The 62,637-nt window shown below is 37.4% G+C and overlaps 1 protein-coding gene across 3 annotated transcripts; it reads right to left on the bottom strand.

The window, feature by feature from the left end:
• Window positions 1–21,202: 21,202 nt before the first annotated feature.
• On the bottom strand, window positions 21,203–56,353 carry DYNC2I1 (dynein 2 intermediate chain 1). Of its 3 annotated transcripts, XM_050891083.1 has the most exons (25): window positions 55,913–56,353; window positions 51,536–51,589; window positions 49,536–49,968; window positions 48,909–48,961; window positions 48,606–48,656; window positions 47,959–48,285; window positions 46,210–46,268; window positions 44,321–44,378; window positions 41,059–41,136; window positions 39,675–39,867; window positions 37,855–37,957; window positions 34,924–35,053; window positions 34,280–34,391; window positions 33,813–33,907; window positions 33,361–33,490; window positions 32,303–32,475; window positions 31,587–31,749; window positions 28,683–28,796; window positions 27,705–27,766; window positions 26,575–26,626; window positions 25,237–25,297; window positions 24,887–24,983; window positions 24,499–24,630; window positions 22,756–22,979; window positions 21,203–21,637 (listed from the first exon to the last, which is right to left on the bottom strand). In XM_050891083.1, exons 1-25 carry the CDS (start codon window positions 55,925–55,927, stop codon window positions 21,466–21,468), a joined length of 3,141 nt encoding a protein of 1,046 aa, XP_050747040.1. In that variant the 5' UTR covers window positions 55,928–56,353; the 3' UTR covers window positions 21,203–21,465. The 3 variants fall into 3 exon arrangements, with proteins under 3 accessions (XP_050747040.1, XP_050747042.1, XP_050747041.1); XM_050891085.1 differs by lacking the exon at window positions 48,606–48,656; XM_050891084.1 differs by lacking the exon at window positions 48,606–48,656 and having other exon boundaries at window positions 39,675–39,894.
• Between the last annotated feature and the right edge of the window lie 6,284 nt (window positions 56,354–62,637).

A 62,637-nucleotide genomic window follows, 5' to 3' on the forward strand; every position in this document is an offset into this window, starting at 1 on the left:
TTTGCACAGTGAGCATCATTGTGTATATGGATGTGTTTGTTGCGTGCAAACTGTACACGGAACTGACAGCCAAAGCAAATGGGGCTTAACTTCCTTCCCTGAGTCTGTGATGATTTCATCCTTAATAGCTCGTGTTGACCTTCTTCAGTTTTTCTTTCTCCTGTAGTATCACCATCCTCCAAAGGCAGCTGATGGGGTTATGAACTTTGCTTGTGTATTTGGGCTATTTCTGTTCTGCCACAGGAGCACACAGCATCGCGTGCCAGTTACCCACTCCTGGGAGTCTGTGGGCTGGAGGAAGAAGATGGACAGGAGTGCAGACACCAGCAAGAAGCAGGAGCACCATACTGTGCTCTTCACAGCAAGTGTCAAAAGACATTTAAAAGGATACTTCATTCCAGCTTGTACTGCTGGGTGGTGAAAAGCACTGAGCTGAAAAGGAGTGGGCTGACCTATGCGTTATTTTTTGCAGAGGGAAGAATTTCAGCACTCAGCAGCGTATCATGCAGCAGTTCTGCGTGATAGGTGGGTGCAGCACAACTGTGGCCAAGAGGGATGGTGATGACATGAGCAAAATCATTTCATTTATGACTTCAGTCTATCAGCAAGTACTGTTCCCAGAGAGACGAGCAAATGGCATGCTCGCTGGCAGCAAATTGTGTACATGCAAGCAGAAGTTACTCACACCACTTAAGCCCACTTCCCCAAAGGAAAAAACAGTTCTGAGTTTCAATGGACCTGAATTCAGAGCCACACGAGTAGCCTAGATGACCAGGATTTGGATGCGAGAAGTGAGATTAGCTGAGTTTAGCCACCACACTCTAGAAGTGGCCTCCTTTCCTGTGCTCAGCTCTAGAGCGGCTCCTCCATGACCAGTCACCAAGTCAGGTCCTGTCTCACCATCCTCTGTCCCTTGGGCAGAATTTTCAGAGAAATAAATCAAATCACAGTCTCACTGATGGAAATCTCACACAATGCTGATGGAAATCTCTGGAATTGACTTCATATGGTATCTATGGATTTCAGAGGTCTTTCCGACACTACTTACCATCACCTGGTTGGCTGCCTTTGTAGCAAAACTGAAAAAAAAAAAAAAAAAATCTTCCCTTTTTGGCCACCTCTCAGAAATCTTGTGCCCAAATTGGTCTGAATCTGGGGCGACTCCTACTTGCCGGGAGCTTCATGAAATAGAGGGTACATTAACCTCAGTGCAGCAACCGTACGTTAGTCCTAACCTTTAGTTTCTCTCCATGTTGATGTTCACTTAGTGAGACTATTATCAGCTCCATTTTCCAGCCTGTCCAAAGCTCTTAAGCAGCATTCTGGCAATTTAGGGCCACATCCTCATTCTTCTTTGTGTTATCTTGGCATTTTGTTTTCCATGAAGGTATTAAAAAATGAAATAAATGTAATTTGTTATTAAAAGTTTGCACATACTTATTAGAGCTTCACAAATGCAACCCGGCCTCTGGAGGGGGGACTCTGGTTTTACCCATCTGAGACAGAAGGCAAGCGAGCTTTTGGTAGTCAGCAGGGAGACGTGAGAGGACAGTTTGTCCTGTCTTAAAAGAGGTGTTGAAGATATCGGCTCCCTTCCTCACTCCACTTAATAGGATCAGTATTTGTCTGCTGTAAAGGTCTTTTTTGCAGTGCTTTGTTCCACCTGACAGTGGAGTTGCTCTAAGTGGCATGGTTCCACTCATGAGCAAGTGAGAAAAACCAAGGAAATTGTGTTATGTGACTCTAACATTACCAAAAACAGAGGCCATCTGCTGACAGATGAGGTTAGACGACAGCAGTTGTCTACTCTGCAGCTGTATTTTTTAAAGGGAGAGATCTATAGAACTAATAACACAACGCTTTAAATTTTATTGTGTATGTATGAATTTACTTCACTCTTTTGCAAAATTTAGGAAAGCTGTGAGCTGATTTTAGCCTTGCAAGTGGCCAAGGTGAAAGAATAGCAGAATAGACTTCTCCTGTGTGCGCAAAGATGAGCTGCAGCCTCAGCACACTGTCATCCCTTGGGGGCCAGGGGCCTTGGGCTGATCTCCTGATTGCTCACCCCACAATGAGCCCTTCACCTCCCAAATCCAACAGAGACACCAGACACTTTGCAAGGATCATAAGCTAAAAAGGACTATTTTAGACAATCCAAGTATGACTGCTACTGCCTTTCACCCTCCAGACCCATCTGGAAATCTGCACGGAGCTGTAAATAATGCCTTTGCTGCTGGAAAGAGCCAGTGCTGGAGGAGTCACCATCACTCAGGCACAATTTATGGTAGCCTGGCAGCAGTCCAGAAACCTCATCTGGGACTCACACCTCACATGGACTGAGAACAAGGCAGTCCTCCAGCTTACACCTGGCAGTGTTTGCATGAACACATTTATTTTTAGAAACAGCCATAAAAAGACTGGCTTATTATTAAAAATAAAATAAATAAATAAAAAATAGCTAATAAAAAATAAAAAAACATTTGAAATAGCACTTTCCAAACAGCTAAAATTCTCTTCCTAAGTCCTGACCCCTTCCTGTTCTATCCTAGATGGCAGACAAATGGTACTTAGTTTGCTCTACTTAGTTATCTGGAGGAGCAGTGCATTACAAAGTGCATGCATTAAAAGTGAACAGTAATTTTTTACTTATCAAAATATCAGTGACATTTATTTTAGAAAATTACCATTTATTTAAGACTATTACACTTATGCATGCATTTTTTCCCTCATTTATAGTAATATCTTCAGACACAGCCCATATAATAGGCATTAATCTCTGGGACTGGGTTCACCTTGGCATACAATCTCTCCCCTTTGGTTATGATGCTCAGAGGAAAGTCCTGTACACCTCAGTCTTCAACATATAAGTACAAAAGGCTGGTGCAGGGATGACATGGGTAACAGAGAGAAGATCTCAGGATTCAGCTCTCCTAAGTGATACCATGAATCAAATACTATTTTCTCATATTTTACCACTGTTTGGGTTTGCAGGATGGTGAGGGATGCGTGGTGTCCCCCACCAAGCTTTGGGCCAAAGTGACTGCAGCCACTGGTGTTGAGTTGATGCCAGTGGACACCATGATCACTGCAATTCCTTCTCTTAGCAAACCTATAGCTATAAACTCTTTGTTTCAAATGCCAGACAGCTTTCACCACGAGATAGGTGCAGCCAAGACATGACACAGCAGCATTTTAGGTGCAAAAGTAAGTTTAATTAAAAGCTTTGACAGTGACACTTGAAGAGAAACCAGAGGGAGTGAGTTGCACAGGTCCAGTAGAAAATACTGTTAGGTGACTCTCGGTACCTTGACAGGTCTGCACACCTCTAGTGACCAGTGGCACTTAAAATGGCACAAAACTCACTGGAATGCTTTTGAAACTCCTACCTGCTTTTACCTGCCCCCCTCTTGTGCTTACCCATGCTCAAAGAAAATGCTTTCTCTGCCCCTCTCCAATTTATCACAAATCTTTTCAGTCCCAAGGTCATTAAACGAAAGATAGTTGTCCTAAACATTGAATTATCAACCTGTTCTGCTGGCTCTGTTGTGAGCTGCTGCTCCACAGTGGCACTCAGCGCTCTCGCTAGAACAGAAATAGATGGCGATAATCCAACAGAAGTCACTGCAGGAGGCACCGCAGGAGCTGGCAGCCATTCGCCCCCAGAACACGGCTCCTCTGCCAGCAGGCATCATGGTGGCCCCAGTGCCCTCCACCCCTTCGAAACACCTCCGTTCTTGAGCATTTCAAAGACACATAATAAACATTAATGTGTAAGGACTGTCAACCAGCTTCCTTCCGCCTCAAGATCAGCTTGCCTGGTATTGAAAATATTTTGAAGTAATTTCACCATAACAACACATTTAATTAGTTCAGCCATTTTGGTGTGTCGGTTTCAGCACAATTAATTGCTCTCCGTTATTGCAGTTATTCATGACAGTGACACAATTTTTGAGATAAAAGGTTCTCAATCACAGCTTATTAGATAGGCAAGTGCAATCAAAAAGCAGCTGTCATCAGAAAAAATGAAGCACAAAGACTGCCCGGCTGGGAATGCAAATGAAGCAAGCCTCACGTATGAAATACAAGCACTGTCGCATCAGATCATGAAATAGCCCCTCTCCACCTGCACATGCGGCTTCTCCCACAGTGCTCAACCCGCAGAGGCTGGGAGGAGGAAGACACTCGTCCGACGGGAGCTTTCCTGCATGTGGCTCTTTCCCTGTGTGTTCTCTGATGATTGAACCATTGCTGGCCCCAGAGGCTAAGGACAGGTTTGCTGTGAGAGCAGATAAGGGATAATAGCATTCTTTAGCAATCTTGAAGTTAAAAGCAGGTACAAGAGGAAGCCAGACCTGGTGCATTGAATAGATGATGTCCGTTTCTTTGCCGGACTCTCCCTCCTGACACTGCCACGTGTGTGCAGGGAAGCACTGCCCTTCAGCTTCCTCTGAGCTGCCTCCCTTTGTCCCTTCTTGTCTCCTTTCTAGGCACTCGCCGGGCACCGACTCTGTCTCTTACACTTTTGTAATAGCTGAGCCTGAGAAACTGCCCTCCACTATTTTTATGAAACTATTTTTATGAAGGATTGTTGATTAGGCTTTCTCTTGATATCACAAGAAATGCTTGGACCCAAGCATACAGCCATGTGCCAGTTTTGATTTTAATTTCTTTAGTGCCTGTCAGAACTCAGGTTTTCCTGTGAAGTTTCATGTTCCCCTCCCTGGAACTTGTTCCTTATGTTTTTTACTGGAATATTTATCTTCCTCGACTTATGTCAGCTTTCTTTGACTGTGCCTATCATCCAGAAGTGTCCATCTCCTCGTAAAGACTATGCATTTGCTCTTTGATTATGGCATTTCCCCTCTCTCACAGATAGAAAGCTGAAGTGATTAGCTCAGTTTGGCCACTCTCTTTGCCCAAATAAACCTGGTCAATGAAAATGAAATGAAAATGCCTGTGACTGTCTTTTGTCCCTGAAAATCTTGCAGGCATACAGAAGAAAGGATGGCAAGGGAATTGGGGTCTAGTTAATACAAAAGGTATTTCCACCCCTTCCTCAGAAAGGGCACTGCCCTGGAAAGCCTCGCATCCTTTCCAGCAGCACAGACATGCATGCAGAGCTAGCACAGTCCATCATGCAAGGATGCCCAGCTGGGTAATGTAGTACCAGAGGGTATTTCTATGCAGATTGAGTGGAAAAAGGTCAGTAAGATCTGCAGTACTGATAAGCCATTTGATTGTGGCACTTCATTCCATTTTTACAGCTGTCCCAATGCTTTTGATCTTTTATTAGCATTTTAATAAATGGAAATGATGCAAACACAGGCAAATTCACAGGTGTTAGGCCGGACTTTTTCATCTGCAGTCTTTTATAGAACTAGCCCTTAATCCTGATGATATCTATGTGATATCCGTAATGTACGTATCTCCTGAGGCTGTAAGACAGCCAGTCTTTTGCATGAGGTACCTATTGCTTACTATTGCCATTTGAGCTCAAAGTATCACAGCCGGAGCTTTCCTGTGGTAAAGCAGCAGCCCATTCCAGCCTTCACTCAGTGCTGCTTGGCATTATTTAGCAGAAAATGAACAGGAGTATATTGTGAACTTCAAACAGAAGTCATGTTCAAGATTTGTTCAATGGCCCAGATGCAAAAGCTACACCGTTGCTAGCCTATAGCTAAAGTTTCAGGCATGAGGCACAGCTAAATCATAGCAGATCTGAGGTGGGACGTAGCTCTCACTCCAGAGCTGGGTGCTTGTGAGCTTGTGTAGATGCCTAAAAGTGAGATACCTGTAACCTCAGGGCAAAGCAAAAAGGTACTTAGGGCCCTAAAAGGTCAGCAGAGACTACGTGATACCAAACCCCGAGTGGGATAAAGGTGGGACTCAGATTCCAAATCTTTTTTCTCCTAACATTTAGTAGGACTGGCTCTGTCTCTGGTTCCTAATTTATTGCAAAGTAAATCAATGTCACAGCTAAAACTCAGAGAAATGAAACATTGTGTGTGCTTTGCACAGCAAAAAAGCTCCCGGTGTCTGCTCCAACCTGCCTGCTTTCCACACGAGCCCGTTACACAAGGATTGCACCCCGTCATTCATCCTTCTATCGTTAGTGCTTATTTCAAGATAAACAAGTGTCACTTGAGTGAATGGCACAAACTTTATCTTCATTACTTTTCTAACCACTGCCAACTGAATGTATCAGACAGTGCTATCATTTAGGGTACTATCATTCTTCTCTTAAGCTTTTTTTCAGCACTTTCAGCATAAATCTTTGTAGCCAATGCTTTTAGACAGAGCTCTAATAAAATGCTGGAGATCTCAAGGTTTTGCAAACACTGTCTCTGCCAGAGGTTTTTTTTTTTTTTAGGAACTGACTCTCTTTCAAAGTAAAAATGTATTTTATCACCTAATTTCAGGCAGAGGTGAGCATCCACCACCCTCTTCTTACTGGAATAAAGAGTGTTATATTATAGTGTATCTTGTAGCAATTGCTAGTGTCTCTGTGGCTGGCATGTATTATTAGTCACATTTTATCAGTGCTAAGAAGATTGTGAGATATTGTGTTTGGTGATGAGAAAGTGGCAGAAAACTGAAAATCTCAAAAAATTATTGGGCATCGGCACTCTAATATTTATAAAATTCTGGGTTTGCTAGTGATTCATACTGAAACATGGATGTGGTATCTTTACAGTTGGGTATTGAAAAATACTGATCACCTCTTATGGAATTCAGCAGAAGGCCAAAAGCATCAGCTTTTGATCAGGGTGAAAAAAAACCAGAAATTGTCCATGTGGCACTCGCAAATCAGAATGGCAAGTTCAGAGAGGGATTGCTTTACTTCTCCCTTTTCATATTGTCAAAAAGTATTTACTCCACAAATGTGGCATCATCCAAATTCTCAGGAACAGTTCTACCTCTTTTTGGACAACTTAATTTATTCATCTATTTATTTTTACTGAGGTCAAAGTAACGGGCATTGAAATAACCAAGATCCACAATAGTGAGAGGATACATTATTGTCACTGTAGCTGTACGGACGAAGAGGACAGACCATATCTTAGCGGGTTGCTGGCCCCATTTAGACAGACTGATTGTGAGGATGCTTGGAGGATGCTGCAGAAAGACGACTGCCAGGTTTGGGGCCAGCCTGACAGGCAGGATGGAGGTACACAATGTGCTGGCGCAAGGAGGTGGCCGAGGGAGTAAAAGGTGGGAGGAAGCCAAAAAAGGAGGCAAAACTATGAGTGTGAACAAAGAAGACTCTCAACTGCTGTCCAGTTGAGAGAATAATAGATACCAGCCCATAATTATATGCTGAGGAATTAGGCAGAAGAGCTGAATCCTGCCAAGCCCAGTGCCCAGCCCCTCTCAGAGTTTGTGTCCTTTCAAGGCCACCAACAATAATAGGTCCTGATCTGTCAGTGCCTCGCACCTTGTCTTGTCCCTGGCATTCAGGCAGAACTAGAGGAAGGGAGACTGGTAGAATTTTATACTTATTTTCTATTTATTTGTAAGTATTTTATACATATTTTCCACAGGTGCAGTACTTACACCTCTGGTGTACATCATTGCAGCAGCATAGCAGTATTGCTCTAACACCTGCACTTAATTATTTTCACAGGCTCACAACTCGATGGTCATTGTGGAAAACTGGATTCAATCAGCAGGGATGACTGCGCTGTTCTGTATAAAGTGTTTTTAAGGCAGCTGTTTCCATGGTGTTTAAGCATTAAATACAGTAAGCGAGATTCCAGCAACTCCTTGCGAGGCTGCTGGGTGGTCACTGTAGTTAGGGGTTGAAAACATGTAAGGACTTTCATTCAGATGAGGCTCAAAACTTTATAAGGCAAATGGAAAACAAATGCTAGTAAATCCATGATGTTTTTATGCATGGTCCAGCACTGCGGTCTGTTTAGTCTATGCATATGTCAAGACACATTTCACTAAACTCCAAAACTCTCTGTAGGCAACTTTTTACGTTTGGATATATCTGCCTATCCTTTAAGCAACCTGCATAAAATATTTCCCCTTTCTTTCCTTCCTTCTGTTGATGATTTTATTCTATGTTAGAAGCATTTTAAACAAAATTTAAGTGATGTTATTGCCACTATTGCAAATTGATATATATGCTATAATGTAAACTGCCTGTGGGAAAATCACTGTGCTTTTGACTACATTTTAAAGGCATCACAGTGATTGTTAAGCAGGCCATTACGGATGTTCAAGTTTTTAAAATGTATTGATTTAAATTATGTATGTTAATGCACCTATCAATGTTACAAATGTAGTTTGCAGCAAACTACTTATAATATATGAATGATAAGCCATAAATAATAACTATGGCTGTAAATTAAATTACTTGATTATGCTGCAAAGATACACTCTAATTTGGAACAGAAAATTACTTTGAAGTGATTTCAGCAGCCGATAATGCTTTTAGAGTAGCAGAGCTTTATGAGCCATCGTCTCCATCAAACTTTCTGATGGATTTTGCCCACTAACCTGGTTTGTTGAGTATTGCTATGCCCTGAATGCAATGGATGTGACAGACTGACGAAACAATGAGTGAAGACATTTGTTAACCAAAATATGGAAGCGCTTTAAATCAAAGACATGAATGCTTTTCTGATAGGAAGTGAACAACCATGGGTTGGGTATCAGTGACAGCTAAGCTCTTAGAAGGGCCTTAATTTTGAGAGACGACAGAGACCCATTGTCTCTAAAGGAGTTACAGATACCTTGGAATTTTTTAATATGCACAAAGAAGGAATGGTATTATAAAAAAAACCTATAGCAGAATTCAATATGAGGCTCTGAAATACAAGCTGAGCAGAAATGCAATGCTTAAGCACTACTCCCATCATGTCTTACCTCATTGCTGGTATAGTAGATTAGATTCTGAATGAATTTCAATAGATGATAGAATAACCAAAAATAACTTACCAAACATGGACTTCTGTACCCAAAAGCTGCTTTGATAGTTTGCATGTACCTAAATGGAAAGGGATGAGGTTGTCGGAAAGAACTGGAGAGCTTGTGTTCAAGGAGCAGTGAGCCTTTTCTGTATATCCCAAGTGGAGTACTGCACCTGCCTTAAAATCAGAGGGTAAAAACCTGGGGCTGTTAAGGCACACGGTAACTGCTCAAGGCTTACCTGGAGCTCAGGGCAGTGGTAGCACTGCTGTATATCCATAAGGAGATTCCTTCTCAAACTTTCTTGGCCCTAAGGACTCCCTAGATACTTGCTGGGGCATGTAGATCCCTTGGGGATTGTTACACTGTGTGATAGTCTTTTTTGTAATTTGTGAGCTTCTCCTTTCATCACCATTAACACACACTAGGCAGGGGCAAAACAGCAATCATTCGTCGGGGCTGGATGAGCAATCAGATTTCTCGTTACTAAGTGATGACAAAGAGACACTAATAAACAAGATACAAGAACAATCCCACTGTAAGTCTAAGAACTGTGAGTACTTCTAGTTGCTTGGCGCATTAATTTTTTTCTAATCCAGTATCTCTAAAGGTCCCAGCTATTCCAACTGGGGTTTGGGGTCCACCTCTTTCTTCTGAATTCTGCCACTAGATCTGAACTTGTACATTTGTTGCTCTGAAGCCAATTACTAGGCACTTTGGGTGTGGGATGGTTTTTTTCCCCCTTTAGTAAATGCAAATGCTGGAAGATGGTGTGATCATGCATCACAAGATGTTGAAGCATTCAACAGTGTTTCAAGTAAATGGGACTTGTTTGTTTGATCTCTCAGCCTGATATTATAAGTCATTCAACAGCAAGATTTGTTTTTTTAATTATATTTTGATTTCTCCTCTGCAGGATCTGGTTGGGCAACATTGGTTCTACAAAGGAACAAATCAGAAATTTGGAAATCTTCATCAGTTAACCATTTGTGGATTCTAGTTTGGGCAGCTAAGCGCATATGGGCAAGATACAGAAATGTCTGGTGTGAGAGGAGGGAATGTGCAGCATGAACATATCCTTTCCATATAGCACTGGCTTGCCTTCCTGCTCCTTCCTCCTCACCAGCACGTGGGTGATCTCCGCAGCTTCATGTCCTTCCTCCTCCAGTGGCAGGTCCCCGGGGTTCTTCTGTCCCAAGAGGACGGTAAGGAGGAGAAAGTCCCTATGATCCTGATCCCCTTCTACAGCAACACGGGCACCTTTCCTCTCGCTACCTCCTGCCATGCCATATGGAAGCTTTGGTCTTCACCTTCACCATGGGATGAAAGAGATTAAAGAGGCAGAAGAGATGCCTTAGGACACAACCTGTAGGCGTATCCCTGTTACACCGTTGGGGTCTTCATCTGCTTTCTCAGCAGCCATTGCAATTACATCACAGACATCAGTGGCCCCAGCAGCCAGCCTGGCGTCCTGAGATTCCCCTCAAAAAAGTAGCGGTATTTCAGGTAGCGCTTTCAGAGGAGAGCCGTGCCAGATGTCTGAACGGAGGTGCTCACTCTCAGCACCCCCAAGGGGCAGTTCACAGGTCACCAGCTGAACTGTTTTCCAGAGCGATTCTAATGCAAACACTCCAAACCTGTGCTCACTTTTACTCTGCTTCTGGGACACAGCAGCACCACTTCCCTCCCCTGTCATGCCCCGCAAAATCCATGTTTTTTAATGCAGTCTGTCAGACTAGTGATGGGGGTGAGGAAAATAAAGATTTCAAATCTGCATACACACAAAGGAAGACATTTATGAAATATATCTACCTACTAATTTTGCCCCACTGTTTCGTTTCTTTTGAATCATGTCACTTTTACTAGAAACTTTTCACGACCGTTCTTGGAGATCAGACATTCAGATCCCCCAGGAGATCATGCTCGAAGTCTCACTCAGCTGCTGAATGATGCAAGTTATAGAAATATTGCAAATGACTCTAATATCAACAGCCAGAGCTGCATAAGCCTGACATTAAAGATTTTCCTTATGTCAGCTGTCAGCCTTTTAGATGCCCTACGGCCCATTTGCTATATATACCTATAGTGTCTGCCCATGGGGGTGGTATTGGCTTCAGCACAAGCTGGCTGAAAGGCAGAGCAGTGAACAGTTGCACAGCCATTTCTGAGGCAGTGCCAATTGCTCTACACTGCAATATTACATATTTTATCTCTAAGAAATGTGTTGCAGAGAAACTACTAAAACAATGTTTCAGAAACTTCAGTTTCAGTAGCTTTCTGCGATGAAATTTTTATTGTGGAACTGGTGTCTTGCCTCTGTTGTTTGAGATCTGGAGGGAAATTATATTGTTATAATGAAACCCCTAGTCTGTCAGACTGATGATGGGTTGGGAAGAGTGGATTTCAGATCCGTGTTGACATAGATGAAGACATTTATGAGATTTACAGTGACTAATATTGCCTCAGTCTCTCTTCGTTTCAATTGAATCATGTCAATCGTACTGCGCCACAAAAAGCTCCAAGAAATGCCATGGAGGAACATTTTTCTCCCTCTTTGAAATACATCACCCTGAAGTCCATTATCTTGGGACATTCCAGGAACCTAAGAGCACGCTGAATCCTAAATCTGGCTTGTTTTGCTGTTATGCAGAAGTGACACCTCTTGCCTGGCAGGGACAGCAGCAGTGCCTGTCCCTGGCCCAGGATTGAGGTCCCTTGGGTAAGGGCAAGCTTGACTGCGAGAGGAGGTAATGGCCACACAGCAGGCGGTGCCTATGTTTACAAAGCAGCTTTTTAATCTAAAACTAAGCAGCCTTGTAATCTAAATTAGATCTCTGAATTACCTAAATCTAGATACCAGGTGTCTAAGTTTTAGATACAGAGAAATATATATATACATTTATATTATTTAATTAGCATTTATATTTAAAATTTCCATTGATTAATATGCCCATATTCCTTTCTCATGTCAATATTTTACTAGTGTATTTGAAAGTGTGTTTTAAAACCAAGATAACTATGCTTTGTCTTTGGTTCTTTCTTAGGAATTGAATGATGTCACTATTCGCCATGACCTTTGACTTCAAAGATCAATATTGATCAATACTGATCAACAAATTGTGGTTTTTCCTACAATTTCCTACAAACTGATTAAGAGCCAGTTTAATCCAATAGCTGTCAGCTGCTAATGTGTTACACCTTGACTCATTCTGATAGTCTAATTTCCACCCAAAAGGCTTCAAAATGGTAATATTATGGATCAAACAAATATTATTTACATTAAAAAGATGCCTACTGAGGCATGATTAAGAAAAGGAGAATTACTGTCTGCTATAAAGTCAAAGATAATCTGTTCCTTTCTAAATAATCACAGCTTTTCCACTGCATTCTGCAGAGGACTCATTCCCCCCAAGTACTCTACCAAGCCTCCTATAACTAGCTCAGTCTTGGATATCCGTTTGGTGTTATTTTTTCAGTTTGAAATGGAATGTCTCTCTGGAGACACTGAAAACCAAAACACTAAAAGAACACACACACTTATTGTTGTCCAAAGGATAAATCTGCCTAACAGTCAGTCAAGCAGTCAGCACCTAAGACAAAGGCAGTCCATCCTTTAATAGATGAGACTTATTGGATACCTGTACAGCTATGCCGAAGGAGCATTAGGAGTCACAAGAACCTGGAGTTTGTCTGTCCCTGAGGTGTGTGCAGGTTTGGATCCTGTAACTTCGAGTTCACAAGCCCAAAGTTTCCACTGGATCACAGGGCATTTGTTCTTTGCCAGGTTCTTTGTCTAAGGATGGTAACCCCTCCACTCACATCAGCGGTCACTTGTCCTGCCCCAGCTGCAACGCTCCTTCCTTTCTGCTCTCCTTTGGAAAACTTCAATCTCTAAATGAAAGCTACCTTTCTCATTTCTCTGGGGGGATCAAACTGGTTGACCTACCACATCACTAGCCTTATTCTATGCCAAAATATGGATTCCTTATTTTAAAAAGTGATCACTTTAAGAGTAATGACGTATTCCATTACCGGTCTTTACTGGAGTCAAATAGGCTACATCTACATTGTGCAAGGGCTGAAGCTCCCAGGCTCTGCTGGAGGCTAATGTCAACACACATCTACTTTCCTTATCTAAACAAGTGTCCTTGGAGCAGGGTCTGATGAAATTTACTGGTATTCCCAGGTGTGACTATTACAGAAAACACCTTTGTAGTTGAAAGTGAGATAACATTTGAGCCTAAACCGTGCTCTAAATGGAAATCACCTCAACATAGAGATGAATTATGAATATTTGGAAGAGTTTCCCTATGAGGAGTCATTAACAGACAGAGATAGTATGGGAAATAATAATGTCCCTATTTATTTCCCAGCTAAAGTTTCCCTTTTCAGATAATACAAGATCTAGGACATAGTTAATGAACAGATCAGCCAGTAGGCTTAAAACAGAAGTATTTATTTACACAGTGTAATTATTTGGTGGAACATATTGCCACAAAATTTTTGGAGGCCAAAATAAAAATAGCTTTTAAAAGCTATTGGATGAATTAATGGGAAAAAATGCCTCTCTCTCTTAAACACTGTGATCTGCTACCATCTGAGTCAGAAAATTCCTATGCCACAGATTTCCAGAAGCTTGGAAGACATACCATACTTGGAAGAAAAGTATCATTGCATGCTTCCTGCGTTATTCTGTATTTCTTTCTTCAGCATTTGCAGTTGGTCCATGTGGATGGGATAAGATCGACCTGTTGTCTGAATATGGCTATTTTCATGCATGGAGAGATTTTTTAGAAAGACCTTAAACTTCAGGGATCAATAAAGACACTAAAGAAGTGAAGTTTTTTGTTTTTAAAGACATGGATGCAAGGATATGAAATGTAGTACGCTGTGAAATCCTTACCTATGTAAAATATGAAAAGAATGCAAATTGGAGCTTAAACAAATGTAAACTACTCTTAATGTCTTTGAAGATTGTGGATAGGTAGTTTTCAGTTGTATCTGTATAGCATGGACCCCATGCAGCCACGACATAATTGACAATGTATTTGCTTAATGAATTGACCTTGCTGAACTGCCAAAATGCTAAGTATTGAGCAAGTAAACTAAAAGCCTAAGAAAACTTAGGGAATCTACACTAATGCACTGTCCTTCTGTAACCTAGGCCCTGCATTCCAACCCCAACAACCCCAGTGAAGGAATTTCATTATGCTCCATGTGAATTTCATCATTTTGGATGAATTATTCTTTAAATGAGGCCCTTTGACACTGTCTTATAATGTGAAAAATAGTTGGATATCTAAAGTAACCTCAGTAATCATTAATTTTCTAAATGAAGGTTAGAAGGGCAGTTTCAGATCCATTTTTTTCTTTATGCTACTTTTCTGGTATTAATCAGTCTGTCCTTTGGCTCAACTGCATGGGCATTAAAAGTATCATGTTACCATTGCAAATAAACGCAGCAATCAAAAAAAAAATCTTTTCCACCTACATCATATAAGCTCTGTGAGACAAAGACTGTTTTCTTGGTTACTTATTTCAACAGCGCAATAGAACTTGACTCCCAACTGGTTGTCAAAGATTATTCTAGATGAGGAAAGTTTATTAAATTTTTCTCTTAATTCTTTGCCCTTAAGATACGGCATTTGAAATCTGTAGCACCAAGTGCAGTCACAGTAATTCAAATCTTTATGTAACTCATTGTAAGGGTTCACTGTTTGACTCTGCTATTTAAATATGATAGCAAATATCTGATTATAGACTATCCATTCTCTAAGCCTCTGGAAGAGTTTCTCCATGTCTCTAAACAACACAGGTATTTTACCCAGCTCTCTGTTCGTCTGTCTCCAAGAAGAACCAAGTGGATTAAACATGTGGCTTTTAAAATATGTGTCTAACCAGCTGCTGTGTTATGTCTTTTCTTCTATAACAGAGAGAAAAAACGATGCAATTTGAGTTAGAGGCAAGTTATGAAATCCTGGATGTGCAACAACTGTGGTCTAGACGAGTTGAATGGTTTTGCCTCATCACAAGACAGACAACATAAAAGAGGAATAGCAGTGAAATTATCAGCTGGTGAAGCAGAACTTTTGGCTAAGAGGAAAGACCTCTTAAAGAACACTGTAGCCACCTCAAGGCTTGACTAAAAAGACTAATAATATATGCTAATTGCTTTTTATTTATTGTATTAAACCTATTCAGCAGCAACAGATTGTCTGACCTGTGCATGGGATTAGTTTCCAATGAAGCTGTTGTATTTTAGACTCCTAAAAGCAAAAACCACTTGACATCTGGGAGAAAAGGGCAACAAATATATTACAAAACTTAATGAATCCAATAGCTGTAAGGGTTCAACTAAAGGTGAAAAATAATCATGTTATAAATGTCAATGAGTAGTATAGGCTATTACAATATTACTTTACTCCTGCTTTTACTAGGGTATCATCACTGTTTTCAATTGGGTTGCACCAGTGTAAAACTGGAAAACAGAGTGCTTAGGCTGCTTTAATTTATAATAGGATATAAAGTATTTGGAGCTGAAATTCCATCAGTTTAATGGCACAGTGTCAAAAAGTTTAAGCTACATCCATGAAAAATATAGATTTTTCTAACTATGTACAAGTGTTAGTGCTTTTATTCGAGTCTGTATTTGACACTATGTCAATAACCAATATGAAGAAAAAAGCACAGATTTCCTCGCGCTCAAAATCAAGTCCATCAATGCTACCAAACAATTGGACTCTAGTCTACCTCTGTAAATCTGGTCTGATGCGCTCATGCCAGTCTAAGGTCAGTTTAATTCAGGACTACATTGCACTAAGCCACTGAGATTGATAAACCATATTTTGTCAAGAAAATGTGCTTCAGATTACAAATGGAAAACGTGTACACAACGTAGCTCCTGGAGTGTCTGAACTAGCATCGTCACAGAGGACAAGGCGGCACAATTAAACCTGCACTTCACGCGTTCCCTTCTTGTCCCAAAAGCAGATCTGATGGAGAGCAGGACCCTCTGAGCTGGCCTTGTCTTGCTGCAAACGCCCAGGTGCACCACGGTCACACCAAAGGGCAGCCAGGCAAGAGCAGCAGTGGATAACCTCTTCCCTGCCCGGTCAGGGGGAGCCAGTGCTCCCCATAACATGGGAAATTTTGAGAGGGATGGAAATTCAATCTAGATCTCATAGACCACTAGTCTTCCTCATGCCTCATACTCGTGTAGGTATCCTAACAGCACAGGTATGTGATAGTTTTCAGGATTTAGCATAAACCACTGTTGCATCCAGAAGAGAGAAGGATCTCCAGAGTGCAGAGCTGGCACCCCAGTAAGGAGGCAGGGTGGCCAGGTCTGACTGCTGTTAGCAGCTGGAAATTGATCTCGCACACACCTGAATTGTCCTCACTTTGTGCCATTCAATTCATTCTGAGCATTTTACTGGATTTACAAATTACTTTCTTCAACACTTATTCAGAGAATTTTTCCACCTAAAACACCTTAAATTATTGAAAATAGATTGAGTGCTCTTACCTCTCTCAAGTGGCAGTTGTTGGCATCAAACCAATATTAATGTTGACCATCCAAGAGAAAACAATATAGTTTCTGAAAGCAAACTGAGAGAAAAGAGTGTGTGTTGGGGGTGGGGGGGCGCAGCAGGAGGATGATCAGTGCCTATAAATACATGTATATAAATAGAGGAAAAATAAAGACATGCAGTGAGAAATTTACTTTCTATTACTTTTCACAGCTGGTATAGGAGAAATGTAAGATATACATGGAAATGTTTCCATTGATTTCGCTTGGCTTCAGTTCGGTCCCTGAGGTATAAAGAAATTAATTCGTTATGGACTGGTTCACTATTGCACATTGTCAGACACACAGAAAGTCTGCATTGCTACTGCCAGTGCAGTATCTGCTGTGGAGGACAGAAACCTCCAGCTTCCAGTGCCAGCTATCAAAACACTTTAAACTGTTCAAGATCTCAGGTGATCTGATTAAGGGACATCTTTTCATCCCCAGTACAGTGGGCTTGGTACCAGTGGCTGCAGAACATAAAAAGGAAAGGCTGAATGATCACAGTGTTTGTAGACAAGGCTGTGGAAAATACTGCAAGGAGGGAAGGAAGCATCTCCTTCCTCCCAGCCATAGTCAACAGCTATTTGTATAATTGCATTTGCTGACTTCTTTAAAAATAGCTAATGCTGGGCATGGCTGATCTAAATAAAAAATTATTATTTTTACCACCAAGAGTCCATGTAAACACTTCGCCCTTCATGCTAAGCTTTTGCAAAACATAACCAGAAGTGTAATTTCAATAATTGATATGATTGTCTTTTGCTTGGCTTGGTTTGTTGGCACTCTATTTCCACCTGTAAAATCCTGTGGGATGTAACCATTACTGTGTCAAGTGACCTTTGCTTTGGTTTTAACAGCTTAAAGAATGGCAAATGCTGTGAACTACACTGCAATTGCTGAGGCATCAGACACTGACAATGTATTTTTCTTTCCCTTCGTAAGGAGGACATGGTTGGTAACTGGAAGGCCTGGGTGACACTGTAAGGATGTCTTCAGTTTCTCTCCGCAGCAACAAGCAGATGTCTTACTTATTCCATTTCAGTACAGTCTGAATAATGTCGAGCTTCCAGCACTGGGCAGCCCACATCTCCACCATTCATGCCAATGATTCGCACGAGAGGTGAGCGGGAAAACTCTGTCATCATGCTAAGAGGCTCTGAGTAAAAAACCAGTCTGAAATATAATCCATATTAAATAGCTCCAGTGGGATATTTCATGTAGCATTAAAAAAAAGAAAAGGACAAATAATTCCACATGCTACTTAGTTTTCACAGAGTGGCACCTAAATCACAACTTCCTATGTCGTAACATCAAGACGTAGGCCCTCCTATAGCAGTTTGAATCATGCAAGAAGAGGCCTACATCAGGAAATAGGGTAAGAGATTTTCTATTGATATACTTTCTGAAACCTTCAGGAACTGCTAGTAAAAGAGAAGTTAGCTGATTTTTTTAAGGGGAGCTGTAAATGGAATTGCCGTCTTCCTTCTTACAGCTGAGGAGGCTCAGAAACACATGGACAAACAAGCATTTGTCTATAAATAGAATCGTGGTAAGCCTGATTGGAAATTAAGCTAGCATTGAAAATATGACTCTTTAGCCATTTTTCTGTCCCAGTATCTTCATAACTTTTCCTGGTTTGCATGCCACCAAGCATGCCACTGATGGCCAAATTCTGGTCACTTCCTAAGTGGATTTTACATAGCCCTATTCCAACATTCTGTGTAATTCAATGATACTTTAGTACTTGCTTACTACTAGAACAGACCCAGATGAACTTTCCAACTCCTCAGGAAAAAAAATCTGCCTTTAAAAAGAATAACTGTTCTTATGATTTAAATGTGTTCTGCTAAAAATATTCCAGCTAGTAGAATATCCCCTCATTGCTATGGAAGCTACAATGCTCCTGTACCCTTCAACACGTCTTAACTAAATGACAGGTATAATTAATTAAGGCAAAATTGCATTGGGTAGGATGGTCACCTTCAGTACAATTAAGAAGAAATGATCTGGTACAAAAGAAGAGTCATGCTCTTTCTGTTCTCCCAAGCTCTACTGCAAATATAGGCTGTCAGGTTAATAAAAGCATTTCTCAACAGTTGTAAGAAATCAGCCAGCTGATTCAAGAATTCTGTTCCTCAGTTAACTTATTCAGCTACTGAAAACTTCATTTTCCCATCTGTGAGATGACAAAATCCAATGAAAACAATATTAATATTTATGTTCCAAATAGAAAAGGCTTTCAAAGCACATTCATAAAGTGGAAAATAAAAGCAGAAGTTTATCCAAAACTTTCTGGTATTTTGCATATTTAAAATTTTTCAGCCTTGCTGCCAGGATTTGTTGGCTTAAGAGCAAGAGGTTATATTTTGTAAGTTATTAATATGGATAGATAGTGATTTAACTTTTATATCATTTGAATGGTAAGTCTGTATTATATGGGTCAGTTAATTTTAACTACAGTTCATGCTGTTAAGAATACGTATTCCAAAATTGCCCACAGGTGGGAAAAAATATATTTATTGGGGCTATTTTAAATGTTTCATGATGGTAGTATTTACATCCTATATAAAGATCATTCAATAGAATGTGTGTGCATATGCACACATATCAGAGCTACCGGTAAAAAAGATATGGATATGAAAATACTTTGGAATTAACAGTGAACTTTTTTCCTTTCATATACAGGGTTTCATTTTTAATTAATCATGTTGTTGCTTTCTTATGAAACATGCGTAAAATCCAATATCTTATGTTAACAATATAGACTTGACAACCATTAAAAGTAGCTGATGGAAAATTAAATATTTTGTTTGAAACAGTTTTGTAAGTCCTTATGCATGGAATGCTTTCCTTGTATTGCAGCCTACCAATACCTCCCACTTTTCTGATCAGATATACGCTCAAAAATGGTTACATCAATACATGCAACTGCTAAGCTTACATGGAGCGTCACTCTAATGGTCTGCATTTACCCAGTGAGAGAACATGCAAAAGAGCAGCAACTTCTACACATTTTTTCCTCACGTTCTCCTAACAGCAACTGTCAGCATAGGATACATCTATATTATTACATTTGTTTGCAGTTCAAGAGAGAAAATTAATCTTTTAGGCAAGAAACATAGGCCCAGGGCAGGAACTGACTCACACTCAGCTCTCCGGGCAGTAGAAGCATAACTGGCCTAAAATATTTGCATCTTTGAATTCAGGCATACCTATCAACAGCAGCTCAAAAGTAGCAACAGGTACTTCTGTGTGAAGGTTGAGACTATTTTTTCCTTTTTGCACATTGGAAAAAAGCCCACCACCACTGCACACAGCACAAGGCAGAAAAAACCCAACCCTTTATTTACAGTTTCCGTGTACAGAAGTGGGTGCAGTAAGAAAATTCAGGATGGTAAGTCCTGAAAGTGATGAAACGATAGTAAGAAAGAAGTTTCTTTCAGAAGACTACTATAATTTCAAAGCTTAATTTTGATCTTAAATTGGGGGGAGGGAGTGGTGGAGTGTGTGTCTGTCTTTGAGAGGGAAAGAGTGAGAGATTTGGGTTTGGTTTTTTACTGTGGGTCTCAGTAGTGATGCTCTGCTACCTTACTGCGAAAAGTACCTGCCATTTCTTCTTTATCTGGATTACTAAAGCTATTCTAATTTAACTTTCAGTGTATATTATTACCATATAAACCCAACAATGAAGATGAGGAGAGTCATTTGTGTTTATGCACATAAAAAAAAGACAATCTATGGCTGACCAGGGAACTAGGATAGTGAAAATGATCTCTGAAATATGCATCTCTCCGACAGTTCGTCGGGCTCTCTGGATTATAGCCGGTGCTTTTGAGGAAAGGGGAATGTGCAATGGACTACAACAGATTCACTCCTGAAGTGGTGTATGTTGTTTATATAAGGCACTCATTTTTTACTGCTGTGACTTGGCACCATCATGTGGCCACTTTGAGTTTGCTCAATTTAAGTAACAATTTACATAGAAAAATGTTTGCAATGAATTAATTAGAATTCACAAATTATTTCAGTCTATTTTAGAAGGAGATGGTACATATCTTAAATATATGTTCACTAAACTCTGAACACATTGTCTTCCAGTTGTCCTTTTTCCCCTGAATCTGTGTTCATTTAATCATGGTTTTCCTCATGATCTTTAAATCAAAGTTGTCAGGCTACAAAAGCTAAAGACATTTTCAGTGCTTGGTCTTGGTCCGAACTTTACCAATAGTGTACAAAAATTGGTATCATATTACAGACAACTATCCTCTTCCTCGCAACAAGAGCTTTGGAAATTATTTGCAGGATTAAACAGGTCAGTATTTTCTGTTTTATATCAGAAATCCAAAGGATTTAGAATTTCAGTAAATCTCACTGGCATATTATTTACATAGTTTGATCCAAACAGGTAGTGTACATATCAGAACAACTTGAGTTAGTCAGGTATTCCTTTTGCAAAGTTTCACAGTCAAAATCAGAAGTAAGATATCATGCAATGTAAACTTGTATTCTGATACGTTTGCATAATGTTTTTAGGTAGATATAAGAAAGTTTTACCAAGTGTTAGTATGTAAAAGGCCCCGAGGTAGAAAGCTCCATATGTTCAGGTTGCTTATACAGAGGCACAACTTTATGCTCACCAGACAAAGGATTGCTATCATTTACTTCAGAGCAGAATAATGAGAAACAGCAGTGTAATTTATAGGAATATATTTTCAGTATTTGTAAAAAAATATATACATCTAGAGTACTTCCAATAATGAAATACAGTTCATCATCTTTTTGAGTACATTAATGCTAAATTTGGTTCTGTCATTTTTATGATAAAATATATCGTTTCAGCTGAAATATTGTACTGATATTCTTTAAAATATATACAAGTTATATACAAATACAAAGTTACATTATAAATCTTTTAATTGCAGTCAAAAATAATCTAAATATTTTGCAATAACTTGTACACCCAGATAGGTGTAGTGTTTCTAAAAAGACTGCAATAAAATCAACTGTAGTTTTTCAGATTCCTCAGGCTGAGGTAATGCCCACTTCTTCTTTACATACTGAATGTCTATCTGTCCAGATTCTTTGGCCAGCGCAATGCCTAACAATCCGTTTCTTTTTTCTGGTTCTCCCAGTAGAGCCATAGTTACAACACTGAAATTAAAAGAACGGCAGAGTGTTTTTTAATAGAGGCAAAATTAATAGAAATTGGTGTTTTCAAATGTGTTTTTAGCACGTTATAGTTGACTAAATGATTCCTTTTTTCTGCTCATCACAGTGTAATATTCCTCACTATTTCAAATCCCAGCATGTTCTTCAGCTTTTCACCAGTTGCAATAATTTAATGTAAATATAACAGGCAATTCTTCCCCTGTTCACAGGGGTTCTCCTGTTCCATCATGAATTTCTAATCATGACTTAAAAATTATTTCAAGCTTGTAAAAATGAACTATGTTTTATGGTATTTTCCAGTACAGTGTACAACTTTAAAAATTGTATTATTTTCTCCCAAAACTAGCAGCACTTTGCTATAGTTTACAAAGCTACAAGGAAAACTTTCAGTTAGAGGGATATTCACCAAGACTACCTTAAGCCTAGGGAAGACAGAGTCTCCCAGTAGGGCTCCCATCAGGGAGAATCCTCAAGACTATAATTCAGAAAGGCTAAATTAAACTGTTTTTCTGCATCAGTCTACAGGATACCCAGATCTCTACACTGACTACAGGAACAGTATTGTGAGACTACCCTGATGTTAGTCTTGGTGAATATGTGCTAGCCAAAAATATTCTTGTTTACTTTGTGACAACGAACACAATATATTTCTTTATATTGGTAACCATACTATATACAGGCATTTTAAAATGTTGTCCAACATCTTGCCTATTTTAGGTGTTGATCCTGATCCAGCAAAGCTATCTTTGAACTTAAACAGTCCAGTGATTTTAGTGGGAACAAAATTTTTCTCTTCATATAAACAGCAACTGCTCCATGTACAGACATCTGTCCGATCTGGTAACACTATACCTCATTTTGATTTATACTAACATTATTTCTCCTTTATCAGACTGTATAAAATAATAAGTAAATACGGAAAAACTGAAATTTAGCTTGCTATAGTCTCTATCCACGCCTCCAACAGTTTAAAAAAATACAGTTAGAAAAGCAAATTCTAATGAACATTTAATGTCAAGCAAAAAAACCCATCCAAACTCTAATCAAAATGTAGATGATAATAATATTTTGTTAAAAAGAGAGTAATGTAATGTACTTACTTCTCTGATGGAATAGTCTGCTTTGCCACAGGCAACAAATCATTTTCCAGAAGATCCCAAATGTAAATATTAGATGATGCATCCAGGACAAAAAACACAGCAGGTCTTGTTAAAGCCCACTGCAGGGCAATAATTGGCTGGCCATTTGTACTGTCATTCCACTGCATGAGGGGATACTCTGATGTCATTTGGTGTAATCTAATACTTCCATCTGAACAGCCAACCTATATTGTAGTCAAAAAGAAAATACTTCCTGGGAACAAAACAAACTAAGCAAAATAAAAACTGCAATTCAATTCTTGAGAATATCAACCATACAAATAAAATTAGTTATCTGACTCAAGTGGCACATATCTCTCATACCTCACTCTATGGACTATCTGGATTTTAACTTTTAATGTAATTTTGAGTTCAAAAGCAGTAACTCTGTATTGAGCATACTAGAGTAATCTAATCCACTAATCCTGGGCTGAAGTCCTAATTTTCTATTTTAAAAAAAGTTCTCAACTATCAACTTCACTAATACTATGACTCAGTACAACTTGACAGCAGTCTGAACTGGGGCAAGGTCAGAGCCTAGAGATCAATTCAGACAGCTACTTAGTGACATATGTAATCTGTAAAACCAAGAATAGCTTTCAGTAGGACAGGCTGTGCTTAACAGTATAATGATATTAAACTGATTCATAATGAACAACTAAATCCAAAGACAGGCAGATATCACTGCTTCCAGATATTTTCTTATAACCTTTGTCTTGCCTAGTATAACATTTACAAGTTTGCTCTAATCCAGGTACAGAAGAAACTATTCTATGAAAACAGAAAATAACTTATTCTTACTACCCTAGGCCACCTCTACATCAGGAAGACTTCCTAGAATTTTCAAACTATGATGACTTTTTACAGTGACTCTGCAAATTGTGCTTACATTTAAAAGGACTCTGCAGATATGAACTTGTAGAAGTCAGTATCACTCTAAATAAATGCATTTGGGAAAAAGGTAAGAACATCCACACTGGTAAAAGAAAGTTCTGACTGTGCAAAGGTGACACAAAATGTGTACACTGTAGCCAAACACATTCATTTTATACCTCAGGCGATCCCAACGAAGTCATGTAAATCATGGCAAATTTAGAAAGAAAGCATTTTTAAGAGAGGATCAAGTACAAATATATGCAAAGGTAAGCAGATGGAAAATCCTACCAAAGTTAGATTCAACTTGCATTGAATAAACTTTCACAAGGGAGACAAACAGTGAGTGTGTCAATATGAACTGCTGAGGGCAGATTTGAACGCACCTGACCACAGGGTATGCCTGATGTGGAGAGGAAATGAAAGGAGGGAATGCCCACAGCTGCCTCACAGACCTTTATTTCACAGCAATACAGATATTTTGTCTCCGAAATGATTATGTCACTAAGACATGTATGATAAGAGTGAGAAACAGCTGAGGCTTCATTAACAGCAGAAGACCTGCTTGCAATGCTGAGTTTCAGCAAAAACAAAGAGTAAGTTATAAGGCTGAAGTGAGATTGCCATTTGTTTCTGTAAGCCAGATGGTCCACCTTTTACATAAGCAAAGTTCAAATACCAGGACACAAGATTTGTTGTCATCCTTCATGGCAGATTGGAATTAGTGAGGTAAATCAACTATCACATCTCGTTAAATACGTCAAATTAGAAATCCTCCCTTGGTAAGTAATTAAAAAATGAAACTTGTATTATATTAAAATGTTTTCATACCAAAAATAGTGGCTTTCCAAAAGGGAAGAAATCAATTGCATTGATGCTTATTGATCTCAGTCCGCTCTCCTGGGGTCTGAATAGCTTTGGCAAAACCTTTAAATCATGTCTTGTACCATGGCCTACCAGCCCCTATGAACAATATAAAGAAAATGAATTAAACAAAACAAAAAATTGCATCACCAGTATTACAAGAAAAAGTTAAATAATTCACAGAGCTGCTACCTTAAAAGATCCTTAATAGCTAACAAATTTTAATAGCTAACAGATTTTAATAACAGTCTCAAATTATAAATTTTGTATACAGTTTACTGGTAAAATTCCAAGTAAATGGGGCAGCTTCCAAAACAAAAAATAACAATGAGATGAATTTCAGCACATTACTCACAATGTTTGTTCCCACAATGAAATGATTAGGATTAGAAGACAGAAATTTAATAGCCAGTGTCTGGGGCATTCTCTGTCGCACATCCTTTGGGAAAAGGCTAGGAAAAACATAAAGGTAAAAGATGACATAAATACGGGAAGTTGTCTCCTAAAGCTATGCAAGTACATACCGAAACTCTTGATTTAAAATGTCTATGACTAGCTCTAGGAAGAAGTGTATATTAAAAAAACCCCAAACAACTAATGAAACTATTGTTAAATATATCTTGCATAACAGAAAATTAATAAAGTATAGGAAAAATTGGCTTTGTGAGATACACATGTAAAATCTAAATGCCCCTGTTTTCTTACCTGTTATTCAATTCCATAGTAGAGCTATGTACTAACTTCACTTTCCCTCCAGGAATTAAACCTAAAATTATATAAAAATAATTATTTAAATTGATTTAAGCTCTTTGCATTAAGAAAGTGCTATCATCAAATTAAAACCTAAGTTAGTAAGTAAAAGAATATTTCATAATTAAATTGTTTATTGTAGATATAGCTTTTGATATGTAAGAATCTTACATCATTTAGAACTATTTACTTCAGAATTCAAATCTGAAGAGTTGTAATCTGACAGAAATCAAGAGGACAAAGGGAAACATGATTACATGTTTCTTTTAGTTTTACAGTATGCATATAACATCCTGTAATATCACTCTATAAAACCCAATTCTATCAATTGTGAAAATACACATTTATGATACTTGGATCTTTGACAATGAATTATAGTAATGAGAGACTGTAACAATGCTTCCATAAAGTTGGTCTATGTTACTTGTTAGTAGAGAATAACATAAATAATTCAAATCCTTCAAACACAAGAATTTTTTGAACAGGAAAAAAATGAATGCTGGTGGCAGTAAAACTGTGTTGACCATAAAACACAGAGTAAAACACACGACCATAGCTTTAAAATGTACCTCTCCACAGACATAATACCCAGCTTTAGCAGCTTAATATAGCCAGACATTGCACACGAGCTTATCAACAAGAAAATTGATCAAAACTTCTAGTTTGTTAGCATTACTTCATTGTTTATATATGTATTTTAAAATGTATCAGGATTTTAATCACAGCCTTTTCCAGTTAGGTAAGTATGTAAGTCTAAATTTGTTCAAAGAACAAAAAATGTAATTTTCTTCATTCACATAACTCAAAAAAGGGCTGAATGGACTTTGTTCTTTACTTTTTTCATGGAAACTTTTTTCTCACACTAAATTAAGTACCTTACCCAAAAGAGAACTTTCAGGACAATTAGCAAAATGTAGATATAGGCAACAACAAAAGCATTATAAAACTAAAGAAGAGGAGGACCGAGAAGGACACAAAATCTCATATTCTTCGAAAAAAAGCTGTTGAGGACACAGAAAACTGCTTTGACATTATAAGAAATGTGGTTTTCTGGTGGCAATTACCAATACAGAATCAGCAGATGAGATTCAGATAGCAGTGAAAATAACTCTCATGATAACTAACCAATAACCCCAAATATCAGATATATGTCCTACTCAGAATGAATCTTTTCCTCAGTGATTTTGCCTTCTTCTAAACTATTTTTTGTCATCACTGACTCTTCCTCTCTCTTCTAACTTCATAATCTCAAAACTCAAGCACTTTATTCTACCTCTAATGTACAGTACTCACCTAAATCAGTTTGTGAACCAGCTAAATCCACTTTTTGTAATTCAACAACTACCTGAAAAGTCAATATTTAACATTAATAAGCAACAAATATTTACCAGACTTCAAAGGTTTTTAACTAGTTGTAATAATGTATGACATAACTCTAAAGGAACGTTTAAATAGGTAGGCGTAACATTACAATGATTACACGTAGATTGCCTATCCCCTGTCAATGTCTGCAATGCTAAAAATAGCCTCACATGCCTGCTGGATGTTCCCTGCTGGAAAGCAGAATATGGGAAGTTACATTCTACACTTAATCGCTAGTTGGCATCTTGTTGGTTTGGTTGGTCACAAAAAACCACCCTAAACCCCCAAATAAGGAAATGTAACACATTTCCTGTGCTTTTCACTATTCATGAAGTAGAAAGGGTAGATCATTTGGCCTCAATCTGTTGCTACTAAAGTTACTTAGAACTTTAAGGGACTTAACTAGTGAAACAGAAGAGAAATACTTTTATCCCCCTGTTATTCACTGAGCCATTCAGTTCCTTAAGCAATATCAGTTCAGATGCAAACAACAGGTTCAGCAGCTGGGCCAAAGCTGCATCAGAAAAAGACTGACAACATCGGATAGAAAGAAGAGTTGTCAGAACAGTAATTAAGAGCAACAGACCTGGTGCTTACCTGCCTGTCATATTTTAGGCAGGGTAATCTTATCCACAGATTTTTGCATTTTACCTCTTGAACATTTATTATATATAAATTATGAATGTCATTTCTCACATACATTCAGTACAGTCTCTGACACCACTGTGATTCAAATAAAATAAAGTATGTGGTTGAAAGAGGACTGAGGTCTATATTCAATTAATACAAATACGTGAACATATTCCTATGAAGCAGAACTACTGATTGCCTGTTTTCATGAATTCATGTACCTGTTAATAGTTTTGCCTAAGGATAACATCATGGCATTAGGGAGTCAGGTCAAAAATTTTGAGGAGAATTCCAACAGAATGGCTAGTGGTACTGTACTTTTCAGGGAGGAAATTCTCATCAGAAATCCTGGATTTGGGTTGCTATATTTGAAGAAGTATTTTATTATTCCAACACATGATACTGTCTCTTTTCATTCATATATTACTCACCCACATATTGAGGATTCCATTTTCATCCATTGAAGCTATCTGAAATGGAGGGCCTGATGTTTCTATGGAAGGAATAGTAACAATTTATATTCATACACTGACCTTCATCCTGAACAATATCAAAGGATTTGAAACATTTCCTAGGTTAATACATTCTCTGAAACTTTTATGATCCTCTCAGCTGCATAAAAAGGGAAAGTGCCCTAATTCCACCAAAGAAGAAAAAGGCATGAAACTAGTATGTTCAGTTTGTCCTACCAGATAGGCAGATGTTTTCTGTCTGCATCTTTTAAAATGTCTGGATTCTGCATGGACTTTGGAACAGACCATGAAGTGCAATAGAAGAAATCTTGTAAAACCTGCAATATGCAGCACATTTCTTTGGACTACTATGGATTTCAAAGTGAAAATCTGCAATGGAAGTAATAATGTCTCCTCTAGCACGCTGCCTGAGAATTTGAGCGCAGGAGGATTAAAGTTTCTTTGCAAAGGTTGGTCATAAAAAAACTAGGCAAAAGGCACAGGAAGAACCACCAAGTACAGTCACATATTTTAAGTGCTTTCAGATATAAGCAAGTTGCTCCACTTTTTTAGATAGGGTTATTTTTGGACATTATAGGAGCACTAAGACTTCTCTAAAGGCATTCTGATTTCTTTAAAGACATTACAGAAGTACTAAGACTTCTCTAAAGGCAGTTTTTGAGTGATAACTTGTTTTATCATGAAAGAACAAAATATTGCCTTGAAAACAGACATTATAACAAGCATGCACCCACATTTAATATGAAACTGCACTGAATGAACATTACATAAAAATGAGAGCAGAAAATAAACATGAACGTTGTATGCAATTGATACTACAGACAACTTGAGGTAGAATAGAATTATAAACTGGATTTTGGCTATGATATATTTGTTTCACTAGATACCTAAAGAAAGACTCAGCCGTATTCATGCTTTGAAGACCAGCTTACATACCCTCCTGATAAGAGAGGCTTGAGAACCCAAAATTCTGATCAGTGTAGAGAGAAGTTGAGACAGGTTCCACCGCTACTATAGGAGAGGTGTGGTTTACCGAGTTTAGAATGCCATCTGTAATTAAGGATAATGAAAGGTAAACACTATATTATTTTCAACACAAACAACAACAAAACCCTAATCACTTTTCAGCTTATGGGAGAATGACGATTAAAAAGAAAGAATGGCAAATAACAACTTCATAAAGAACTACTTTGCAAAAATCTCAAATCCAATACTGCAAACTGATTCCTAAATTAACAAAATACTACTAGATAAATCAATGTTTCACCATTTGTATTTACTTCTCATTTTCCAAATGACTGCTGCACCATTTATGCCACTGTACCAGACATTTCATTAAAATCTGCCATTTCAGGGTTACCATGAAAAGAATTATGTTAATTTCAAGCTCCGTAAATAATAGAGGGAGAAATAAATCACTGCTTACTACAGAAAAGACAAAATTGAAGAAAAATTACTCTTACAGAGTATTATTTAATAGAAAGTAAATATGCTGAAACAAACAATTCACCACAAGAAAATACATACTTACCCTTTAATAACATTTTAAAATAAATATATATTTAGAACAATTTCAATATGCATTCTTTGTCAGATGCTCTTGATTTCTGGACTTGCTCAGTGCACTGAACTTAATCTCATTTAAGACTAAAGGCATAAAGCTTCCTAAGTATACAGCATTAAAAAATGCTTGCTTATATAAGCAACTACATGAAACTGTATACATACATTTGACTACCAGCCCATTGTGCAACACAATACCAAGCATCTTTGATCTACTTAAAAAAAATTAACAGTCTATGAACAACCAACTAATATTTACTTTAACACAGCTACTGCAATTAGATATACCTGTGAACAAAAGAGGATTTTGTGCATGTGTGTGGTGGTTTTTTTAGAAAAATAATAATACCTCAGTGTAAGTTAAATGGTAGCACCTGCACACAAAAAAAGGAAAAATACATAAAGAAGGACTTATTTTGCAATAATAAAATTATTTTTAAAATATTGCTATGTGTAATTTTTCACTCTAGGGTACAATACAGTGCCAAGAAAAACGGCACCAATTTATAACTAAGATTGAGATGAATCCAAGGGTCAGACTGCTGGTATGTACACTTCATTCCCAGTCTCTCAACATACAACTACATACATTGAAAACTTCAATAAGATGAATGACTTGCTCCTCTATTTAAATTTGCAATGACAAACATTGGTAATAGGCATAAAGATCCATTCATTTCCATCAGATTCATAAAATTGTAAGGATCTCATACTACACCAATTCAAATGCAGAGCAAAGTACTTTGGATTGCGTCTTCTAGTACGTCAGTTATATGCCCTAAAACTTCTGTAACTTTTAAAGTTGTCGCCATGGATTATAAGAAAATTTACAAAAGCCCATGTTATTTTGATGATATACTAAGGGATCAGAAGTGTAGAAAAAAAGAGGAATGCAATGACAAGAAAATGTCAAAGGATGAAAGGACATTACCCACAAGCACTTTTGAAAAGCAAACTTTCTTCTGGCTTCCCAATACGTATGCAACACTAATTTAGGCCATATCTAAACAATGCAACAAATTAATTCCACGTTATTTTTTGTAGGCGTGCTTCTCTCCCATTAAGAACCTGGACAGAGCATGCTATAGCTCCCAACTGGCCCCAGTGCTAGAGATTTTGCTCATGCGACAAGCTGGATGACAGAAAAATGTATGTCCAGGTTTTGCTCCAACACGCAATTGATACATTTCTAAAGATATCAAGCCAGAGAGCTTTTGGGCCCCAAAGTTTAGTCACAGCTTCAGAATGCCTTCAGCAAAAGACTAAAAGTAACTGACTGCTGACTACGGAAGTTAGAATTCAACTTACTCCTTTATATAGATCACCTCTGACATTTAGCCTTCATACACTACTCCTTTCCAATGATGTGATCTCCATATATGCTGAACCAATAGTATCAAAGACAGTTGTATATGTAATGAAAATGAGAAATTCCTAGATCTTATATTGCTACAATAATTGATAAATTAGCAATAAAAAAAACACAATCCTGACTCAACTTTTAGTGTATCTAGACAGAATCCAGAAGTGATAAAGTTACATAAGAGAAATTTTAGAAATGTGTAAGCGTGAGATTCAGACCAAAGATTAAGACATTTAAAATGGTATCTACATATAAGACAGCTGTATAATATCTGTAAGTGAACTAAATCTAATCAATACAGTCAATCCAGCTAACCATATACAGCTATCTATATTAGGAAGAGATGAATAGCTCTCCAGATCCCACAGGGTAGCACTGCACTGATTCTAACAGAGGTTATGCATGTATACACTTGGATATGTATCTTGCAGGCAACCTTACAGAAACATCAAGACTTAGGTGACAATTTGTACAGATTGCGACCTTAAACCTTTAAACACGTTTGAAAAACTGTGTTTTACAGTATTAAATCACATTGGTTTTTTTTTAAATAAATCCTAATATGTGTGTTTAGATGTAGATAAAAAAGAAATGTAGGTTATATTAAGGGAGATAATATGACGAACATTGACCAGGCTAATGATTTCAGATGAGGTAGTAGTTGAGTAGTCCATTTTAATATTATAATGCTCCTTCAGTCCTACATCTGGCCCACCTCTATTCTCACTGCTTCATGCATATTGAGCTGGCTTACATTTCTTTACAGCTATTACTGATTGGCAATTTTTACTAGACTAAATATAATGTCTGAACTGGCTAAACTAGGCTACTGAGAACGAGTGTTCTTAGAAGAATCAGTAGTGGAATTGTTTCACTGCCCACAAAATGACTAATCAGAATGCATAGATACTAACCAGTGGAAAATGTTGGAACTCTAAATGTCCAGTCAGTTTCACTAATCATCATATGAGGGTGCATTCTTGAGTCTTCTCGAAGATCCCACACCAACAATGAACCATCTATTGTTCCAGCAAAAACTAATGTTGTTTTACTGGGACTAAAGCAGCAACATATCACCTGTTAAGCAGCAAAAATATGCATCGTTGATATTATGATAAAGGCCAATGATTTGATAAGCCTGAAATATGTTTGTTCTTCCTAGGCATGCAAATCCAGAAAAGACAGATTACAGGTGTTTGTGGCAGAAGAACAATTTATTTAAAAGTGAAGTAGGATACAAGACTTTCAGTAGGCCTTCCCTTTTCAATTGTTGTGTAATCTGCATCTACTGCCACAAAGCTGAAGGGGGTGATTCAACTGTATGATAGTGATGGGTAGAGAGAAGTCCTGACAACATCTGAACCAGCTGTTTTACTTCCGTTCACTCTTCAACCATGAAATGGAGTCAAAATTTAAAAAAAAAAAAAAAAAAAAAAAAAAAATCAAAACACCATGACCATCACTACATTCTAGGACTGGAGCACAAAATGGAATGAGAGTGGTGTTTTGTTCACTAAGCTCAAATGTGTTTCTCAAAGAATGACATATCTTGCAGCAAGACAAGAAAACAAAATACACATAATAAAGCCTTTTATTCAATGGGCAAATATACAACGTTATTAAAACATACCTCTGAGTCACCTATTAAAACTTTCTGAGGACTGGAGGGCTGCCAGATGTTCCAAACGCATATGATGCTCTTTCTGTTCAGTAAACCAACACCTGCCTTTTCACGTAATCCGTGAACAGAAAGTAGTGTCTGCCTCTGAACTTGAGAGACATATAGGCAGGATATTTTTCGGTCTAAACCACCAAAAAAAAAAAAAATCAAGAAATAAATAAAAAGTAAACTCACTGCAAATGAAAAAGCATGTTTAGCTGCTACAGCAACAACCAAAGAAGCTAAGGAGCAATTATGAAGAATATTTCTATTAACTGTGGGTTGCTTTTGATGCTATACAAGAAAAAAGGAGGGACTAGAGAAGGAATCCAAAAAATCAGAAGTAGAAAGCAAGAAGGAAGACAGCCAGGAAGTTAACAGAATAATTATTCTGGGCATAAGCAAGCCAATCTGATCTAACATCAGTATATATACTGAAAATTAAGCTAAGTCTCAAACAGGACACAGCACAGGTCAGGCTTTTTCTGGTTCATCTCATGTGTTCATGTTAGAATACATATGGTTTTGTGTTATAAGAGGTCTCCCTAACATAATTACAGATGCTTTATTTTTCATTTTTCTTTTCATCTGAACATCTACTGTTTATACGGGGAAGATATAACTGCAGTTCAGATATATCAGGCTATATTCTCCCTATTCAATAACCTTGCTTTGTTTGCAACTTTGGCCCTAGTGTCAGCATAAAGAGCCTAAACGAAATTACACCCCTTGGGATGGCCCTTCAACAACAGGGGCAAGAAATTACATCCAGGGCACCCCTATATCATGCTAATCACCAGCTATATTTCTGGTTTCACAGCAGCTAGGATGCTCTGATGTTCCCTGTGTGAAACCAATCTGCACAGAGTTACAGCAAGATAAGTGTAATTAAAAGAAAAGTGGGCTTTACATCATCTATATATCCTGATATGTGCTGTTTGCACTTCAGTCATGACAAAAAGCATGGTATTTTGCATAAGGAAGAGTTCACACTGTATACTAAAAGGTGTAGAATAAAGTTCCCTTACCATGGAGGAATGGCTGGTTAGTATTTAACTGGAAACAGCTATCACTAATAGACAGACTGGTTTGTCGAGATCTTAGTTTCCACCTGGGTTGTGTTGCAACTTGATCTTCCTCTAGCAAAACAGCAATCACCTTTCAAACATAATGACATTTACAGAAATAAAAGGGTCGTCTTATCTTTCAGCTTTGCTATCTGTAGCTTTCTAAAGTATGTGGACTAATTTAATAAACCTTTATCAACTCTCTTGTTAATTTTATATCTTCGCAAATATAGCTTTACAGACAAAAGTTGCACAGCTCTGGTTCCATTCCTTTGCAGAGAGATGAATCTCACTGATAATGAGTATTACTTAAGTAATTTATTTAAATTAGTCAGAACAAGTACTGTAAGTGATCTATCACACTGTATAGTTATGCACACCACTCATAAGGGATTTTAAGTACATAAGTGTACCTGGCAAGCAGAGCGGAGGAAATTTGCTAATCTTTGTGAATCAATTTTAGGTGTTAGAGGTCCATTCACTGACATATCCTGGCTGTTTATGGGACCTAAGAAAAAATAAAAACCAAAACCAAACTTGAAGCTTCAAAAGCGAATCAATTAAGAAAACCATAAGAACAATGTAATTTTTAAGCAAGAGGAGAGTGGCAGGAATGAACTTTTCTTCAGCAGAAATAACAGTACTGAAGAACAAGATCTGTTGGGGAATCATATCTGCTGCCAACAGAAACAGCAATCCAGAAGGAAGAAACTATTTCTGCCACTTATTCTCCACCACCTCCACAAGGGGATTCAGAGTGCCTACAGCGGTGTGCTATCGATGCAGCCTGCCACACTACGAATTCTGACAATTAATGGGTGCAAAAGAGAAAGTTTACATGCATACATCCATAAATGAATAAGATTAAAATGTTCTTCACCTCCCGATACAAGGGCACTTTCTCCTGGATGCTGCGTCCATTTCTCCAACATCTCAACTTCCTCAGTCTGAATGTCTCTCTCAAGATTGTCCTCGTTACACTGAACATATGCCTAAAGTAGAAAGATAAAGTGATCAATATATGGGTGACACAGCTAAGAATGACAGCACATAACTGAACAGAACTTAAGTAGTCATTTTAAAACTGACGTGCTCAACCTCTTCTGTTTGTAAATTCAGACCTAAGCATACTGACACAGCATCAGTATTTTGTGCATGCACACTTCACCACATTTCACACAAGAGCGCTAGACCTACTGCAAAAATACAGAACGTCTTACACGACGCGTAAACACTAAACGCAGCATACTTGGGACAGTGAACCACAGACATACAGAAAGTCCTTTAGAAAATGGGGAAGGAACATGAGAAAGTCCTCTTCTAACACAGAAAGGAAATGGCCTGTCTGGCCAAAAGTTTTGATATCATTGCTTTATGGTAATTAAGTCTTAGAGATGAAAATTATGAATTTATTACTTTACTGTCCTATTAGCTTTAGTAACTTTCTTTTGTAAGGAAAATTATTTTCCAGAACAAGAATCAGCACTTTCAGGATTTAAATACTACTACATATTTGTTACCCACCTGCTTAGTGTTCATTTTACCAAAATTCCTGATATACATGTCGTACTCATTTACAGGAGGCAAATCCAATAAAGATAAACTAACTGAGAAGTCCAGATCAATTAGTGGGAGAAGTTCTGAACTCCGTTTTCTTTAGAATGAATTACAAGAGAGAAACACAAAAATGGTTAAGACCAAGTATTTGGTATTCCAAAAGAAAAACAACCTGATTTTGTAGAGTACCAGAGATCTAACAATCCATTGATGTATGCGAATTGAAGCTGTACCAAAATTAATTGACAGATAAAAATATATCAATAGAAGTACATATAATATTGTTATGAGTTCTCATTTAATGTTATGCTGAGATAATTATCATATTTGAAAATGCAATACTGATTGCAAATGGCAAACTTATGTGGTTTATTACTAAACCCAAACTGTCAAAGCCTAGCATGATCATCTTGCCTAAGTGTTCAAAAGCTGTTCTGTGAGGTAACAGATGAATATCTCTTTCTTCTTATAGTTAGGATGGTGGCTAATTCTCCTAAACTCATTTTATTAACTTACATCACCTATATGTGTACATGCTTTATAAAGATCATCTATAATGTCCTGGTTTTGCTAGACTTATGCAAATGTATTTTGAATGACCTCCATTGGTAACAGACTGCCTGAACTTGTACCTCTTTACATCACTAGGGAAACAAATAACAATAGCAGCAATCCTAAAATATACTTTAAATATATACGTGAAATGAATTTATTGCTGATTCATAACCTGTGGACATGAATACTGACCTCTTCCCCAAAAAGTAGGCCTCCAAAAACATCAGTTACTGGACTATCGGACTTGATGTAAATTGTATGAAAACGAGTACTTGAGATTGAGGTAGACCATGTATTTTTCCACTTGTATTTTTTGTTTTGAATAAGAGTAGCACATTGTACAGTATTTGAGATACCTGAATCTCTTTGTCCTATGAAAGGCCAAATCTTTCCATCTTCCTAAATTCCCTTGCTAGAATGATAAAAAAAAAATAACTCACTGCCTTATCCAGCTTCCTTCAATACTTTTACTTTCTGCCTACCTCAATTCTTAATTTTTTCATCTTTGCTCACAAATAAAACTATATTTTGATTCTTAATTGGAAAACGAGTCTACCATCATATCTGTATCTTACTCTGACAAGTAAATAACATTTACGTGATACTAAAACGTTTATGTGATCTTATTATCAACTATAAAGAGATTGCTATCACTCCACTTGTATAGATGTGTGGATAATGAAAAGACAGTCAATCTTTGTCACAATTCACACAACTATCTATCTACTTCAATGTCATAAAACTGTTATTTTATTTTAAGAGTTAACTGCTTGAATTACATACAGATGTCTGTTTACAAGTTAATTCCATGCTGTTGCTATAGTATAGATTCCTTTACAATGAGAAAATTTTTGTAGTCTCCCTTTCTCTCTCGCACTTTCAGTTTTTTTTAATATACTTAATATAAATACAACCCAGATACAATTATGGGTCTGTAGCAATTCCATATCTAAGCAGTCTTACAGATGCATATTCTAGTTGCAGTTTCTTCTCATTAAGATGGTCTTTGAAAAGGGAAAAGACTAGAGCAACATGAGCTGGAATTTCTCCTCCAGTATTTTAGGCTGGATTTTTCTTTATGCGTAAGGACAATTTTCACATCTCCTTTTTGTTACTTGATGACATCTATTGCATTTTCTTACCCACATTTTATTTTTACTTCTACTTCGTAATACACCACCTCTTCACAAATATTGTGGGCACAGATTGCTGAGATCTAATTCAAACATATGAAAGTTGCTTCCTAGTTACAAATCTTAATGATACATGCAGACAAATCCTTAAAATAAACTAATAAGCCTCATATTAATACTTAGAACTCCATAGTGCCACAGCTCATTTATGGGATGCTTTCAGTCTATTTACTGGTAGCAATGTATTATCACAGCATTAAATTCCACAAACCCTTTCTCTTTCCATGAAAATGCTAGTTATCTTCACAGGCTATATATGTTGTTAGCATGTACACAAAGTTATATACATAGTCATAATCAGCCATAGTACATAATCAGTAGAGGCTGACAAACATGTCAGAAGGCAATTCTTCAGAGAGATGCCTTCCTGAATTTCCTAATCTGTCTCCGCTCTCTAGAGGAACCCTAGACAATGAACTTGCATAAGAATTGAGCATATAAATTTAGGCAAGGTGAATTAGCCTAGACAATAAAATCTCCCTTATGTGAAGATTAGCCACTGATGTGCAGCCACAACACAGTGGAATCTAGTATTATCAATAAAATTTAATATTCTTGCTTTATGCGTCCAATTAATGTAACAGAAAATTGAAGATATATACAGTGCTTCAGATAAATCTGGAGCTCCTGGCAAGTTCCACAAGAAACAGGCATCAATTTGTTTCTTTAATACAGAGCTGCCTTAGAGGTCTCAAATCTAGATCAATTTTACATCAGTAATAACATGTTTTTACACCAACTGGTGTTATTGCTATTTTGGCAACACCATGTACCATACAGTCTTGACTATTTCAAGAAATTACAGTTCTGGAGAGCCCTGAGAGCAGTTAAAAGGCTTGCTGTTTAGTAATATAGGTCAATATCTAATTAAGTGACTGAAGAATCACACAAAGAAATGACCATCCTGGCAACTCATTCTGTAATAAAATGATACACAAACAGATATATAGATAAATTTCTGTTATCAAATGACATGTAGCAAAGCCTGTAAATTATATTTACTTAAGAACTAATTACTGTTAGCTTACAAAATAATATCTGACTCTAAAAGCCTTAAGTTTATAAACTTCACATATTTCAAATATAATGAAAAAATTTCATCTCACATAGTGAGTTGCCATTTCGTGTGGATTATTTAAAATACACTTACTTCTGCTTACTAGCCATACTTCGGCTACTTTGTCGTTGGTTTGCCATTTGAAAATCCATGAATATTCCACAAAAAGAGTTTCTGACAGAAGGGTATTGCCTTTCTGTGATATTATAAAACATTGTTAGTGTTATAATTCACACTTTACAGTGCATTAAAATGTAAAGCGGTAAGTCTAAAAAGCAACAGATTTATTACGACACAGCTACCAAAAGTTACTAGTTTGCACATTACACAATGTACTCTAGCACAGTTATCAGTACAATAAGCTTCTTAACTTCAGTAATAGGCCAGCATTTTTCCCTTATTATGGTCCTTTACCAATCAATTCAAAATGACTGACCATTGTAATTTTTATTTTAGAAGACTATGATGCAGAAAGTGCCTCTTTCTTTCTCCTGCCATTAGCAGGTCCCTTGTTCCCTTGTATACAGTAAAACGCTCTATGACCAATTCTAAAAATCATATCAAATTCACACAGACTACACCATGTGCATGCTACACCTCTAAATAAGAATTCATCACTACAGCTAGTGGAGAACCTCATCAATGCAAGCTTAACTGATGCCCTTGGATGAATAAGCAAAACATTGAAAACTGTTGCTTTGAAAGCCACAGTTAATGGAACAACTACAATATCTGATGTCATGTCGATTTTACTCCCTTTCCTGATTAGGTGGTAGCTAACTGACCTTAATATCCAACTTCCAGTCAGGACCAATGGTGTTTCACTTCCTCAGACAAAGACTGCCTTTTTAGATAATACTTGTGAAATGCTTTTAAACTTCTAAAAGTCATTACCACAATGATCAAAAACCGTATTAACCAAACAAGATCAAAACTTCATCAAAAAAGAGAGTGTTGTGTAATTTACAATAAAGTACTAAGTGCTACAATTCAGAATTTAAAAATCTGATTCTATATTAGAATTCCATCCTGTTCATTAGGTCTATAGCATTAATGGGATTCTTTTATTGATTCCATACTGTTTATCAGAAAAATAATAATAACTGCATAAATATTCTGCAAGAAGAAATTCATATTACAGTATACTGGTTCTGACTTGCAATGACTACTTAACCGACAATCTATTGATACTGTAAAGACTCAGAGAAACTCCATGCTGTTCTTCTGTGACTGTACAAACTTTGTATGAACTAGAGTAAAAAGCTGTTTAAGATTCTTTTGCACAACGATTCTATACTGTCGTTCACATGAGTGGAGAGTGCAGAGGGGAACTACAGCTGTAATGAGCTAAATAAGTAGATCTGGCACTCACAGGTATCAGATCAACTGATATACAGATCAATATCTGATATACAGTATATCAGATATACAGATATATTCACAGGTATCAGATCAACTGAATACAAGACAACAATTCCATAGTCACATTTCAGAAAAAAAACTTAATTTTAAAAGTGATACAGAACTATATATTTAAGTAGTATCTGTATTTCTCTCGCCTTCCCAACCAGAGCAGTGGCTTCAACTTTGCTTAAAAGAAAAAGGCGAATTAATGTCACCGGAAGCCCCAAACTGTTCAAAATCCAGACTCTCATATCCTCCTCTTACCCAAAATAAGACATACTAAATGTCAGTCTGTAAATTTTTATACTTCACATTTTAAATGATTAGTAATGCCTCTGAATCATTCTTTAGCAATGTGAAAGTTACAGTACTTACCCACAAACCTAAGTGACTCATCCAGAGGACCAGATTTCTGCCTCTAGGCAGACTTCTAGAAAAAGTGGCCTGTTTACTCGTTGTATGTGTTATTCATACATTTAATAAAAAAAGGCTAGCATCTAGTCACATACCCATGATTGGTTCCTTTTTTTCATTTTCAATCTTCTTTGGCAGTGAAGTACAAATTCTATCATTTTCTGCACTAATTGCTCTTTGAATTTCTTCAATTTCTGATGTTCTGGAAAATGGAATCTCTCCTAGGTTTTCTTCTGTACCTCTTTCTTCACCACTTTTGTCTTCATCATCAAAATCATCTTCATAATCCTTTAAAAGTAACAGGACTTTCAATAACTAATAAACATGGATTATAGATGTATTTTTCAAGATCTTTTTAAGAAATTATAAAATGCTGTCAAAATAAAAATAAAATTCTCATACAGATGGCTATAAATCCTCTGACTGAAAGGCATTTTAAAATAACTGTTTGATAGAAAGAAAATGGCATGTCTTGATTGTGCGGTAATTTTTATCAAGAGAAGACAATCCCACAGGGGTGTTCTTCAGTGCCCAGAATAGATTCCTTTTTTTTTAAAATATCTTAAAGTAGAAACTATATGTTTAGGTGAATTATGTGTTCTTTAAAGAAATAAAATGACAGTGTTCAGTGGCATAAATGCTTCATAGATGTATAAAGTTGTTTGTTTGATAGTTTTAATTCAAGCTGCCCTTCAATGGCAGGCTCAAATTTACTAAACTACCACGCTATCTGTTTGCAAGTCCATGCATAAAGCTCATACTTCAATAATTCTCTTAACTAAGACAATTCATCTCATGCTAAAATAATCAGCTAACACAAATGTACGAACAAGTCTTAAACGTGCTCATTTCTCTCCACTGAATGATAATGGGCTACTATAGTGAACAGCTCAACAGTGGACATCACTCCCAGCATAAGTGGAGATGAATTCTAGCTTCGCTGAACAAAGTAGCAGCTGGTTCAGCTAGCAACGAGCACATTCAACACACTCTTTTATCTTAATAACTTTAAAGTAAACAAGAGAGAGCTAAAAGTAAGAGAGTTCAATTAAACAAATTAGTGCTGTGTGTCAACACTTTTTTCTATGATATTTTTGCAATGAAAAACAATGACACTTTTTTCCTCCTGAAATTGATTATTTGCTCCCATTATTTTAAAAATTCAGCATTTTTCACAGAAAATCATTTAAAAAATTGAAATTCCAAGAAGACAGAAAGAGCATCTTGTGAAGACTTCAACTCAAAAGAAAAAGTTGGTTCCCAACCCCTGATGAAAACTAAGTAAATATATAGCAGAGAGTTTCTACATAATATTTTAGTTACTCACTATCTACTCTTAGCCAAGTTAAGGTCACAGTCACCAAAAAAGAATAAGTAAAAACCATGTAACATCCTGTAATTTTTATTTCTGTGAATAAAGTTAATCACTATCAATACTTGAGAATTACTTCAAAAGGACAATTGTATGCTTTTACTTACTTCAAAATCATCTTCATAATTTGCTGAAAAGTTATCAAAACCCATGTCTGAATTATAGATGCATGTATCTTTCATTTCCTAAGTGAGAAAAATAAATGAAACTGTTAAATAATCTTACAAAAAAATTCAATCTTTATCTGTGAAATCTTAGCATAAAGATAGATGAATAGTTGTGCTTCTCAGATATTTCTACATTTTCAAGCAAACATACAACAAATTCAGTTTAGAAATATAAATAAAAGTGTATTAACAAGTGATAATTACTGACTTAGTAACACAGGAAGACAAAACAGAACTCAACCCTATCTTGGGAAGACCAACTGTTTTCCCACCAGTATTTTTACTGGGAAAGACAAAAACTGCTGTGTTGCCTATAATTTCAATAGTATACAGTACCTCTTATGATGGTGTAACAACAAAATAAGACTGTTCTACTTTTTCAAGGATTAGACAAAATTATCCCTATACCTAAGTTATACTGGGGGACTCAATCTGTTAATAAAATAGTGCAGATGTTGGAACCAAGAAAACAGAAACATGGATACAACAGGAAAATAAGATATTTTTATACATAAATAATTTCGTTAACATTGAATCCTCTACTGTATTTACATGGAATAAGATTTATGGCATCGCTGAAATAACTTCCAAGAAATTGCCTTTCTCTAGCTTATTGAACTTGATTAAAATAATGCCATTTAAATACCCCAACATGTACCCCAAACAAACATAAAGCTTAAAATGACACACACCTATCTATCCAAACTTTAGTCAGCCTTTTCCTTCAATAGCTTCTTCAAAGTCATAGACTAAATTATTCACATGTAAGAGATTTCTACATATTTCAAAACGGAAATAAATGTGAGGTTTTATGAAAATTATCCAGCATAACAGCACACCTATTACCTGCTTCTACATTTACAACCAAAGGATAGCAGCTGGTTGTCAAACGACAATTTAGGCACACTTTTGATCCTTTCATGACTCTTCAAGAGCTAGAGCCACCTAGTTTTCACAGAATGTAGTACTTTCAAAAGTATTAAGGACACTATACAGCAGTAAACAGCTTCTATGGATACCTCACTTTTCAGAGTCATCAGACTCCTAGAACTAGGACTACAGTACTTCAGTCTTTCTGGTTGCTGCTTTTTGTCATTTCTCAGATCAATCTTTGCATCAAGAACAAATTATATTAGTCAGGTTGTCCATCCAGGCAAAACTGGCCAAAACTGGGCAAAATTTCCCAATTTGTTCCACCTGCAAGGTTGCAGGTAGCCAGCAGTAACTAATTCAAATAGAGGTTTTCTTAAATCCTTATTCCATTTAGTCAGACATACGCAGTAACACACCCATAAGGATGGTTATAGTCTTTATTACTTTACTATAATCATCTATGAATATGCCTACAGAGCTGTCATTTTTATTAATAACACACAGATGTTTATAACATTGCATCTGTTACACATGTAGTTTTTACACACTAAAAACCTCCACCTGTCAGTAGTTGTCAAAATCTTACTGTCCTCATAAGAACCTCCTGCATTCTCCTAGGAAACCAGAGTCATCCTATCACAGGTAGGTTCCTACTTTAAAGAACATATGGAGAATATATTGTCAATACAAAGCAGGATTAGGAAGTCATGCTGGAATACCTGGATGACTGTGGCATTTGGAGTAGCAAATATATGAAGAAACTCAACAGCATAAAGTGCAAACCCATGGAATTTAATTATCCCTGTTGAGTCAGGTCTTAAGTAGGGATCTCACCCTCCTAGGTTGCCCCCTATTGCCAATGAAGACAGAGAAGATAATGGAAAAGGAGACCAAATATAAAAGGACTGAACTGCCTATTTCTCTCCACAAAGTACAATGGAAATTTAGGGAAATTTAGGTCTCCACCACAGACAATTCACACCTAAGGGTGAGCTGAGTCTGGGCCTTAAAGATTAGCATCAATGCCAGCTGCTACCTGGAACCTCATCTGTTGGAAACAACAGAGGAAGAGAATATTTTGAACACATTAGTTGATCCAGGATGACTGTTGGTCACAGTGGTAAAAGCTGTGCAGACTAAATCTAAGAATATGTCAGAAAGCTACTTCTTTCAGGAACAGATAAGTATTTATGTCGTGTACAGTATTACACAAGGCACTTATGAAAATTCACATTCAGTACTGTGTTCAACTCTGGTCACCCAAATTCAAGAAAAATTAATGCAAATCGAAACAGACGAAGAGACAGCTGCTAGAAGGATGAGAGGAATGAAGAATTTAGCTTGTATAGGTCAGCAAAATTAAGTCAGAGAAGAGACAAACATGCTTTCTATAAGCTCATTAGGGGATGAAAACCCTAAAAAAGTATTTGAGCTAAATACTAGCACTAAAGCAAGAATAACGGAAACGTATTGGAAATTAGAAGAAAAGAATAACAGAGCTCTTAGAACATCCTTGAAAGAAAAGTATTTCTGGCATGAAAACAGCCAAGTTTTAATAGAAGTTAGTATGGTTTTGAAAGACACATGGCTGAAAGACATATGAAAGACATATGGCTGCTCATAACATGAGAATATGGAAAAGGATGTCTTCATTAGGTACTACTACTTTTTCCTAGATCAGGACCATGATCCTACAATATTCCAAAACAGAATTTGGATTTTGGGGGATGGTTATGAACCGTTGAAAATATGACAAAATATTTTAAAACTTTTCATGGTAAAGGTAGGCTGTATCTGCACAGACGGGTCCAAATAAACCCAAGTCTATACAGCTTGCACTTCAGACTTACTGAAAACTTGGTTCTGTCTGCACCTGTCCATTTAAACATATAAAAATACCTTCCTCTTTCTTATGGCAACTGTTTTAAGAGAAATATATGAATTACATTGCTAGCTGCATTTTACTTGGCTTACACTACATATTATTTGCCTAGGTCAGCTGTTTATAGAAAGCAATAATATACTTTAGGTATGTGTAGATGATTTGTATTACACATCTAAACTCTTCCCACTTATTGAGAATTATTTTTTCAAGCATAGAAGATACTGAAATACAGTTGAATAGATGGCTACCTTCAATGCTTAGGAAATTTATACATAATAAATCAATTTTCTAACGCTGTATCCAGAAAGAGAGGTTAGGAGATACCTGAAGACCAATATACATAAATCTTATCTTACAATGGCATTATATTGAAATACATATTGTAATTGTTATTAATCCCAAGAAAAATGGAACATTCTAAGTTCCAAAACCAAATTGTTTTACCTCTTGTCTTGTGTCCTTTTCCTCTTTTTCAATGAATTTTCCTTTATCTTTTACAGTCCTATTGAAAAAGAGAACAACAATTTTATTGGTTAACTCAGAAGAAAGCACTAGTTTTGTTTTGGTTTTGTTTTCTGGGGTTTTGTTTGTTTTAGAAAAAAATACGTCTTTTTTCCTGAAAAGGAAAAAATAGTTGAAAATTTCCAAAAAACTGAAATATTTCTACAAATACTTTTACAGATATCTATTTATGATACAAAATGATAATGAAACAGCCAAGTGATTAATCATCTAAGAACTGCAAAAACCTTGTCCAAATTTAATGCCTACAATTGCATCAAAACGGAAGAAAAAGTAAGGAGGAAAAACCCTATTAAACCCACTCATCTATTAGTTGTATTAATATCTGCAGCAAACAGGAGATCAGGATCAGGTTGGTGTAATGTGCTCTAAAGCTATAAATCATAGACTGACATTCAAACATGGTCTTTCATTCAGCGGTTTTATTTATGCATTCAGCGGTTTTATTTATGAGGACAATACAATCAGAGTCAGAGAGCAGGAGAAAAATCAATCAACTCCTTAACAATCTATTTGATTATTTTATAAGTAGAGTATCGGACTTCAAGAGGAGAATGTTCTGACTTCTTAAGTAAGAGGGTATTCATATATACTGCTGTTGGGACTGACGAACATAAGAAAAGGCAACAATAAAAATAAAAATTTGGCTGGATCCTCTCATAACAAATCAGAATGATTCAACGTTGGCAGTGTTTCAGGCTGAACCAGGGTTTTGGGACATCCCAATAAACCATATTGCCTTCATCGCCATTCAGAAATGGCTAACTCCTTTTTCCCAGCTATGCACAAGCAATGACTCCCCCACAACACCCCATCAGAAACAGCTTCAAAATATAACCTGGATATTCGGCACTGCTTGACACAGTTGAGTGCTACTGCTAGGAAGCATCCCAAAATACGTATTCTGAAATATTTCATTTTTTTCTTTTGTACAGGAATATACTTCCACAATGACAAATTCACTACGACTAAAGTGATCTGTCCCATGCTTGAGAAACAGTAGTAATACTTAGCCAATAGTGGTAGTGACTTCACTATCTCTGTCAGTGACCCCAGAAGCCAGCATGCCAGTCTTCTATTTAGCTAGGAAGCTAAACTACGGTTTAAGAATGAGAATTGTGACTGACAACGTACCCGGAGAGTTATACTTCAGAAAGCTGTATACGAATTTCACATGGCTGAAGCATTAAAGAATGCAAAGACAACTAGAATATATAGAGAACTTCTGTAAGATTTTATATTTGCTAGTAATAAAACTTAGAAATATCATCCTGAAATTTTACTGATCCTACTGAGGATGACCCGGACCTTTCTCTTTCACATAAAACAGTAAACTTGCTATATGTATCTAATGTTTTAGATACCATCCAGAGTAGGAACTAAGTAGAGATATTCAAATTAAAATAAACAATATAAGAGAGTCCTATGTAGTTCATCATGAACGTTACATGTGTCCACGTGACTGCATAGTGTATTTCCAGGTGGTACAATACACCATTTCTGTCTCCCAAACTAAGCACCCAGATTAATATATATCTAGTTTGCAAGGACTGCAAAATATCTTTTGCTATCCTGGGGTAGAAAAAAAATAAATGGAATACAAACACATACATTTTTATATGAATCCTCTTAGACGCAAAACACAGATTTTTTTTTTTTTTAATTGCTATAGTATTGTACAAAGGGCCTATGAAAAAAATTATTTTCACCCTAGATATTTGAGATCAAGAATTCATGCTTACTGTTTTGGTGGTGACTGAATCTTAGTAGATACCATATGGTATATACTTATTTTAAATCTCTGAATTTACCTTACACTCTGATGGCTCATTTCTTCTTGAATCCTCTCCTCTTTTTTGTATTCGCTCCTCTGTAAAAGAAGTCACAATATTAATGTGTCAGGAATGCTGCGAGGAAATATGTGTATGAACCTGTATCAGCAGTAGTGACATTAAACAGTAAGAAAGGTTTCTAATGAATTATTTCAATGACACATACTATTTTTTTATCAGTCATTGCTTTGAAGAAGTTCTGTATATGAACTAACGTCAGAATAATCTCCTCCTTACAGATATGGTAAGCAAAGAAAATAAACACCCATAAAAGATATGCTATACACATAATATGAGCTTCTCCCAAAAATATTTAATACTTGGGAGTGAAGTTTGGCTGCATCCCCTTCTGTAATGCATTTCAGAAAGGAAACAAGAAGGGATCTTGAGTCTTCTTTGCTTAACAAAACCTTATAATGCTTTACCAGAGTAAATTCTGGCTTTTTTATAGGATACCTTCACATTAGTATATTAGTAACAATGGTTAAAAAATGCTCTGAGCCCCATGTATACTGCTTAAATTGTGAGCCCAGAGCACTTTCCTAAATAACCTGTAGGCGTGGCTGAAAAACTGGTACGGACTAAGGGCTGACCTCAGTAGGCTGCGGCCAGCCTGTTCCAAAGAATGAGATTTTAACAGTATGGACCGCAACAATTCACACCAGTTGGACCCAGGGACAGAGAATAGTCTCAGGCACTTTTAATCCCCAGTATAGGGACTTGACTTTTAAATTCTGTATTATGAAGGTTTGCCTACATTTGGAAATTTATTCAATAGGTTGTTTAAGATAAAGGTGCTTTTCTCTATCCATGAACATCAGAAAAAGAAACATAAGTCAGACAGAAGCATCAGCATGTATATTCTGTAGCAGCTATTTGAGCAAATTTCCAAGGAAGTCAAACCTTGAGCAAGCTCCTGATAGACTTTTGAATTCTGCTGCAGAAAGTCAGTTACAGGAATCACTTGTGGTGGGCCCCTACACTGAAGATGCCTGGTATTTTCACTAGAAAATACATCTCTGAACTTTTCTTTGAGAAGCTTGTACATCTTCACTCTTTAGGCAGCAGAAGAAACTACCCTAGACCAGCCGAATTTTTCCATGTTCCATAAAATTTATCTGATTTTAAGGGTTACAAATTACTATGTATTTCTTCTCTCATTCTCGTAGAATGAGTACTTGTGTTATGAAAACCAGTAAAAAATGTCAAAGTTTTGATTAAGTCTCTAGGATATAACATCATGCTCTGTATTAGAAACATAAAAGATATTCTATCACTTCAGAAGTAGAGGCAAAAACCATAAATATAAGGGATCTATACTCATGTGCCTACTTGCAAGTTAGAGATCCATGATCCCTTTACAGGCAATATCGAAAATAGCCTCTATTAAAATCATATTTTTTTCTATAAAGACAGCCAATACATTTTAATGGACCTCCAGCCTAATCTCATCCCCACTTCAACATGTTAGTAAAAATTCCAAAAGTCACAGCAATAAAGAATTTTACAAATAAAAGACATTTCTAGTTTAAATTTCATGGAAGGAATCAGCTCTGGGTTAGGATACTTAAATGCAGATGTAGTATTTTAATCTACCACTTTAGCCTCAAATTTCAGAAAATGTTGACTTACGATCCTATTATTTTTATTATTCAGCTTACCAGTGATGATATATCAACAATTAAAGTAAGTTATAAGGTAATGTTTTAAAGTGTTAACAAAACTAACCCTTAGATCATGCTTTTTTCTTTCATTTTCTCTACTCTTTACTCTCTCATTAGCTTCTGCTGGTTGCCCTTCTCTGTCTCCATGGGAAGATCCCTCTTTAGATCTCTTTGATTTATGTTTGTCTTCCTCTTCCTTTTCATAACGTTTATGACTTCTCTCTTTTGAAAGCCTCTCTTTTCCTGGCCTAACAGAATGTTCTTTTTTTTCTCTGTGTCTTCTTTCTCCATCTTTATCCAACTCTTGGTCTTTCTGTAACTTGTGTACACGTTCACTTTCTTCAACTTTGTAGGCTAAAAATTTGTCAATGTTCTTTTTGGTATCACTATCCTGGAAAGAGAAAAATAACATTAAAGAGTTAGAAGGTTCTCCAAGACTGTTTTATCTTCACAAATCTATCAATTTTTAACCATTAGAATGATGGATTTGTAAGTACCTAATCTCTTTCTGCCACGTGAAGCTTCTAGCCATTTTTTTTTAATCTCCTACTATGGCAAGTTTCAAATTATCATATCACTTGAGAATGTAATATTTCTTCTAGGACATCGCATACTTTGCTACAGAAAATTCTCTGGATTATGTAATCTTCACACAAAAATTTAATTATTTGTTTACTAGGTGGTCTAACATAAAATAGGATGTATACTTACCAATATCCTTGTAATAAAGGCATAAATAGCAGATGGAAAATTTTGATGTAGCTGTACAAAAATAAAGCACTGTTTGCTATACAAATTTTATTTTACTCTTACTTTAAAAAAAGAATGAAGTATGTCCTCAAAATAGAATGGCTCATATATTTTGTTGTTGTGTGTTTTGTACACTTGTGAAGACCTTACTATCTATGCATCTCTTGGATTTCTTGGCAACTGGAGTCTGATCCAGTTTCTTCATTATTCTAAAATTTTATCTTATTCCATTATGAAATACTTCATTCCTTTCCCTTCCTTTACCTTCTTTTCTCTATGTCTTCTTTCTTGCTCTTCACTTCCTGTTTTCTCCTCCTCTAGAAAATACATGTATAAATTAATGAACAAATTTTATTATACTCAAACTCTGTACATAAGTAACTCTAGCATGTAGAAAATAGTATTTCAGTAACATGGGTTTTCTAAAACATAAAAGCTTTCTAAAAATAATATTCTGTTGAAATTCTCTCTCCAAAGCTGGTTACTCCTTTTTCTTTCCTAATGAATCCCTCTGTTCTCAATTGTCTTGTGTAATGGTAAGAGTAATGACACATGCTACTAACTTCAGCAATCACCCTGCAACTTGGGGATTCAAACGGATCACTCAGTAGAGAATGTCTGTGCAGGAAGGTGCTTATTCTCTTCAAGTCAACTGACCAACAAAAACAGTGACATTCACCCTTTCTTCAGAGGAAGGGAAATGAACATCAAAATTTTTAAAAGCACCAAAATAAAACTAGGTTACCACAAGATTCCATAAAGATATACATTGCAGTAGGTACTCACACCTGCCTGTCTTTATCCTCTCTGTACAGATGGGGTACAGTTTCAGACTATTTCTATCTAAATTTCAAATATTTCAAAGTACAACAGCAACCCAAAGCAACCTACCCAAACGATGCCTGCTTTCTCTTCTTCTGTGACGATCTTTATCTCTTCCTTCAAATGATTTCAGATTATTTTGTGTATCTATTTGCTTTATCTCATGTCTTTTATGCTTTTTGTCTCGTTCTCTATCGCTCTCCCTGTCTTTATCTTTTGGTACACTGTGTCTTTCCTTCTCCAAACTTGACTCTTGAAGCTTATCTTTGTATCTCTCTCGATCTCCTTCTCTCTGGTGCTCTTTTCCCCCTCCTCTCTCTCTCATTTTATCCCTGTGTCTTTCACCAGATTTAAATCTCTCTCTCTCTCTCGTTCTTTCCTTGCTCTTCCCTCTGTCTTTGCGTTCATGTTTATGAGTGTCTGTGTCATGAACAGACTTCTCTTTCTGCAGTTTCTTTTCTCTGTGCTTTTGGTCTTCATTTTGACTATCTGGTTGTGATGCCTGAAATAAAAAAAAATAAAAATATCTATTATTATAATTCAGCAATCTATTTTGATATAGTATATTCATGTGGGGAAAAAAAAATAGGAGACTGTTACATGTGAATTTAATTTCCCAAACTGTATTAAAATTAAAATTAAAATTTCTAGGCTTACTTTGTAAAATTACTAACATTATGTCTGTGCTTATTGTAAAAAGAGCTAATAAATGAAATAAATAATAAGCTGCATTTTCAATGCATTTGAAAAGAATTTGATAAAAAAAAGAACATTTACTGTGGAACTGTGCATTCTGTTTAGAGCTAGGTTGAAAAATTAACTAAGCATCTTAAAGCTGTTAGCTCATGTAAACAGCAACTGTGCCATCTTGTAAAATATGTTACCAATATAAACAACGATAGATAACTGGGCATCCTGCAGCTGCCTTCAGAATAGAAGATTAGCTTTTACTTGAACAGAAAGCAGCATATAAAAAATGTGAAAGAAAGTTTTTGGCCTAGATCCCTTGAGGATGCAACTATTCTTACATTTTTCTAAAGTCATAAGAGATTATATTTTAACCTTCCTGAAGCAAGTAGCACAACTCCCACTGATTTCACTACATCCATTATTTCAGCTATTTACTCAATGCAGAACAAACAGAAGTTGCTTTGATTACAGTCAATGAGTGAAGTGAATTAAACTTTATCTGTTTCACAGAAATGAAAGTCCAACCACACCACTTCTGTTGGAACTAAAGCATTTCAACTCAAATTTGTTTGCTTTAGCCCACATGGAAGTAGTAGAAATGTTACTGAATGTCTGAAAAATACAACATACTTATACTGTAGCACTGGCACTGAAATAATGGGGAGCTTTGAAATGTAATTGATACAAAGCTAGGTAATAGATTAACAAGTAGGATGCTTTAGTTTATCAAATGACTAATGAAGATCTACATAAGACATAGAAAAGAAGATACATATTGGAAAACAGCTTTAAAAAAAATATAGCACAAAATTAATATGAACATCAATGGTGTAATGGAGCCTGAATGCCGAATTGACCAGTGGATAAAGTAATTAATCAGTTTAAAACCGCATGACAAACATGATAGATGATGATAACAAATACAATACATAATATACATGCAGGAAAGTGAAGAGCTGTAACATGGATTTGGGTGGCCAGCAAATCAGACCCCATTGTGTGCTGTATGATTATCGTAACAATGGTATTTTTTCAATTTACCTAATTAAGAAATCTGTAGAGTAATCTTGCATGACTTGTGTAGCTAGAAACAGTTGAGTGGGCCAGCCTCTGGACACACTTGGACTAGACAGTTTCCAGAACAGTCAATTGTGGCAAGGAAATTCGCAGCTACACATTAAAGATCTGTACTGTTTGTATTCAGTGACACAGATTTAAAGTGTCTGGTGCACCAAAAAGCCTTAAAGAGTTATTATAGATCCCACAAGGCAGAGTGGCTAGTAGAATAAGCAGTCAACCCTCTACGTTTAGACCACCAATAAATTCCACTGCTGTAAGGTAACTTAACATCAAAACCAGTAGAAATAAAATAAAATCACCCTAAGATGTTTCCTAAGTTCGTCTGATTTCCAAGTATCTTCTTTGGTTCTTCTCTAGAACAGAAAAGACAGTAAAAGACTGAGTAATCAATTTGCAGAGAGAAGTAAATCATTTAACAATGCATAGTTTTTCAAAGGAAAGGATCAAGGTATATATGGCAAGTACCACTGATTTTTGTAATGTAAATATTAATTTGATTTAGCCTTAATGTGTATAATTACAGAGTACCTGATCTGACTGGACCTGGAAGACTGAAGACCTGAACCCAGACTTCTACTGGGTTATCCAGCTCTATACACACACGGTAACCAATTTTGAGGTCAGTGCCTATGGTGGATAACAGTGCAGCCCTTCAAGAAAAACTTAAAATTGGTCTTCCAATGATAGATCAAATGGGTACACACAGTCAGGCCACTTTTGGAAAGTAATCAATATATCAATGTCATTAGGTTCAATCTCCTGCTCTATTAGATCTAACTTCAAAGTCCTGGTCAGGGACTTACTTAGGTGAGGTTTTAATATCTCTGCGGTTGGAGTTTTTCTGGGCAACCTAGTTCTTGGGTTTGACCACTCTGAATTAAAAATGTTTTCCTTATACCAAGTTATAATTTCCCTTGCTGGTAGTTAGGGCCACTACCTTCTGTGCTCTCACTGTACATCTCAGAGAAGAATTTGGCTCCGTCTTTTCCACAGATCCTCTTTAGATACTTGAAGACAGCAGTTGGATCCCCTCTTAGTTTTCTTTTCTCTAGCCTGAACAGCTCCTTAGCCTCCTTCCCACACACATCAGGGCTCCAGCCCCACAGCCATCTCAGTGCCCCACTCTAGAATCTCTTTAGTACTGGGGGCCTTAAAACCAGACATAGTACTGCAGACAGGGCCTCACAAGTGCTGAGGAGAGGAGAATAGTCTTCCCTACGCCTGCTAGCTATGGTCTTTGTGATATACACAACCAGTATGGGGTTAACCATAACCACCTGAAGAGTACCCTGATGACTTACATTCAAGTTTCTGTCCACCAGGGCCCCCAGATCCTTTTTCTGCAGAACCACTCACAGAACCCATTCACATGGCAAACAGTAAATACAGTATTTTCCCCTTAGACATATCATTTGAGCCGCCCCAAACTCAGCTGTAAGAACATTTCAGGGGATAAATAATATGGGCAAGCAGTGAATCTAAAAATACCATGCCAAATGTAATCCTTTTTTTTTTTTTTCATCAGTAGGGATCTGACATAGCCACAACACATTTTTGTTAGACTTTTAAAAACTAAAAGTTAAAAATAGTTAGATTACTGTGCATTTCAAGTGAACCAAGGAAGCTTCTGGTTTAGGAATTGCATGCATCTCAAAAAATTGCTGGCACTACTTTTCAATCCACTGTCACTTAATATTTTAAAATGGTTCAGACTACATGTGTAAGTTGACTGCCACATGAAATATTTGTATGTAGCACTGAAGAAAAAAGATAATGAAAATAATCAAAGTATACATGGACATTGTTTCACTAGACTTCTCCCTAGTTAAATAGGTTATATTTTGTCTATCCTCATTTGCAGAGTTACTGCCCTTTACTACTTGGCTGCTGCTAAATAAACTAAAAAAATCAGATTGTTTGAGATCACTAAAGCAAATGAGGAATTTTAATCTATTGAATATTTTTAACTAGTTCATTGAAGGATGATGACTATATTCAAAGTAACATGATCAGGCTACACTTATTCTCAAATTTAGACTTGGTAAAAATTACTAAAGATTAACAAAATAATCGCTGATAAATATTTGAATGATGAGCTGCACTGGTGGAAGAAAATAAACATATGGTACCCATTTTTTGCTGATTTATTATGCAGAAGCAGCATTTTAGTAGTATATTTTAATTTTTTAATTATTCTACATGAAAAAATTCTTGTCTTTTCAAAGTTAGATTTTATAGAAGATTGTGGTGGACTGGTAAACTTCATCTAAAGCTGATCAGAAGCACCAAGAAGGCAGCCTTTGTAACAAAATGGAAGTGTCCTTTAAGTTTTATTTTCTTCTGGTCCTTAAAAAAGGCAAAAAAGTACAAATATTGACTACTGCAGAAAGTCAGATGAGAAAGTAAAAACAAAGTTGATCATTTTCTTGAGGCTTGTTTTAACAAAACTTAAGAAACTCAATAGAACTTGTGCGAGGGTAAGCTGGAAGGAAGGATATGGATGGGAAGAGAACAGAGTGCTGTATTATAGTCTCAAATAGTAACCTATTTAAAATCCCTAATATATATGATTATGTTTTGGGTTTAGACAATATTTAGGTACATATAAGCAGACAAAGAAAGAATGCTAACAATGTTAATAGGCTAAAACCAGTATAACCAATAGACAATATCCGATAAGGTAGTTTGAGATTTATTTCAAAGCTGAGGCAAAAAGCATGCAGCAAACATTTAGAGACGATTCTTTAGTGCTCAAAAATGTGCATCTGCCACTTTTCTGGGGTCTGCAGTTTTCATCTCTCCACCACCACTAGAATCTGTTGCTTTTATATATGATGATTTTCCACTTAATTCTCTGCTTTTGCAGGAGACAAAAAAACAAACAAAGAGAAAGAGAGAGATCTTTTCTAAAGCTTGAAACTTAATACCTTTGAGACCACTGTCCTATGTAAGTAGAGGAATCATTGTGCACACAAAAAGAAATGTTTAAAACAAACTTTAAAAGGATTTATTGAAATTTCTCACCTGTCTGCTAATTTAGAAGTCCTTATATACTCACTTAAATCCAGATTAAGATTAGTTATTTAAACCACACTGGGGTTTAACTTAATTCATCCACCTGAGAGCACGGGGAGCTCATCAGCTGACATAAAATGCCACAGATTTACTGAACTCAAAAAGCGCTATGAAATTTTTTAACATTTAAGAATCTGTCCTTTAAACTAAACAATAAGTATGTTGCCTTATGAAGTTAGTGGAACAAGAGACCTTGCTACTTTAGATAAACATTTCAAGAGAGATCAAGAGGGGTTTCTTCACTTACAACCTAGAAAGACTGGAGGTTTTCAGAACTTAATGTTACATTTTTAACTAAGTTAAGAACTCAGTTAACTATGATTCTAAAGAAACAGAAAAACAGCAAGAGAAGTTTCTGTAGTTTTTAAGCCAGAGAAAAGTACTTTATTTTTTACATATAAATATTTATCTTTCTTATTTCCAATAGGAGTTGCCTGTTTGAGAGCTCTCAAATAGGTAAGCAGCATGAGAGACAGACTTGACTTGATAGAACAGAAACAGCAAAAGGAGACTTTCTCATACAGCGTGGCTGTTAGTACAACTGCCTCCGGGTCTTCACAGTCTTATACCAACACCTGAAAAATTTTAGATCAAAGTTTAACTTTCCATCACAATTCACTAACTCACCTCTTTTCAGTAAAGAGCTTATTGATGTACCACAGTTACTGAAATGATATCTGAAAGAAAGTTTTTAGAGTGGTCCTAACATACTACTTCACATACCCTGCCCAGCCACTCTATTTCCTACTCCATTTTCTATTCAGCATGACCACAAATTAATCAGGTGTAAAATCCAGATTCACACAACAGTAATAAGAGTGAGTTGATACTTCTGCTTTTTCAAGTGAATACGTAACACAATAATTGATGTTAGCATGCCCATGTGGTTTTGCTTCCTTTATTTTGGAGCTCTACAAACTTTTCATAATTTAACACTATCATGCAAAAGTTATGTGGGTTCCTAAAGAACTAAAACCCAACAATTAGCGGTTACAGGAGTATCAATTATTAAAGATACTTTATCTACAAACTGAAACATTAATAGCTTTGGATATTTTCATAAACCACCTATCCTCTTCTGCAGAAAGATGTGGCTGATACAGCCTCATCCTTCTGCTAGAGGAATAAGGACTTCCTTACTACCGCTACTTGGGTGAGAGTTTCATCGGCGTGCTGACAAAACACGGGGACTTGAATTGTCCAAGGAGGGCCATGGGGGTTATCAGAGCCAGCAGAAGAAACACCAGGGCTGTTTCCTGCCTTTGCCCCCACAGAAGCCCTGGCTTACTCAACGCCAAGCAACACGAATGGCAGCAGCGAGACGCGGCCGGGTGAGGGGACGGCTTTGGCAGGCGTCAAGACATCTAAGACACAAAGGGCCGGGAGCAGGGGGAGGCCGAGCAGAAGAACAAGCCGGGCCGGGCGGCGGCCGTGCCCCGCTGCCACCGCCCCCGGCGCCTCCTCAGGGCCCTCCTGGAGCGGGGGGAAAGGGGCGAGGCGGGGCGGCCCCTCGCGCGGTGTTCGGAGGACTCGGGCCTGGGCGGCGCCGGCAGGCTCGCCCGGCTCCCCGGAGCCCCGGCCGCTTCCTAGCGGCCCCTCACCTTGTCACCCTCCATGTCGGGAGCGGGCGGGGCGCCGCGTCCCGCCGCCACCGGCCGCCTCCGAGCGGGCAGGAAACCACGGCAGATGCGTCCGGGCCTGCCTAGCAACAGGCGGCGAGGGGGAAGCAGCCGATCGGCTGAGCGATGGATGAGCGCCGGAGCCCGCCGCGAAAACGGGTGGATGCTGTTGCCGCACAGGATTGTGGGAAAGGGAGCGGGCGCCCGGCGGTGAGGTGAGGGTTCGTTTCATGGCGTAGCTCGCTGCGCTGTGGTGCTGCAGGATGGTGTCTGGCCATCTCTAGCCCTTTCTTAGCGAGAAGCGACAGTTTGGGATGCCTGTGTGGCTGCAGGAAGGTTTTCGTCGTTGAGCCAGTGCCTAGCTGGGTTTCCTCGGGTGGAGGGGCCCTGGGGAGGGCTCGGACCCGCCGAGCACTATTCTGTGAGGCGGGGACGGGGCACTCAGCCAGGCAGCCTTTAAAGCACCGTTGTCCTGTTCATTACTGGCCTTTTATAGGTTAAGTATACCATGAAGCCGTTCCTAATCGTAGCTGATTCACTTTTAGTAAAGTCGTGCACGATTACTGTGGAAAAAAATGTTAAGGTGATATGCTTAACTTAATCTGTCGTTTACCCAGATGTTAGGTGAAGGCAGGTATGAAGAATACCTGTAGAAATAAAAATGTTAATAATATTCCCACAGTAACAAATACCGGAGTTGTTTTCTGCAACAAAGAGCAAGTGGCAGCTTACCAGACACACGTGAAACAAACGACGTAAATGATGATTGCCTGCAGGAAAGGTGTGTGCTATTTTCACAGCAAATATTTACAACCTATTAACGTGCGATTTAAAAGACCGGGTGAAAATTCTTCTAGGCACTTTTAACTTTGTTGCCTATTTTTACTTTTTAAGAGTAAAAAAATATGTAACTTACTGCTAATACTAATTATTAATGTTTGTAGAAAACTGACCACTGAAAAAAAAAGCAAAGGAGGCATTTTTGCATTTGAGAAATATTCTTGCCGTAGTTCAGCAGGAGTTCAAGGGATAAACAGAACTTCAGAGATAAAATTTAACCCCTTATACTTGGACTTAAATAGTCAGTTGACAAATACATATAAAGCCTTGATACAGTTGCCTCTTATTCATGTTTCCAGAATAAATTAAAAATGCTGTAAAAGTTGCCTCACTGTCCAGACTATGAAATATTTTTCTTTATCATGTAGCAGAAAAACAAAGGCAAATTAGTAAGCAGTTAGGGGAAAAAAAAACCCCACCTCAATATTTTGTTAAAAAAACCCAAACCAACAACCCACCAATAACTGTAAGTATGACCTTTAAGGGCTAAATTACATCCACTAAATATAAGCATCTATGGATACTAAACTACAACATTCTTATGAATTATTTAGCTGTCTTTGGCAGACCAATTATAATCTATAAGCTTTTTATATCTTCTTCCCTGAACAAATAAAAATACGCTTACAAGCTATCTTGGATTAACTCAAAGATCTCTGTAGCCAAAGTGGTGACAGTGCTATAAACACGTGGAACTAGGCAGCTGCTTAGTAAAGGATACTCTACAGAAATGCTGTCCTACATGCAGAGGCTGAAAGACAAAAACTACCTTCAAGTACTCTAATTTAATTTTGTTTTTAAGAACAATATAGCAAATACGTATAACTAAAAATAGCAAATGTGACAGTGATACCAAAGACTGGACAGAAGAAAAAGCTTTTTTTCAAGTTCTGGTCCTACCATCTACTCTTTAGAATACACATATGTATTTGTTACCAAAAAAAAAAAAATCAATTTTGGCTGCCAATAGCTTTTTCTTACCCCTATTAGTGTATACTAGTCAGGCAGATTTATGGCAAGAGAAAAATTACAGATGTGGGAAGGCACCACTAGAGGGTTTGGAAAGAACTTTTCAAACCTTAAAGCCAGGGATCAGACTGAAGTTTAACTGCTGCATGAGAACACAAGCTGGAATAACACCTTTGGAATAACAGAACTAAAACTTGTGCATGTTTAAGTGTTTCCACCATGTATTAAAATAAACTACAGTTTCTCACGAATGTAGTGGAAAAAATGAATACATCAGTAGTTCTACTGTTTTTATAAAAATGGGTGTTAGAATCATGTGACTACAGGCAATAAAATGGCACATATCTTTGTATTACTAGACAGCATAAAAGGATGCCCTAGCTTTTCTTGGAAAGAAGTGTTGTAAACAAGGCTTTTGGTAGCCCTGGGAATTTTAATACAATTTTAGCTTCTACATGCTTTTCTCTTGTCTGGCTTGGTACACATATCTTCTTCACCTGCACTGTTATCTGAAAAACAGGAATATAAAATAACTCAGCTTTTTACATTCTGTAGCAATAAGCTATTTTTTGTCTTTGGATGTTCCTCTAATCCTGTGAAGCTAGGATTAGGACACACCACAGCATTACACCAAAAAATTACTGGAAATATCAACCCTCAGAAGGACAAGATGGCAACCCTCCACCATGCTTAAAAATGATGATTCTTTTATTATTAAAAAAAAAAAAGATTTTTTTTTGTATGAAGGAAGAGACTTGTTAGGATCTAGGCTTTGTAGCTATATTTTTTCCCTTTTTTTAACCAATTTCTGCTGAGGCCTTATGAAGATGAGAAGAAAACTCAAATACTACTATCAACGGAGGTGCATAAATGACCTCTTGCAAAGTGTTCAAAATGCTTATGTTAGTCAGTCCTCCAGGTTCATAAATAGAAACAGCAAAAATCTGGATCTCTGAAGTAAACTTTGTGCCTTTAGTTTTGAAGTATAACTTGTAAGAATCCCATTAGGGAAAAAAAAAGGAGATGATGATTATTGTGAAAACTTGTTAAGAAACACATTTTAGTGGACAGTATTTCTGCCTTCAGGAACAATAAATATTTGAGGATCTTGTAATGAGAGTACAATTTATGCATTCAGTGAAACTGAAGCCAGATGGGGTGATACCAAGGATCAGACATGTATGGTTTTGTTCCAAACAACAGAAGCTCTGTATACTGAACAGGTATGGTAGAGTCTTCTGACTCTTCTTTGTGCTATATATTAGATAATTTGAAGCAGGCAGAAAATATTTGTGTTATATACTAGATAATCTGAAGCAGGTTGAGACAGCTGGATAAAATCAAACACAGAAGTAGTGAGTATTCCATCGTGAGAATTTACTAGGATGAAACTTCATGTAAACTATGTTTCCATTACTACTTCCAAAATTTTTAGGAAAAAAAATCCTGAGTAAACATTCTCAGATGTCTATTCAATAAAGATTTCTATTAAATAGTTAAAAACCTGTAGAGAGAAGCATCAGACTGAAATAATGCTGTTGGGTAAAATAAGGTATAATATCAAATATTGTTCTTCAGGAAGATTAACTGTTACTGAACATGGTCAAGAAGCAACAATTAAAATGGCTTCCAAAACATGTTTTCTTGTGCGAAGAAGTTGTTCTTGTTCTTCTTCCCCACAGAAGCTGGGGAAACTTAGATTTTCTTTTTCACCATATAAACTGAATTTTGCCAATTTTTCTCATCCTCAAAACCCCAGATGTATAAATAAGATCTTTTGGGAAGTTATTCTGAAGAATAGTGCCAGTGCTTACTGGAAAAAAAGCATCATGGCAAACTGATGTGATGCAAGGTAAAGATAAACATAGGACGACACTACTTTGACTCAAATGGAAGCTATTGAGTTTGAAAAAGGAAAAAAGGAATCCAATAAAAAGGAGGAACAAACACATATGGCTAAGCATGGGTATAAAGGAATACTGCAAGCAAAAAGTATTAACTAAAATTCCAAGGAGGCAACAGACCTACAAAGCAGGATATGAAAAGCATAAATATTATCTAAATGAGATAAATATAATCAGCTCTGTAGCTGATACAATTCACTGTAGGATACTTAAGGAAAAGCCAGAGTAATCTCTGTGCTGTAAGTGAGTATCTTCAAGAGTTCCTGATGCATTGAAGACTGCTATCTTAAGTATTAAAAAATAGGATCAGGAAATACGTGAATTAACAATTCCAGGATTCTCGAGCAAATTATTGAACAATTTATCAGCACTAAAAAGATTAGAATAAACAAATAACTTGTGTTTGTCCAGAATGTTTTATGAAAAACTTTATAATAGAGTAACGGACCCTAATGTATCCCCTAGCAGCAGAGTTTATATCTTGATTTTAACAAGACTCTTTTGTCTCTATTATAATAACGGGCATGCTACTTTCATACCACCCAGTTTCTTCACAAAATACTGTGTGGGGCCAAGTCAGTTACCTACAGAAGTTCTAAGAAGTCAGTGGTAACCTCTTTATCAGAACTTTCTATTGATGTTACACATAAATGCTATCAAATTAATGCTACAAGATCTTGCTTCTGTTTTCCTATTTGATTGGCACACTATCACTGACCTTTAGTTCTGATTAATCAAACTTCCATATGAACTAATGAATTACTCTGCCCAGGATCAATGCTAGGCTGTCAGGCCTACAATTATGTGTTTGTCATCCTAAATGCTACTACAAGATTAATTTTTTTTCTGATGTGTTTCTCCAGTGTATTAATACTGACTGTACAGGGTACTCCTCTACAAATTCTTTATCCAGCTCATTTGCAGAATACACACTGAGACACAAAGGAGAGCAGAATAAGATACAGCATATGGTAAAGTGTTAGTTGGCAAACGTCATGTTAATTCAATTACTTTTTTTTTTTCCTCGCTTTGAATTTTCATTTTGGTTTGTAGTACGGTTGTATTCTGCTTCAGATACTGTGGAGCCAGATAGGGAAGTAAAATGGAGCAATGGAGTCCAAGACTGAGAACAAAGGGCTTGAAAAAATGAGAAGATATTAATAGTATTGGTTGTAATGCAGGGAGCCAACATACAATATGGCCATTTGTACTAGGTGTGACTGAAACTCAGGACTGAGGAGTTCACAAGAAAGTCTATATAAGCAAACTAAGTAATTAGAAGAGGAATACAATAAATGCAAAAAATCACCCACGCTTACTGTAGTTTGATATTATTGGTATCCAAAAGGGTCACAGAGTCATAGTTGATACCCCCAGTTTAAGGTAACAGGCTTTTATAGGGTCTTATGCTGCCCTTCCGTCCCCTCACTGTTAGAGCCTGTAGGTGTTTTGAGTTCTCTAGAAGTAAAGACTCAAAGTAAGTAAATTGTCATTTCAAAGCTTGTATTACCATATAGTTGTAAATCGTTAATTTTGTTACTCCTTTTTGTATAATTTGGTCGTTCTGAATTTTCATCCTGACTAACCTAATTATACAGGTGGAGAACACACACGGTCAATGGTAAAGAGGGAGTGAAGAAGAGCAACGTGAGTCTGTGGCCAGAAATTGGTTTTGCTTAGAGTGGTCCATTGTGTCTGATTGCAGGCACAGAGGGAATTTGGAAAGATGATCAAACAGAACAGCACATTCGGTTGTCAAGATACGGATTCTTTTTCCAATTCTGCTGTGCAGCACTGAGCAAAGACCTTTTCCTTTTGTGCCATTGCCTTTCTGACTTTCCATTTCTCTGGATAATTGAGATGAGGTTGCTTTCCCTTCTTAAGGAAATGAAGCTTGTGCAGCTTTCCTATTTGTCTGTTTGTATGTGTTTTCATAACTTCTCAGCCTATGGGCTAAACTCATTCTCCCCTCTTCTGTGCCTGCAAATACTAGTCTCATAAAGTCCTACAAATTTTGTGAAAATTGGCAGCTGAAGAGAGGAGAAAGGACCCTCATTCCAACTAAGTGAAAGGTTAGCTATTTAAAGCCAAAAATAAAAAACCTCCTGGTAAATGCCGAGTTTAATCAGCAAGTGCTTAGCACACAGCTAAGGACAAGCAACAGCTGCCCCTTAGGAAACTGGTGGTTACATTAAAATTACTGAAAAGATAAAGGAGGAATGATGTGGGAACCAGGTGTTACTATGTTAAAGGGATACAGGAGACAAGCCTGTAGAAAATGAGCTTTTTTAGTTCCACAGATCAGGGCTTGTGTAATCCCAAGATCGTGGGTGCCACCCTAGGTACTCCTGTGTATTAACAAGATGACAGAGGAGCCCGCTTAATCTGAGGATGTGTGAGCAGAGCTTCAGAAAACACCTGTTGTAACTAAGGAGTGGAGTGCCCGCCTTTGGCTCCTCTGAGCCATTGATCAGTCGGTCCTTTAATAATATCCCTCAAGAGAGAACAAGAAAAATACGAAGCTTGTTACTGAAGGGTGCAACAGGTAGAAGCCATTCAGCCACACACAAGACTAAAGGGAACGGGGAGATGGTGTGGTTTGCCCGTGAGGAAGCACACACGAGCGCGTTCGCGGTCCCTAAGGCCTTGGCAAGCGGGTTCTGCTTCGTGCCACCCAGCAAGAGCCCACTTCCTTGTTACGACCCCCGGAGTCGCACTCCCTCTTCCCGCCCCCCTCGTTGCTGCGAGGCCAAGCAGCGATGGCCGGTGGCCGTTACGGGCGGGCTGTTGGGCTGGCTGCCCGCAAGCGAAGCTGGGCGGGGGGGGGGGGGGGTCCGAGGCGACGGTGGGGCCCGGCGGCAGTGAGGAGAGCTCGGCGAGAGTCGGCGACAATCTCCTCCTGGCCCGGATCCCGTCGCGCAGGGCGAACCCGCGCTTCCGAGGGCAGGCCTAGAAGGGAAGGGTGAGGGAGAGTAACGCCGGCGCGGGCCCGGC

Source organism: Gymnogyps californianus, chromosome 2, assembly GCF_018139145.2.
Source record: "Gymnogyps californianus isolate 813 chromosome 2, ASM1813914v2, whole genome shotgun sequence".
Taxonomy (NCBI): Eukaryota; Metazoa; Chordata; class Aves; order Accipitriformes; family Cathartidae; genus Gymnogyps; species Gymnogyps californianus.

What these genes read in the sequence shown, in the direction of transcription:
- DYNC2I1 (XM_050891083.1), bottom strand. An exon ending in CCTTTATTACAAGGATATTG is followed by an intron (nt 48,286 to 48,605) that starts GTAAGTATACAT and finishes TTCTCTTTCCAG; the next exon opens with GATAGTGATACCAAAAAGAA. An exon ending in AGTATGGCTAGTAAGCAGAA is followed by an intron (nt 35,054 to 37,854) that starts GTAAGTGTATTT and finishes TTCATTCTAAAG; the next exon opens with AAAACGGAGTTCAGAACTTC.